At 37.0% G+C, this 72,089-nt stretch overlaps 1 protein-coding gene across 2 annotated transcripts; it reads right to left on the bottom strand.

Annotated features, from left to right (window-relative positions):
- Positions 1-37,100: 37,100 nt before the first annotated feature.
- Positions 37,101-58,657, bottom strand: Rpe65 (retinoid isomerohydrolase RPE65). Of its 2 annotated transcripts, XM_057793787.1 has the most exons (14): positions 58,647-58,657; positions 57,507-57,589; positions 53,407-53,557; positions 50,571-50,678; positions 50,340-50,481; positions 48,573-48,720; positions 46,679-46,760; positions 46,343-46,475; positions 46,099-46,238; positions 45,227-45,356; positions 39,190-39,304; positions 39,008-39,102; positions 38,793-38,904; positions 37,101-37,252 (listed from the first exon to the last, which is right to left on the bottom strand). In XM_057793787.1, the coding sequence occupies exons 1-14, from the start codon at positions 58,655-58,657 to the stop codon at positions 37,101-37,103; spliced, it is 1,602 nt and encodes a 533-aa protein (XP_057649770.1). The 2 variants fall into 2 exon arrangements, with proteins under 2 accessions (XP_057649770.1, XP_057649771.1); XM_057793788.1 differs by lacking the exon at positions 50,571-50,678.
- Between the last annotated feature and the right edge of the window lie 13,432 nt (positions 58,658-72,089).

Here is a 72,089-nt window from a genome sequence, read left to right as displayed (position 1 = left end):
GTGTCTCTGTTCTCAAATTTTTCAACTTTACCAAAGTCATGCTAAGGAAAAACAATTAGAATAAACAAGATCTTCATTTTATTTCAGGATTGTCACTTAGAAATCTCCAGAGTAAGATTTATCATTGGCTCAGACAGGAGGAGACTCATGACAGGGGACAGAAAATATATATGTGAATGAAAACTATGGGACCAAAAGACAACCAAACAGTTTGCATCACTCCCTGGGTTCCAAAAACATCTTCAATCTCACATTTGCAACCTGGATACTGGAAAATGCTTTCTTCTAATAAACAGTGTCTGCAGAAGCTATATTTCTTGAGGTCAACACCATCTCTTCTATTAAAATAGTCCTTTGAACTAAATATTATATTTTACAAATAGTCTGATATCTGTATAACTTTCACAAGGTCCAACAGCTAGTACAAGGCAGACTTAAAGCCCAAGTCTGTGATTTTCAAACTAACACATTTTCTTTTTTTTTTTTTTAAATTTATTTATTAAGCATACAATGTACTGTTGGCAAGGAAGGCACCAGATCTCATTACAGATGGTTGTGAGCCACCATGTGGTTGCTGGGAATTGAACTCGGGACCTCTGGAAGAGCAACCAGTGCTCTTACTCTCTGAGCCATCTCTCCAGCCCCCAAACTAACACATTTTCAATGACCCCAAATTGGCTTAATATGTGTACCACCTAGTGTCTTCCCTTTTCTCACAAGTTAATTGAGTTACCATACTAGTTTTATGTGTACTCACAGCTTACATTCTTTTATGGTTTGAATCTGATTTGTTCTGAAAAGACCATGTGTTAAAAAGTTGGTTGATAACATGTAACATGAAAGATGTTGGGGAGTAAAGATTAAGAAGTGGGACCTAGGCCAAGGATGTAAGGTCATTAAGATTGTTCCTTTGAGAGGGACATTGGACCCCTGGTCCCTCCTCCACTTTTTCCTGGCCATTATGAAAAGGGCAGCTTTATTTCTCCACATGGTTTTCACTTTGCTATAGGTCTGAGACAGTGGGCTCAGTGACTGTGTATTAAAATCTCTGACTCCGTGAGCCAAATATTCCTTTCCTTTCTTAAGTTACATCAGGTGTTTGTTGTAGTAACAGGAAGTACTGTAGTTTGGCCCTTTTGTTTCTTGCTGCTCCTCTTTTTGAGGCATAGAGATTCTGCCCTAAAGGAGACTAGTGGGACCATACCATATCACAAAGTACTCAAAGACTGGTCTACCAGTTTCAGTTACAGAGGAGCACAGGGAAATCAAGGGGGTTTCATCCTATAATAGAGACCATCAAATACCAGAGTATGGCTTTGCATTGCTACTAAGGTGACTGACTTGGGAAGCATCAGCACATTTTACTTTTCTAGGAAAGAAAGAACCACAATTGTGTCCTTGGGTATGTTAAACAATGTCATTTATAGGGAGAGGTCAGATGATAGGTGCTGTAGTGGTTTACAGGCAGGAGGTGAGAGAAACCACACACTCATTTTCCCCCAAACTAATGGATCTGCAATAGCAAGTCTTGATGCCAAGGGTAGTGCTGCTGTGAAGCCAAAAGGACTGGGAACAAAGGACTTCTTTAGTGTTATGTTTGTGTTTCTCGTTCACAGGGAGGAGGGACCATTATCTATTTTTTCAGAGCTTTGTGGTTAGTGTCATATTATCCCACTAGAGAAAAAAAGTAAGAAACTGTAGTGTAGACATAAGAATTCTAAAGCATGTGAGGACCACGCTCCTCTGTCCAGGTCAGAGTTCTGAGGACTCAGAAAGAAAATTAGCTGTTTTGGGGGGGGGGCAAGGCTGTTCCTTTATCTTTGCAACTCTGCATGCTTAGCAAGAGGGTTTCATATCTATGTAGGCTATTAATCAAATCTTACAAAGTGTAAATTCATCAAAGTGTTAACATGACCTTTAATCAGAACTTCATAGATCTTATCTCTGGGCCGTCATTAATTTTACTAATGCTTTGATCCACAGAAATAAAAACATTCCCATAAAAATAATATCTAGTGTTTATAAGTACTTATCCTGAACCAGATGTGGCAAGTGCTCTACAAGTTCTAACCCATTTATGTCTTATAGTAGTGCCAAGAGGCAGGGCATAGTCATATTTCTACACATAAGACCAGAGGCAGTAATATAAAGATACTTTGTACACTTTGGAGGATAGGGTTCAACAAGACTGCCTACTTCTGCTTCATAAAGTTGAGAATTGTAGCTAGCATGTCTCTCCATATGATCAGCTTGAGCTTTTTTCAAAACATGATGATCTCAAGATTGCTGAATTCCTTCTATGATAGACAGGGTTCCAGGAAAAAATGTTTGAAGAACACTGTGTTATAATGAAATATCCTCCTTTTTCTCTGCTCTGCCCACACCCTTCTCCTTCTCTTCTTCTTCTTCCTCCTTCTGTGAGACAAGGTCATGTTATGCAGCCTAGACTATACTTGAACTTGCTAGCCTTCTTCCTTAGCTTCCAGAGTGTTTATTTCAACATCAGAAACCCTACATGGTGACTTTTGGCAGAGACAAATTACTAAGACAAGCCAAGATCCAAGAGAAAAGGTCAATTCTACTAACTAGGAGGCTTATTGATAAAATTAGAATCACTGAAAATCAAATCTCATGGTGACACATGTTTCAGTACCTGAACATGAGAGATAGAGTCATGATTATAAATTCTAGGTGAGGCTGAGCTACATAATGAGACTTTATCCCACTCCATAAAGAATTGTCTTAAATCTATCACAGTAAGTAATGAAACCATTATCTCATGAGTTGAAAAACGTATTATTTACTTATTAGTTTTGTTTTTTGTTTATTCATTGTATCTGAAATGGGATCTCATTTTGTATCCCAAGTTAGCCTATAACTCACTATGTACACCAGGCTCACCTTGAGTTTGTGCCCACCCCTTTTGTCTCAGTTTCCTAAGGTCTAGGAGTATAGACACGAGCCACCATTCCTAGGTGAAAAAATATAATTTTAAGTCAGATACTACTAAATCTAAAAGTTGGATTTATTACTGAGCTATCAGAACCACTTATTTGTTTGGAAAGCTAAGGTTGCAATGCTTGTTTCTTCTCTCTTTTCTTAAAGAATATGTTAAATAACACCTAGTGCCAGACATTGTTTTAGAAGTTAGGATAAAAAGCAAGTCAAGTACTGTCCCTATTCTACATAAAATATTCATTATTGTTCAGTGTGACTAACACCACATCATATGAAATACAGAAACTTAGAAGGCAACAGTTTCTAGCACAGGGGTCAGAGGGAAGGAAATGAGATTTGAATTATATTTTAAAGTATTAAGAGAAGCTTCTTGGGTGGTATAGAGTAAATGCCTGTGAATCTGTATGTTAGAACCCTAATCTCCACTGGCTGCATTTGGAGAGAGGCTCTTTAAGGATAAATGAGGTCATAAAGGCTGGAGTGCTATTTAAATGGGATTAGTTTTCTCATAAAAGGCATCAGGGAATTCATGATATTTTCTACTAAGGAACACAAAAAAAGGTGTGTCCTTTTCCACACCAGAGCTCACATTAGAAAACAAAGGGTCTAAAAGCATTCCCTGGTCTACTATCCTCTAGATTTGTAAGAAAATAAATGTTATTCGAGCTACTCAGTTGATTCATACTTGGTTAAAGTAGCTTCAAGCTGACTCAGACATCAGGTAAAATGAAAAGGAAGAGTATCCCAAAGTGAAACTGAAATGAAAAAAGATGAAAAGAGTTTGGCATATGTGGGAAACATAAGTTGTACATCAGGACGTAAGGATAGGGTGCTTGTAGGGGAGCAGTGAGGAACAGAGCAGACTTATGACCAAATATAGACCCCCTGTTCTTGAATCCTGGGACTTCTTACATAAAAAGTTACAAATTCCTTAAATTACCTCAACAGACTTTTTCTGCCTCTCAAGTTCAAGATATTGAATAATTTTAGTCACTATAGAAATCACAGAACAATTATGATCTAAACAATTTAGAACTACTCATGACTCATTCCCCTGGAAATCCCCCAAACAACTAGACTAATGAAAGATAGTAGAAGAGTAGAAGAGGATTCTCAGGGAGAATTTTATGGGTTCCTGTAATAATAGTTTTGTTTATTATACATATGTGTTAATGTGTGTGCATGTATGTGGAGGCCACTGGTCGACATCAGATGTCTTGCTCTATTGCTCTTAATCTTCTATTTCGAGACAAGGCGTCTCACTGAACCTGAAGATCACCTATTGTAATAGTCATGTTGGCCAGAAAATCCTGGGAGCAGTCTTCCTTTCTTTACTTTCTACAGTATCGGGATTGTAGGAACACGTTGATACACAAATGCTTTTATGTGAGTGTTGAGGATCTGGATTTAGATCATTATGCTTGCACAGTGAGTACTTTGACCCCTGAACCATCTCTCTAACTCCTAATTCTCTACTTTAATCAAATTTATCTTGGAATCAATTTCCTGCTAGTTTAATACACTAATTTAAGGTTGGCACACATTAAATAGGCAAAGACAGGCAGATATTTAAACCAGCCTGGTTTATATAGAGAGTTCCAGGAGAGTCAGGGCTACATAATGAGATTCTGTCAACACACGGCGAGCACATGCACACACACTCACACACACACAATTTCAAAAAACTTGGACTATTTACGTTTTTATCTTTAAAAAGATTTTAAGTAATCATTTCCCCCTTTCTGTTCTTTCCTCCAATCCCTTTCTTGTACTTCCCTTGAATATACATATATTTCTTTTTTTTAGAAAACTATATGTGTATTTGTGTGAGTGTATGTTGCACACATGTGTGACAACATTCTGCTAAAGGTTGGGAAACAAATTTCAGGAGTCATTTATTTCTTCCACCTTGTGGATTCTGGAGCACCCAGGTCATCATGTTTAGCAGCAGAAACCTTTACTCACTGTGATGTGGGATGTCCTTCTGTATATGTGATAATTTTATTGATTAATGAATAAAGCTGTTTTGACCAATGGCTTAGCAGAGTAAAGCCAGGTGGGAAATCAGAACATATATAGAGAGAGAATAGGTAGAGTCAGAGTCGCCATATAAGGGTATGCCTAAGGGTAAAGACGCCATAACAAAACCTTACCCTCGTGGCAATACTCGGATTAATAGAAATGGGTTAATTTAAGATATAAAAACTAGTTAGAAGGATGCCTAAGCTGTTAGCCAAACCGTGTTGTAATTAATATAGTTTCTGTATGGTTATTTGGGTCTGGGCAGCCAGGAAACAAATGAGTGGTCTCATGCTACATCACTGAGACATCTTTCTGGTCCATTGGATGAATATTCTTTCCCAGTGTTTTTAAGATACTTTTATAAAAGTCTTTTTATTTTCATCAAGAAGGAAGAGAGACATGAAATAGAGTATTTTGTTAGTGGCATGTTCAACTTTTATATTGCGTATTTTCCCAATCTATAAAGTGCTTTCTTTTTATTAGTTTTTTGAAGAGAAAACATGTAATCATTGAGTTCCTAACTGCCAAGGCCAGGATGTTAAAAGATGGGGCCTTTGGGACATAATTTAGGTTAGGAGAATCTGTAGACATTAAAAGAGAACCTAGAGGGTCAGTTTATGGCTAGCTACTACTAAAAGAGGACAGCAGAGTAAATAAGGAAGTGGGAAGTCACTAGACATCAAAATGTCTGTCACTTTACTCTTAGATTCACCAGCTTCTAAACTTTTGTGTATAAGTCACACAATTTATGTCATTTTGCTAAGACAGGTTCTTAGCAAGAATTTATTATGACATTTCTAAGTATCATGTTAAATATTCAAATTCCATTCTTAGTATTATTGTAGAGATTTTATCCCCAAAAACCTGTGTGTAATACTGACTTTCTCTGCTGTTTAGAGCAAGAATGACTAAGAAATTTTACCTTTGATTTTATGATTTCCTTTTAATATTATGTACTGTTTATCTACTGTATTTGGTCTCCCCCATTTCTCTTCCCGCCTTTTATACTTGTTCTCTTCTCTTTATCCCTTATTCATGCAACGAAGACTTGTGGTGTGGAAAATCCTTCTGTATGTGTTGCTTTTATTGGTTAAAGCAAAAAGAAGCTGTTTGGGCCTATGACAGGGCATAATAGAGCAAGGTGGGAATTCCAAACAGGTAGAGGAGAAAAGAAGGCGGAGTCAGAGAAACACCATGTAGCTGCTGAAAGAGACAAAGACCCTGGAACCTTACCAGTAAGCCACAAGCCTTGTGGTAAAATATAAAATAATAAAAATAGATTAATTTAAGATGTAAGAGTTAGTTAATAAGAAACCCAAGCTAATAGGCCAAGCAGTGGTATAATTAATACAGTTTCTGTGTGCTGATTTCAGGTCTGGGTGGCAGGGAAAGAACAAGCAGCCTCTGCCTAAAGAATTGTTTATTTTTCTTCTAAGAACTGTACTTTTCTGACTACAATCTAAATCTCTCCCACAATGCCAGAATACCCTCATTCTTAGAACACCAATAACTAAACATGCAGGGAGTATGGGGACTTTCTAATCCCTACCTTCTGCCCAATATGCTGTTCCCACCTGTTTCTAATGTTGAAATAGTGAGAGGCCACAACACCATAGTAACTTGAGGATATAGTCTGGATTACACAGAACAGGAGAGAAACAGAAATGCACAGAGAAAGAGCTTAAGACGCTTGTCTGGTATTCAGAGGACCCTCAGATGGCTTCTGGGGCAATGCAATTCTGAAAATTCATTCTGTTAGCCCTTAATGTAATTAATCTAATCAAAAGGGACTCATTTTTATTTATTATGACCTTTTTATTTCTTGGCCAATCTGTTGAGGCTTAAAGATTGTAAGAGAAATTCACCAGCTGTTAAATAGTGGAGCTAAAAATTGAAACTGTGTTTTCTGATAGCATATGCTCAAAAGCTGAGCTCCTGGGTGCTGCTATCACTATGGCTGGAGAGCTGTTGGGTGTTAAGCATAGCATGTGCCACAGAAAATTTGAATTTCCTTTTTTTAAACCTCTAATTTAATTGGTTTTCAAACAAACCTATAAGTAGAAACACAAAGGCACCTGCCTTTCCCCCTTCTTCCTTTTCTTTCCTTCCTTCCCTCCTTCTTTCTTGACTTCTCTGTTCAGAATTGTGTATATGGCATAATTCATAGCAGGCACACACTCCATCCCTAAGCTATACTTTCAGTCTTGTGTTTGGTTTCAAATGTTAAAATTGAGTTTTAGAGAATTGATTGGCTGGGTCAAGGCCACAGAACCAGGTGATTAGATTTTTTTTTTTTTTTTTTTTTTTTTTTTTACAAGACAGGGTTTCTCTGTCCCTATCTGTCCTAGAACTAGCTCTTGTAGACCAGGCTGGTCTCAAACCCACAGAGATCTGCCTGCCTCTGCCACCAGAGTGCTGGGATTAAAGGCATGTGCCACCACTACCAAGCCCTAGGGTGATGTGGGATTTCCCTCTGTGTGCTATGATTACCATTAATGAATAAAAAAACTGTTTTGTACCTATAGCAGGCAGAACTTAGTTAGGCTGGGAAAACTAAATTGAATGATGGGAGAAAGAAGGGCAGAGTCAAGGAGAAACCATGTAGCCCTGCTGGAGACAGATGCTGAAACTTTACCCGGTAAGCCACAGCCACATGGCAATATACAGATTAATTGAAATGGGTTAAATTAATATAAGAGTTAGCCAATAAGAAGCTAGAGCTAATGGGCCAAGCAGTGATTTAATTAATACAGTTTCTGTGTGATTATTTCAGGTCTAAGCTAGCTGGGTGGCCAGAAACCAACAAGCAGCCTTCTCCAACACTGTTATTTTTTTTAAGTTAGCCAATAAGTGTCATATATTTGACTATCAGTAGATGATTTTAAGAAGGAAAAAATAAAGAAAGAATGTTAGATGAAAGGGATGAAGGAAGAGCAAGGAAGCAGCTATGTTTCTTTTTATGACTCAAGTTGTAGCTAACTCTCTACAAACAATGACTAAGGGCTGGCCACATCCTTCACTTTTGGGCTCCACTGTGCATGCTCAGTAGTCTTCAAACTAATTTCTTAGAAGTTCCATGTTGAGAATACCTAAAGTCTCTATAATCCTGGTATTCATGAGTCATCCTCTTCACCATCTGTTTATATAGCAAGCCTAACCACAACCATTGCTGTGATTACGTGCTGAAAATGACCTAATCCTGTTTTATTTAATGATCCCAAATCATTTCCATATGGTCTGTGGGTGGGATGTGCAGTCATTATTCATAAATAGAATTTTGGAAACAAAAACACATATGTATTCATATTAAGAACATCAATAATTTACACTAATTGGAGAAAAGACCTTTCTGAATTAACAAAAGTTTGTTTTATTGATTTTAAGCCTATGATGTAATTAACCACCTAATGATCATGTTGCCAGTTAAAAGGGCACTTGTAGGGGAATCTTGTGAGCTAGACTTTGGTAAAAAGAAGCCACAAACAGAGGGAGATATGCAGTCTGGGACTCATAAGTTGCAGTCCTAAAGGATGATGTTGGTATCTAGGGTTTTCCCTTCTTGAGACTATTACTCTGAACATATGGTATCATTGACCTTGCTGGGGATGAGCCATTATGCTAGGTTAAGACATACTTAAGTATATATAATAAATAAACAAGTCATGCTAAATAAAGTCTTCCATGATTGGAAAAATTTTGGTAATTTGTTAATTGCATTTGAGAATCATCATTTATATGGACAAAATATATGTATTGGCTGGTGTGCTAGTCACTGTTTTATTTCTATAAAGAGACCAAGGCAACTCTTATAAAAGAAAACATTTAATTAGGAATGTCCTCAGAAATTTAATCCATCATGCTCATGGCATGGAGTGTGGCAGCAGGCAGACACGGTGCTGGAGAAGTAGCTGAGATCTTACATTCTGATCCGCAAGCAGAGATTGACAGGTTGGGCATGGCATTGGATATTGAAAACTGAAAGACCAAGGCCCCACATCCTCCACCCTCAGCAGTGACACACTTCCTCCAACAATGCTATACCTCCTAATTGTTCTAATCTTTTCAAATAATGCCACTTTGGTAACTAAGCTTTTAAATATAGAAGCCTATGGGGACCATTCTTATTCAAACCACCACAGCTGAGTAATACCTTGTCTGTCATGTAGAAAAGTTCTTCAAGTAAATCAGTGTTGATACCATAAGTCACATCTTGTTGCAAGTAAATGAAACATTTCGAAATATGTGACACGAGTAGAGAGATTTGATTCTTTCTGCATGGTAAGCGGAAATCAAAAGCAATGTGACACTGGATTGATTTCAGTATTCAACAACATTCTTATTTGGGTTTGTTGTACTTTGTGCACCACAACAAACATGAGTTCATGTGCATGTGCAAGAGTGCACACACATACACACATGCCATTCTTCATCAGGTTTACTCAAAGTCTGGTTTCTTTTATAGAGAGTAAATGGCTTTATAACTGTAAATCACATGGCCCAGAACAGTGTGGGAGAGAGAAAGGGGAGAGGGATAAGGGGAGAGAAGAGAGGTAGTAAAAGCTGAGAGGACAAAGATAAAAACCAAAGATGAGCTCCCACTTCACTGTGGGAAACTGTGGGTGCCAGGATCACAGTTGACTTACCTTGGGTGTTCCAGCAGCTAGGTGGATGGCTCAGTGGTTAGGAGTACTTGTTGCTCTTGTGAAAACTGAGTTTAAATTCCTAGAACTCACATGGTGACTTACATCTCATTACTTCAGGTGATCTAACAGCTTTTTCTGACCTCCTCTGGGACTAAGCAGGCATGCTGTGCACAAACTTATGTGTAGCACACACACATACAAAATCAAATAATAAATTTTAAAAGAGAAGAAGTATATTCTCTGCCCTGGTACTTCCTATGGCTTTGAAGGAGGAAGATCTTGACTCTTTACTGCACTGAGCAGGAATAGTTAATCACATTTTATCACAGAGGTTTGTTGAAAAACAGAAAAAAATTAAACAGATATGAATATTCCCAGTGTGTTGGATGGGGTGAAAGCAAATTCATCTAAGCATGATTGACTTACACTTCAGTTAACTGTGCTGGATTTACCTTCAGTGTTTTCTCTGCTACAAAACAAATACAGTGCAATAAACACAGTCCAGAGAGGAAATCTTCATTTTACTGCAAATGTAGAGTGACTCTGCACATTGTTGCTGTTTCTACCAGTTTGCTCCATCTTCTAAATGCTCTTCTTTCCCCTTCTCATCCTGCTGCTTCTTCTAGCTTTTAATTTTAAACTGTTGTTTCATATTCCTGGGCAGACTGTATTATCTGAAGTATTCCTGTATCTATTTCTGTTACTTGAAAATATTTCCTCTCTGATTATTGATTATTTAATTTTTACTTTCTGAGGGTCCTTCTAATTTGTTTTTCTTCAATACTAGGGACCAAGCCCCAGACTTCATGTATTGATCACAGAGATATACTCTTGCCCCATTCCTGCTAACTTTATTGTATGTAAGATTTTATTTACATATTTATTTTTTATTTTCATTTTTAAAAATTGTTTTTATTAAGCTGTATATTTTTCTCCACTCCTCTCCCTTCCTTCCCCCCTTTTTTTCCACTCTCTCCCATGATTCCTGTGCTCCCAATTTACTCAGGAGATCTTGTATTTTTCTACTTCCCATGTATATTAGGTCCATATATGTCTCTCTTAGGGTCCTCTTTATTGTCTAGGTTCTCTGGGATTGTGAATTGTAGGCTGGTTTTTCTTTGCTTTATGTCTAAAAGCCACTTATTATATTTGTCTTTCTGGGTCTGTGTTACCTCACTCAATATTTTTTTGTTTTGTTCTTAAAATGGGATCTTATATACCTACGTTGGCTTGGAACTCACTATATAGCCCAGGCTAGCCCCAAACTCATAGAAATTTTTCTGCCTTTGTCTCAATGGTCAAACTATTACAGATATAAGATAATATGCCTCCAGGTTTAAATTTATGTTTTGGAAATAAAAAATTTCAACCCTTTAAACATTTATTTAATTTAAATAATATTTAATGTATTGAAATTTATTTTCAGTTACAGTTGAGTTCCTTGAAATCAAATTCATATACACAACTAAGTTACTTGGGCAGAGTACAATCATCCTAGCCTTTGAGAGGCAGAGGCAGGCAGATCTCCATGAGTTTGTAGCCAGTTTGATCTATATAGTATGTTTGAGGCCAGTCAGGGTTACACAGTGAGACTCTATCTTAAAACATGTTACTTGGGAGTACATTAATCTTCTTTATTTGCTTTAATTGCTGTTGCAGTGATTTTGTTGAGTATATGGCTAGCTTAAACCCACTTCTAAGGCTTTGATAACTTACTTGCCTGAATTCATTTTAGATCTTACTTCTTATTCCTTCAAAATTCTGAGAGTAAAGACAAGTACTAAAGTGTCGCAGAGCCGCACAGATCTTTAAAGCTTAAAAAATGGTATGGGTTGCCCTCAGCCTGATGAAACTGGAAGACTGGCAGAATGGTAACTTTGAAGCCAGCCTGGGTTACATAGGGGATATAGAGACCAAAAAGGGCTGAAAAAGAAAAAGAGAGTAATTTCTGCCAGGAATTGTTACTCAGTTGGTAGATTATTTGCCTAGTATGGACAAGGCCCTGATTTAATCCTTTGTACCTAATAAACAAGATTTGGTGGTACATTCATATGGTTCCAATACCCTTAAGGCAGAAGCAAGAGGATCATAAGTTAAAGGTCTTCTTTAGCTACACAACACATTCAAGGCCAGCCTGGAATAGATGAGACCATGTCTTAAAATAATGATAATGATAAAAATAATAAAAACAATTTTTATTTTAGGCAAGGATATGTCAGTCACCAATTTAACTCATATGGTAAATTTAACTTCAGTTGCCCTCCACCTCCCAAAAATCCTCAGCAAAGTTTAATTTTTTAAATTTTTGTTTTATAATTTTTATGTTTACAAGTATTTTACCTACGTGTATATCTGTGTACTGCATGTTTGGTGCTTTTAGAGACCAGAGAGAACATTAGATGCACAAAAGTTACAGATAGTTGTTAGCTACCATACGGGTGGTGGGAATTGAACCTGGGTACCCTGGAAGAGCAGTTGGTGCTCTTAACTGCTGAGTCACCTCTCTAGCCCCATCAGAGGAGTTTTTATATTTCTCCTCTCTCTGAGGAGGTAATTTCTGTCACAAAACGTCATTTGGAAATCACTATTTTCCATGCTCATTTATCTCTAGTCCTGCTGTCCCTGAAGTCCAGACCCAGTGTTTTCTGATCTTTTCAGGCTCCTTAATTTAAATCTTCTGGCTATATAACATAGGTATTGTTCTTTCTTGTCATACTAGAGTGGTAACAAGGCTGGAGGATTGCTTCATATCTCTCTTGTTAGAAAAACACATGCACTGCCACTGTACCAAAAGGCACATTTATGTACTGATTACATAAGTTGATTATAAAAGTTTGATTTCAGCCGGGCAGTGGTGGCGCACGCCTTTAATCCCAGCACTTGGGAGGCAGAGGCAGGCAGATCTCTGTGAGTTTGAGACCAGCCTGGTCTACAAGAGCTAGTTCCAGGACAGGCTCCAAAACCACAGAGAAACCCTGTCTCGAAAAACCCAAAAATAAATAAATAAATAAATAAATAGATAAATAAATAAAATAAAAGTTTGATTTCTTTTGAATTTTGTGCTGACTTTTCTCTGGAAACTTTCTCTAAGTGCTAGCCTGTCAGTGGCTGTGACATTCTTGCTTTATTTCATCCCTTCCTCATCCTAAATCAGGATGGCTTGCTTCTCAATGCAGTCTTTCAATAGAAATAGGAAGAAGACTCAAGGGGTGGGAACTAAAGAGATGGTTCATTGGTTGAATACTGATTGCTCTTCCAGAGTTATCCAGGTTGTGGCCCATAACCATCTATGATTTCTAGTTCTACAGGATCTGATATCCTCTATTGATTTCTTCAGGTACTGCACATATGTTGTATATACAGGCATACATTAAGGCACATAAAATTTATACACATAAAATATAAATAAGTCTTACAAAAAGACTCTAAAGATGTGGATCTACACTGCCATTACAGAAGAATCTTTTTGAAGTTTCATGTTTTAGCTTGAAAATGTTTCTGATTAGTATACTCTACTATATAATGTAAGTATAAAAAAACACTATATAGGTCTTTATCAGAGTAAAATGGTCTAAGCGTATGGTTTGTATGAGTTTTCCTGCTGACAGTTCTCTGTGGCACACAAATTCTTGTTCTAGAAAACTCAGGACTATAGGCTCTTTTATACAGGCATGAACATGCCTAGATAGTTTTGTTGAAGCAGGAGATGCAGAAGGGTGATGTGCAAGCCATTTTTCATTGCCAACTTTACTAAATTTGGAATCCCATAAGGGAAACCCCTCTGGGTATGTTTGTAAGGGTGTTTCTAGAAAGGATTAACTGCTGTAGAGAGAAGACCTACTATAATTATGGATAACAATATGCCATAGGCTGGAATCCCTAAACTGAAAAAAAAATGAAAAAAGGAGAAAGTGAGCTGAGAATCAACACTTACCTCTGCTTTCAACTGCATTATATATTCCCACCAACAAGCCTATGTGCAAACTATGAGGAAAAAATAACCCTTCCTCTAAAAGGTCGATTTTTTTTTTGCATGTACCTTGTCACATCAAGGAGAAAAGTAACTGATACAGGTCGTCCGTAGGAAACAAGCATGACATCTAAGCCTGACCAAATCTGTTTTGTATCCTAGAGCCTTTCTAATAAAGTGTTCAGAACAGCAGTCATAATACCATTAAGAGTGTGTGAAAGTATCTGGTATTTACTCAAGACACTGAATTGGAACGAGCATTTAATAAGAATTGTACTACATTCACATATATACTTAAGTTATAAAAACATTGACCTTAAGAAATAGATGTTTGCAAAGTATATATTTTTAAAGGTAATATGACATTAGGCTTAATGTTGTTGATTAAGAGATTATAGATGCAAATCACCACAAGGAAACTCAACTTCACTAAGATGTCATTGTACCCTTCAGGGCGGTATCACATGTATGGCCCCAGAAAATGTGATGTTGAGAAATCAAAAGCCTCATCTGTACTGCTGGTAGACATGCAAATAGTACAGATGCTGTTGAAAAAAAAAATTGCCCACACAGAAGGCAAAATATTCTCAAAATATAATGTATTAAATTATCATATAATTCAGGTCTTTATTTCTGATGTTATCCTAAAGAGACGAGAAACTCCGGTGTTTGTGCTATTCAGAACAGCCCAATAGGATAACCAACCCAAATCTTTATAGAGAAGAGGTACAAATTAAAAAAAATAAGATTTATATAACTGGAATATTGTTTAACCATAACAGTGAATGGAGTTCTGGTACATACCACAATATGGATAAACACTGAAGATATTATGTGAATTAAAATAAAAATAATTCCCATGTGAAAGAACAAGCATATTATTCCATATACATGTTATCAAGAATAGTCAAATTCATAGAGTCAGGATAGATTAGCAGTTAGTAGCTATAGGAAGGGGGAAGGAAAATCAATGTTTATGATCCTAGAATTTTAGTTCTGACTAAAGGAGATCTAGATCTGGATAATATGTTACCCTTTTAAGATTACTTTTTAATGATTGTGACAAAACACCAAGGCCAAGAAAACTTGTAAAACAATGTGTTTAACTGGACTTACAGTTTCAGAGAGTTAGAGTTCATGATGGCAGAACAAAGGCAGGATGCCAGGAACAGCTGAGAGCTCACAAGCAGGAAGTACCAGAATGACACAAATCTTTTGAAATCCAAAGCTTCCTCCAAATGACATCTCTCTTCCAACAAGGGTGCACTTCCCAATCCTTCACAAGCAGTTCTACCAGTTGAATACCCTCTGGCTGTAGAAAGCCATCTCTAAAATGAGGCCTTTGTGACCTGCTTCATAAGAGAAGGGTGAAAGAAAAAAAAGAGATTTTCTTGTTTCTGACATTTTCTCAGAAGTCAAGATGTAATAATTGTGGGTGTTGTGTCTTGAATCTGAACCAGGATCAAAGAAGTGGTCAATCCTGTGTTTTCACAAAGCCCATATTCTTTCCAGTATTCTGGACTGTTGCATTAAGAGGCTGACTAAACAGTTAAGAGACCTAGTTTATGCTCATTTTACAAAATAGGAAATCAAAGGTCAAAGATAAAGTAACTTATTTGCATTTTAAACCCCAGTTCTACATTTTCACAAATATCTAATGAAGCATTGTTCTCGAGAGAGAGCACCAGCTTCTTCCCAGGGTCTCTTGGTGATTTTGTGTTTTGAATACCTAGTCTTTTACTAAAATATATGATAGGCCAGAGTGAGTTGCCCCCCTGAAATTCTTGCCCCTTCTCTGGGTTTGAGACAAAGTCCTATGGTCCCTTTGCACAGTAAGTGGGACTAACCTGTTTTAGTTCAGGGTCTCTCCTACAGGTGGACAAGAAGATGTGACAATCCTGCCAGCTAGTGGCCAAAAGAGGTATGCACCTCACTTACCCAAGAAGGACTTCTGCTCAGCTTCATTTTGGTTGGATTTAAAAAGTAGCTTATGGTTCTGAGCCTAGCCTTTTAATGGCTGAACCACCCCTCCAGTTGGCAAATGGATGGAACAGGAAAAGATCATTCTGAGTGAGGTAACCCAGACCAAGAAAGACAAACATGGTTTGTACTCACTGATAAGTCAGTATTAGCCCTGAAGTATTAGCTAGGAACCACAGACCCAGAGAAGCCAAGAAACAAGAATGGCTCAAGAAGAGGTGAATGTATGAATTTTATCATGAAGGGGAATAGAATGAACATTGCAAGTGAATGGGCCTGGGGCTGGGAATGGGGAACAAGAGGGATCAGGTTAGGGAAAGATGGAGGGAGAGAGTCCTGAGAGAGACAACTGGAATGAGCTAGAAACCAAGAGCAATGGAAATTCCAAGAGATCTGTGAGGGTAATCCTAGCTAAGAGTCCATCAAAAGGGGATATGGAGCCTGAGCCATCAATCTCTTGTAACTAGGCAAAACTTCTATTTTTTAAAATTGTTTTTATTGAACTTTATACTTTTTCTGCTCCTCTTCCTGCTTGTCTCCTCCCTGCCTACCCTCTCCCATGGTCCCATGCTCCCAATTTACTCAGGAGATCTTGTCTTTTTCTACTTCCCATGTATGTTAGACCCATGTATGTTTCTCTTAGGGTCCTTTTTGTTGTCTAGGTTCTCTGGGATTGTGAATTATAGGCTGATTTTTTATTGCTTTATGTCTAAAAGACACTTATGAGTGAGTACATGGGATATGTGTTGGAAAGGGGATTGTTATAAATAACAAAAAGACTGGCTTTTCAATCATTTTCCAGGGCTATCATAGAGCTATTTGAGAAACGAAAGACAGAGAGCCACTTAAAAAAATGACAAAGTTGTATAAATTGTGCCCCAGAATCTGGGAAAAATTATAAATATACTCTGTCTCAAATAGCATCTATTTGGTTCATTTGATATGTCTCTGTTAAGTTTGAAACCAGACACATTAAATTGCTCTGATGCTAATGGCCTTTAGTTTATAACCTAAACAAAAGAAGAGTCTCAAATTATGCACCCTCTAACCAAAAGGGTGGCCTTTTCAGCAAAACAAAACAAAATGGCATAAAAGTTCACAACCACTTTCTACTGTATATTACCATTTTATTAAAAATTTAGTTGATAACAGGCAATTATAATTTAAAGTAATGGATCCTCAAATAATGGTTGTTATTGACAATTATTTTTAGTATAATTTAAAATCTTTGAGTTCATAAATAACACCTTTTCCCTATTCAGACGCCACCATGCTTGGAGATGTGTTATTCATGACTTAATTATTCTATAGATGCTTCATTCATATGCATGCAGATATATCTGGCAGCATTGCATTTTAATGAAGATGCTGAGCGGCATGAGGCTGTAATTTCTAACAGAGAATCCTGTCAAGATTGAACAATAGGAACTCCTAAAGAGGACTAGAAATAGCCTAGTCAGAAAGAAAATTAAAAACCCATTTGAATGTTTTAATTATTATTATTAGAGAGATTTTGAAAGCCTTTACCACATCTACAAAGCCCATAGTTTAGAAACTGCTTTTCTGCTGCAGGAAAATGATGTTGAGGAAAGAGATCATTTTCAAGATTTTGTGGTAGTGAGAAGCTGTCAAGGGAGCATGTCAGGCCTCTGATCCTGACCCCTCCCCTTTTATTGTAGGAGTTTGAGGCTAAAATTACCAATTGGATTAATCTTAGAAAAAGCAAGGAGGGGAGGAAGGAGAAAGGTTTTCTTAAAACATTTTTGTTTGTGTGCCAGATATATACATATGAGTTTTAGAATTTTAGCACAGGTTGAGTGTCTCTCAAGCTGCTATTCTTGAGCCTTCAGAAATTTCAACTTTATTAGAAACATTTAAGATCCTCTTTTTCTCTCTCTTTCTTTTTCTGATTGTAGAAATTGCCACAATTTTATTGTGGAATTTCTCTTACCTTCTCATGAAAAGAAAAATAAATTTTTCAAGAGCAAAAGAAATTAACCAAATAGACTGTGAAATGGGCTGTAATCCTAATTGTCATGTTCAAGTGTTTTAGAAAAAAACTGTGCTGCTGTAGTTCGAGATGAGCTGGCATGGAGGTCCTGTGGATGGTTCTCTATTTTTAGGCAGCTTTGGACCCTGCCTCCTATGTTCGGGTAACACACTAATTCTGAAAGTGAAAAACAGTGGTAGGTTAAGGTGGACTGAAATATCACAACATTTCTTCCTTAAAATTTAAAATAGCACATAAAAGCATAGCATGGATTAGAAATAAAAAAGAATAAGGTAGAGGTAGACAGGCTTTGTTGAAGCCCATTAAGGAACGTCTACTTCCTGGTAAAGAATTATTATTTTAACCAAACCATCAGGCAAGATGTTTCTACTAATGCAATAGTGGCTGACTTAATTACTTTTTCTATTGCTTTGAAGAGACACCATGATCAAGGCAACTTATAAAAGAAAACATTGAATTGGAGGCTTGCTTATAATTTCAGAGTGCCAGAGTGTTAGTCCATTTTATCATGGCAGAAAGCTGAATGACAGGCAAACATGGTCTGGAACAGTATCCAAGAGCTTACATCTGATCCACAAGGAGGAGGGGGGAAGGAGGGAGGGAGGGTGGATGGGAGAGAGAGAGGGAGGGAGGGAGAGAGAGAATGAACTTTTGAAGTCTGAAAACCCACAACCCTGTTATATATTTTGGGTGTTTTATCTAAATGTATATCTCATGATTTTACCAATAAAGACTCATGAGTCAGGAGCTGGGGTGAAAACCTGCTAGCTTGGAGAGGTTGAGGAGAAACTCAATGACCTTCTTTCTTGGCTAGTATCACAGCAAGAGCTCCTTTTCCACTGCTCCAATCCATAAGAGACTGACAAACTCTCAGTCCCTTCCTTCTACTTCCTGTGCATTTCTCTATCCATCTTCCAGACTCTTTCTTTACTCGGTATAAATATTTTCTATCAGCTAACTCTTGCTACTGGCGCTTCCTCCTTACCTCCAGTTTTTATTTGATTAATGCAGTCTCAGGGTGCACAGTGCAATCAAATATTCTGCAATGTTTCTTCCTTTTTGTCTAAATAAAAAGAGAAAGGTTTTAACTCTAACACAGTAAAATGTTATGCAATAAGAACAATTACTAGGTAATAATTACATCCACAATGCCCAGTGCATTTGTATTTATGGAATTCAGTGACAAGGAAACTTATAAAGTTATATCTATTTGGTCTTCACCTCCAACAGAGACCCAAGAAGGATGAAATATTATTGAGTACACAAGAAATATGCTGTGGGACCCTGTAAATGTTTGTTTCTTGTACTTGCTTAATAAAATGCTGATTGACTGGTAGCTAGACAGGAAGTATATGCAGGTCAACCATGTAGGAAGTAGAGGTGGGCAATGAGAAAAGGAGAATTCTGGGAAGAGGATTCTGCAGTCTGCAGTTGTGACCCAGCCACAGAGGAAGCAAGATGTGACTACCTTGCCAAAAAGGTACTGAGCCATGTGGCTAACTTAGACAAGAATAATGGGCTAATATAAGTTAAAGCAGTTAATAAGTCTGAGGTACTAGGCCAATCAGTTTATAACTAATGTAAACTTCTTTGGGACTTAATGGCTGCAGGACTGGGTGGGACAGAAAACCTCAGGCAACAGGAAGTACATAACAAGCAATTTCCAAAGCTATAAAAATGACAGAGACAGCTGACTTCCTGGACACTCATCTAAGGTTCTGCAGCAATGTTGGATCATCTATTTTTAGCCTATAGGCCTAGACTATCTGGCAGACTTTTTAGTGAGGAAGGAATTTTGAAGGACTAGCCTACCTTGTCTTCACAAAGTTCAGCAATTGACTTCCTCTGTGTCCTACTTGTCTAATTTGTTCAGCATTCTGTCCAAATTGTCAGAAATCAAGGCAAGGGCAATTTCTTTCCCAATACCTAGATTTACCACATTTGAAGCAAACTTAACATGGAGGTTCTTCGATATCCATCACCTTCTTTGAAATAGGTTTGTGCTACCAGGAGCAGATGTATCTTATTGTCATTAAAAGTCTTATATTATTAAAACATCTTAAAAGTCATATTCTTTAGCTCTCTGAAGTGCTTGAAGGCCACCTATCTCTCTAAAATATGTGAGGTTAAATAAAACTTATTTCTGTCTTCATCTAAACACCCTTACTACAAATTTGGTTGTTATCTTAATTATCCTGAACAGTTCGAAATGGTAGCTTTTAAGGAATAAAACTTTACAGCTCAATTTTAAATTAGTTGTATCAGTACAACACCTTACAGGATGCTGTAACAAAAATAGCTAAGTTTATATCAATATACAAAAATACATACCAATATAAAATATTTGAGACTAGTTTAAAAGCAGATTTAATAATCTACCTTTTTATAGTATCATTCCTCTATCCCACCCCCATTTTAAGGTAAAATAGAAATGATAGAGCAAAAGAAAGAAATACCATAATGTAACCCTCCTTTGTTTAGTTTCTTTCTTAACAATGACCAATAACAACTTGCCACCAACTCCCTAAACAATGAAAAATAACCATAACCCACCAAATGACTGCCCCAACTCTTGGTAATGTGAGTGTTCTGTTCTTAAAATTACTTCCCGTTGTCTGGGGGCAATGACATTATTAGGGGGCCCTGAGAAAATTAGGATAATGGTCAAGTCCTGAGAAAGTTAGCTGTATCATTTGTTGTCTAGTCTATGCATGATGACTAAGTGCAGGGCTTATCTAAAGTCCTGACTGGAGTAGTATGTAAAATTGGACCATCTTAGCTTTGAAGTTGTCCAGTTTGTGGTCAGAAGCTTATCTTTGGATAATGTTCCTCAGTGTAGTGGTGTTACTACAATCAGGTGCTTGCATAATTGCAGGGTCCCATTATCTTCTTGGAGATCTCAAAGGTCACTGTTAGACATAGCCATTGTTTACTTCAGAAAACTTTTAACATTTTAAATGTCATTTACTGAAGATCTCTAAGAGATTAAAAGACCACATTCTGATAAAAACATTTGGGGTACACACACTTAATTCTTAGTTACATGCTTTTGCTTCAGACTCAAACTCAAAATCATGCATAGAAAACTAGATGACATAGTATATTTCTAGAATTACTTCCTACTCTATATGACCACCAATATCAAACAAAATTTATATGCATAACAATCTTGAGATAATATTTATACCTTGAAAAAGTTGTAAAGAGTTGAAGGAAAGCCAATGAATAACGAAATTAGTGACAATTGAACAGTCCCTTAATTTTTGTTGATTTTTCTTGTTTGAGACATAAATTTTAGATTTTCCTTTAGCAAACATGCATAAGTGTATTGTTTTTCCTTGGTTTTCTCGGCTTTATTTTTAAAGTATTTAATGATTTCTTCCAATTTACTGTTTGTCTTTTCCTCTATTTCTTTAAGGGGATTTTTCATTTCTTCTTTAAGGGTCTCTATCATTTTCATAAATTTAATTTTAAGATTGTTTTCTTTTGTTTCATCTGTGTTGGGATATTCAGATTTTCTGTTATAAAACCACTCATTTCTGTTGCCAAATTGCTTTTTATCATGTTGAATGTATTCTTTCATTGCGGTCTGCCCACCTCTTCCTCTAATAGTTGCAGTCCAGGTTGCTCTTCCTCCAGGTGCACATGGATCCTGTGGCTGTGGTGGTCTCTGATGCAGCAGGGATTGGTGGGATTGGGCAAAGAAGTTGCTGCTGCATGATTACTGGAGATATGGGAATTGGGGGTGGGCATAGGATGTGTCCCCAGAGGGCTAAAGTCAAGAGAACAGGACTGTTCACCTTGTAGCTTAGACACTCACCTCTTCCTCCAGGTTGTAGGTAGGGCCTGTGGTTCAGGGATTTGCTGATGCAGTAGGGGCTGGTGGAGTGGGCAGAGGGGATGCTGTTGCCTGGTTCCTGATGTATTATCTTCTAATCATATTTTAATATTTCATCAAATGAAAGACTTTTTAGTCTTATAAGGTAGTTTAGATTGAATGACCAAGTTATTAGATGAATTTGCCTCTCCTAATCAAGAAATCTCTCCTGTTTCAACCTAAACTTTATTAATCTTGGTGGTATCCATAGTTTTCTTCTGTTGTGGAGACAAAATCAAAACCTATTCCTCAGCATAACACATATCCTGGTTTCCATCCTGAGGTTAACACATCTTTAGCATACACAGGCTGATTTAGTTCAGCAGTTTTTTTTTCTCTACTGTCCAGTATCTCTCCACAACTGTTATTTCTTCCTCAATAACATTTAAATAATTTAAAGTTAAAAAAGAACAGTGTAATTTATCTCTGCCTTTTCCACTTTATATTTATTATTCATATATTTTAAAGTGCAATTAGATCTTTCTATAACTGTTTGCCCTGTATGATTTTTGTGGTGTAACTGTAAAATGCTTTATAATATGTGAAAAATTGTTTTATTTTACTGTAGAAATATACTGGAGCACTGTCAGTCTTAATTTGTACAGGTATCTCCACAATAGCCATGACTTCTAATAAATGTATAATTACAGAATCATCCTTTTCAGAACTTAAAGCTATTGTCCATTGAAATTATGAATATGTATCTATGGTATGGTGCACATACTTCAACTTTCCGAACTCTGAAAGATGAAACATATTCAATTGAAGATTTAGCTGCTCCTTTACCAGCTATTCTAGTGCCTGTAATTTTTCTGATGCCACAGGCCATTGTTCCACCCACACAGGTTTTTCATTTTGAAGGTAAGGCTGTTGGTATCTTTGAAAGACCAACAGTTTTTGTGCCCTGATATGTGCAACCTCAATGGTCTGTGACTGTTTTTGATTATACCTTTTAATATATTTCTCAAAAGCACTCTTTGTTTGTTTCTGAGATTGGAGGAATATTAATCTGCATTTTTTATTGCTGCAACAAATCACATCCCCATAAATTTATTGCTATGTCAGTCATATACAGATTTAATTTTCCTATTCTTCTTGCCATATACATTTGACCTATCTTGTACTTTCTTTACCTGAGATAAACTTCCTATCCCTAAAACCTGAATATTTACTTCTTGAAGAAGCCAATATGGATACCAAGATTTTGGTGAAATTATTCTTGCATCTGAAACTGTGTCCAGTTATCTTTCATTTTTTTTGTATTTTTAGCTCTGATCTTTGAACATTTATAGAAGCTTGTCAAAATACTTGTTTTATGGTCTCCCATGAATTTTTGTTTTGTCTACTGAAGCTGTTCTATACTTGATTACTTCTGGAACTACTGCTTCTTCTTCTTCTTCTTCTTCTTCTTCTTCTTCTTCTTCTTCTTCTTCTTCTTCTTCTTCTTCTTCTTCTCCTTCTCCTTCTCCTTCTCCTTCTCCTTCTCCTTCTCCTTCTTCTTCTTATTCTTATTCTTTAGATTCTTTGACAGACTTTTTCAGTGCAACAGCCCTAGATTTCCTAGAAACCATTTTGTATATCAAGATTGCCTTGAACTCATAGAGATCTGCCTGCTTCTTTCACTAAAGTTCTTGGATTAAAGGCATGTGCTACCACTTCCTGTAATACATGAGCAGTGTTTTTCTTAACAACAGGCATTAAATCTTTTAATTGTTATGTGGATAAGTTTCTCTGATGCTTATAAGGAACCACTCAACCAAATTTAATATTTGGGCCTGAGGAAGGCTCCCTAAGTCATTTCACAATGGCAAAGGGTTAACTTGCCTGTCCCTTATTGATTTACAATCATTAGTACAATGCAGGCCTTTGACACACCTTCTATATACTTAAGAAGGCAGGGGCCTTCTGTTTGTATCATCTCTAGAAAAAAACATTGTTTCTAGGAATGCTTTACCACCAATTCATTTTCAAATGACTTTGCTTGATACAATCAAAACATCTAACATTTTTTTTTTTTTTTTTGTTTTTTTCGAGACAGGGTTTCTCTGTAGCTTTGGTGCCCGTCCCGGAACTAGCTCTTGTAGACCAGGCTGGACATCTAACATTTTTATATTTCTTTAAAATCTTAGACATTACTTCTCCTATCAGAGTAACATCATAAGCATGAGATCTCATATCAGCTGTATTTCTAATCCATTTCTCTATTGGTGCTGATCTTGCCTAAAAGGCCTTATCACCATTTCTCATTCTGAACTAGCATTTTCAAAGGCCAAAGATTCAATTAATATTTCTCTGACTTCTGGATCTGATACTATTTTATTTACAGCTGATGCCGATCTTTGCAAAAAGCAGTGAAGGCTTATTTTGAGCCTTGTATAATTTTAATAATGACTCATTCCTCTTTCATGTTTCTTCTACCTTGCTTCATGCATTAAAAGCTTCTAAATAACAAAGGGCCAAGGTATCATCAAAAGCAATCTGCCTTTGAAATTCAACATATTGGCCCTACCTAGTAACTGATATTGGGAAATATCAATAGCTATAGCTCCTATTTTGTTGTTCTATGGCCCTAACTTCCTCTTGTTACCTTGTTCTCCATTGAAACTGAGGCCCAGCTTCCATTATTGCTGTTACTAAATCTTTCCAGTCTTGGGGGATAGTTCTGTTCTGAGTTGCTCATGAATTTTACATCTGCTTCACATAGAGTGAATGCATAACATATGAAATGAAGGTTTCATTAAATCTTTTCAAATCTAATATTTCTATAGGATTTCATTTAGCTTCCTCATAACCTTGAGGACACCTGCCATCTGCTGGTAGTTCTTGTATAACAGCTGGAGAAACTAAGGTTGTTTTTGTAACAACCTTGGACCACCCTATTTCTGTTTTATCATGCAGTGGTACAATAGATTCTTATCTAAATTTCTCTGTCTATATCTGAGTATTTCCCATAGTTTTATAAATAAGTCTTTCTAAGTCTTATATCTTATTAGTGAGCTTTTCATATGTGACAAAATTATCAGACCACTTTTTATATTTGGCACATGAAATCACTTTGACTATTAATGATGAAATATGAATTAATACACTGACAATTGGCATTACGTCAATCCCAGCTAAATGTATCCCTCATTTACTGCTTCCATGTTCAAGCTATTTATAGCAGCACTATACAGGGTCCTAGCACTCTGCACTGTGGTATTTCCCATTCTTAATGTGAGAAAGATTTTTCCTTTTATTGTTACTTAACTCTCTCCTTAAAGACATCCCAGGTGTCTCATCAATTCTTCTGAGTTTTCAGTTTTTCTGCAGCTACCTCTGCATTTGAGCTAGCTAGCTGTCTCTGGCTCAGGGCTGTGTGACACTCTGGGCCAGGCTGCATGGCAACTGCACTCAAGGCCAAGGTACATGGCAAGAGATGGGTCAGGGTAGTGACAGCACTCTGAATGGAGTATATTGTTTGCACATGTGGAGGAGTGTCAGCTGCAGTCATCATAGTGCTGAATGACAAGAGATCATGCTACTTGACAGAGTACCAATTATTGTTTTTATCTAAAATTATTTTTACCAATAAAGACTCAGAAGTCAGAGACTGGAGTGAAAACCTGCTAGCTTAAAGAAGTTGAAGAGCAACTCACTGACCTTCTTCCTTAGGCAGTGTCTTAGCAAGAACTCTTTTTCCCACCATTCCAATCCACAAGAAACTGCAAAACTATCTCCCTCCCTTCTACTTTCAATGCATTTCTCTATCCATCTTCCTGACTCCTTCTTTATGCCCTATAGCTACTTCCTACAACTAGCTTCTGGTTTCACTTCCTGACCTCAGATTTTCATTTGACTAATGCAATCTCAGGGTTCACAACCTAAACAAAATATTTCTCCACACACCTCCAGCAAGGCCATACCTCTTAATCTACCAACTAAGAACTAAACATTCAAATATATGAACCTATGGGGGGCATTCTCATTCAAAGCATCACACTACCACAATAATGATTAACCAACCACTTTCTCGTTGTATTTAAAGCCTTCTTTCATGAAGAATTACATATTAGTTACTGTAAACCTAGTAAAAACTAAAAATTGTGCATGTCAAAGGGTTTTAGAGAGGATTGAACTTATTACTGATATCAAGCTAAATAGCTATGTAGCCAAACCGCCTTCTAAATGTTTACATTTACATCCTTAGACTGGTGCTACTATCTCTGCCTTGACCAGAGAATTCTTTTGCAGTGGGCAATAATTAATACAGAGATTGATAACTTGTCAAAGTATTGATAATAAATAGCTGTTGAGTGCTCAACCCTAAATAAGAAATCTTATCACCTCCTCCAAAATACAGGAAACAATACAGAAAATTGGACAGAAATATTTTAACAGTAGAGGATGGGAAAGAGTCCTACGAAACATTGTCTTCTGGAAATAAGACCGATATAAGCACCAAATATTATACAACCTCTACACCTCTACACCTAAGGATGAGAGAACATTGCAGAAGAGAGGGCATAAAGATTGTAAGAGTTAGAGAACCAAGATGTCTGTTGTGAAATGCTATGTCAAAAAAATCTCAACAATGTGATCATTTAAAGAAGATCTGTATGATGGTAGCACCAGTTGATCTGTCATTGTAGATGGGAACAATTTCACAGGGCCTCACCATAGATAAAAAAAAATAGGCTATTAATTGTTGCTGGGGGTAGAGATTCAGTTTTCTTCAGGGATGAGCCCCATGATAGATTATCTAATCCCTAGTGGTCAACCTTGAAAACAGCAACTCTGAATGGATTTAGCAGGATTGATGTTCAATAATAAAGAAGTTATTTGAGAGGGACTGAAGAGGACATGGGAGGAGTTGGAGGGGAACATGGGAAGGGTAGAAATGGTGTGCATATTCTAAACATGTAAGAAATTCTCAAAACAAAATCTAAAAAAAAAAATAAAGTGATTCCTTGAAGGCATTTCTGAAATTGGCCAGACCCCACTTATTATAAAGGGCATGAGAAAGTACAAATTTGAAAATTTCCCTTAAAAGTGTTTGTTTTCATTATAGTGTAATGATGTGGGATTCCCATCCATACTATTGATTAATAAAGAAGATGCGTTGGTCTACAGAAGGGCAGAATAAAGGCAGGTGGGATATCTGAATAGAGGTATAGAGAGACAGCAGGCAGAGTCAAGGAGATACCATGTAGCTGCCAAAGGAGAAAGATGCCAGAAACTTACCTGCATGCCATGGCCTTATGGTGATACATAGATTAATAGAAATGGGTTAATTTAAGATATAAGAGCTAACTAGGAATACACTTGATCCATTGGTCAATCAGTGTTGTAATTAATATAGTTTCTCTGTGATTATTCAGGTCTGGGTGGCCAGGAAATGAAAAAGCAGTCTTTGCTTACAAATGGTGCCCAATGTGTGGCAATATGTATCTACATAAAGCCTAAGAAAGCTTAAAAACAGCTTCTAGACCCACAAAATTAGAGCTTCTTGGTAGTTGTGTATTTTTAGATAGGCTCTGTTTGCTGGCAGTGAGCAAAGGCATGTTCCTTTGAGAGAAGACTTCTTGACTCAACATTGGCAGGATTGAACAGAAATCCTCAGTCTTAGCAGCAAGCACCTTTCCTGCTGAACCATCTCTCCTGTCTTGAAAGACTTCCCTTTGAGAAGAGGGCACGTTCCATAAACAGGCGGCTTGGGAAATTGTTTCTCCATGATTGAGTAGCTTAGCTAATCAAGCATTGAGACATCAATCAATGTAGCTTTGGTCTAAGTTGGCTTGCCTGCTGCTTGTGTTGGTGGTATATCTTTTTGTGATGTGTATGATGCTGCTCTTTCAGACACAGAAAACTCAAGAGTTAAAAAGTCATGGTTTCTCTCAGATTTCAAAGACAGTCTGAGACTCAGACAATATGTAGCAGGATTCCTTACTAGTCCTCTCATATGAGTACTTAAGTTGTAGAGGTGAGCAGAGTAGGAGAGGTTCATGATCTAGAAAACGCTTAGCATGAGCAAGTGAAGACCCTTACCACTTAGTCTGTTTAGTCTCTGGAGCTAAACGATAGAAAGCATCATTAAATATTATGAACATCTAATCCAGCATAAACTAACACTTCAACAAATGTTAAGAGTTGTTGCTAATTGCTATTACTTATTATTGTTAATACTATAATAGTAAATGTGCAAAATAATAGAACTTCAGTAATTGACTAAAGAAGTTAGGTTCCAGGTTTCTGTTTTAGGGAGAGGGAGAGAGAGAAAGAGCGAACACAGCATGTGAAGTATTTCAATTTTATATTTTAGAATCAGAATGACTTCAAATAATGACAGTTATAGCAATCTAGGATGCATGTGGGCAATATACATTGGATATGTGAGATGAAGTTCACTGATATGACAAGCATCAAAGGAGCTGTGACTAGATATTGGGTTATTCATCTTTGGCAGTGGGCATCTTTCTGGATGACAGCATCATTAGAGGAGATAATTTCACATGATAACATCTCTATAAAAGTAAAAAAATACCTGGGCCTTTGTTGGCAAGTTTTCTCATACCTAGAAGTGTCTCTGGACCTGTGGTTTCAGCAGATGGCCCAGAATTCCCTCTATCCTCTAACCACAGGAAGTGGTTTTTCTCATGATAATACCAGGTGGCTGTCAGGGGGTGCACTTGGTCATGAGCTGCCTGTATAGAATACATGTGCTGTATTTTTTCAGTCTAGAAAATGTTAGATTTCAGAGAAAATCCTTAGGAGTTACTTCACTAACTATCTTAAAATCTTTTCTCATTTCTAATTTAAAATGCAGAGACTTGTGGGGTGACTCATATATTTGAAGTACTCAGATTAAGTATGGGTGATCTCAACAGTGATTTACTGATGAAACCTGGAAAATGAGTCATCTCCTGTATAAGTTTGTCCTTGGGAATCACCAGGCTTAGAGGTCTTTAATACCTTCTGAAGAAACTGCTCTTCTCAAGGAAAGAATGAATCCTCTTGTCCTTGTATTTTGGTAACTACAAACATTTACAGCATTTTTTTAAAATTCCATCATCTAATTTAGTTACTTTTATATGCATCTGTAGTTTTTTTTAAATGGTTCTATGTTGTGATGACTCTGGTTAATAAATTATGGAATGATATTTTCAGCACCAAAGTGGATATATGTACCGTGAACTGCAAATATTATTTATTATTCTGTAATTTCTGAAGACTATTTTATGCTTCTTTACCCCAGGATCTATTAGTTAGAAAGAAGTAACAATTCCTTAGAAAATTAAGTTTATATGGTGCTTATAGGAAATAGTTAGAAGATGATTTTTTGTAGCATGAATAATAAAAATCTAGAGACTGACATAGGGGTTAAAGCTGAAGATCAGAGAAGCATAGCAGTAAACCACTAGAGAGACCTTTTACCTCTCTACCAATATGCCAGACCAAAGGGTCGATCCTCAGACTGCCTAGACTGCACTGTGTCTCTACCAAACTTCAGACTCCACACTCCAGTGAGTTCCTGACTCTCTCTTTATATTCCCCTCTCCCAGCTATATTGCTCCTATCATCACCTCCCTAGTAATGGGATTAAAAGTATGAGCCCATCACCCGAATCTGTTTCTGGATCAATCTTGTGTATCTCGGGGTAGCCTTGAGCTTACAGAGATTTGTCTCCAGAGTCCTGGGATTAAAGGTGTGTGCCACCACTTCCTGGCCTCTTAGTGGCTTATCATTGCACTCTGATCTTCAGGAAAGCATTATTTATTAAAATACAAATAAAATATCCCTGAATTTTTCTTTTTAATTTACTTTTAGCATAATATTTTTATTAACTATTTTATAATTTCGCACAAGGTACTCACACACTTTTATTCCCCAGTCCTCCAAGATCTGTTTCCCTACCCTTGTTGTCCCACAAATAAAAAAAAGTTCAATTTGTGTTGTACATATAATCACTGGAGCATGGTCAAACTCCTGGTGAACAGCCTCTTAAGTAAAAATGAGTCTTTCCCCACACCCACCTCTGCCAGTAACCATAATGTAAGAGACCCCCCAGATATCAATAATTACTGTATCCCAGTAACAGTTCTGTATGGAAGTAAGATATATACCCATCCCCAAAGATGAGTATAGCAATGCAGCCCTGTAATCAACGTGGAAATGGAATCATGAGGATCATGAGTATGAGGCCGATCTGGGTCTGCGTAGCAAGTTCAAAGCCAGTCTAAATACATTGAAAACGCTGTTTCAAAAAAAAAAAAAAAAAAGAGTTGGTTTGATGAGATGGTCCAGCCAATAAGGGCACTTGTTGCTAAACCTGATGGCCTGAGTTTGATCTCTGAAACCTGCATGATGGTTTCTATGAATTTGACTTTCACAAATGCCCTAGAGTACACATGATCATCCTCATTTCATCATTTTCAGTTTGCTTCCCCCCCTAAATTTATCATATTCAACCATTAGCCAGCCAGCTTGTTTATTAAATCAATCATTGTGACATATAAAGGAATATTACAAACATGACAGCAAAACATTAACAATCAGAAAAATTAGACCATGAAGACTGCCTATACATTATATTGCATTATACATGCCTCCCACAGAAGTGTCTTAACCCTGTTTGGGATTATGTAGGTTTAAGCCTGTCCAATCTTTTGACAATTTGACACAACATTATCACCTACAAAATTCAGACTTAAGAACCAAACATTTTATTTACAAAAATCACAAAGGCATAAAACATGGCAACACAGTCTTAGCCTACAATTTGTGTTGGACCTGCATTCATAAATATACTAGACTATGTGAAAACTGCAGGCCACAAATTAAACATGTCTGATGAGTGTACTCAGAAGACAGAGCAGTCTGGCCATATACCTGGATACTTAAAAAAGTAGAAGAGTTTAGGTTTTGATACTTGTGAACAAAAGATAGAAATGAGAAGAAGCCCTGGTGATAGGCTTAATATCCTTGAGAATAAAAACATTGAACTTTAGAGTACTTTCAGCTCAATTATTTTCCAATTATTTTTAGGAGTCGATATTCAGCTAAAGTAATGGAATCTTCTTGAGCCTGTATTGGACAGGATCTTCATTTTAGTAGCTCTAAATTTTCTGTGTTCCAGGGTTCTCTGCTGATCACACTGCTTCTTTTTCTTTATTTTTCTTTTTTTCTCTTTCTTCCTTCCTTTCTTCCTTCCTTTTTTGCATGCACACATGTGTATGTATATGTTTATAATTCTGGTATCTCCTAAATTTCTTTTTATTTTATTTTGAGGGTATAATATAATCACATCATTTCCCATTTCCCCCTTTCTTTCAAACACTCCCATATACCTCTTCCTTTTTTTTTTAAATTTGTGGCTTCATTTTTTAATTAATTGCTGTCACATACACATATGTATACATGTATGTATTCCTAAATATAAACTTCTCACGCTGAGCTTTGAAGTCTATGGGTTGTATATATTTTTTTTTTCACACTCTCGAGTATCTCTAGATTGTTCTCCGTGGAGTGACTAAGGTTTTAGCTGAAATATCACTCACATACACTAGGGGTGTGGAAAGCAATGACAACACTTTTAAAATCTCCTAAATACCTTGCTGAAGGACTATACTTTAGAGTTCTTAGGCTCAAGTATATGACTCCAGAAGGTGAACTACCTGTTGACCTCAGAGTTACCAATGTCTGATGTTCTTCCCAATTGGTGAGATCAGGTCTTGACCACTAACATCAGGATTCTGCACTTCACTGCCTGAGCTGAGACTCATATTCTTTCTTTTACAACTTTTTGGTATCATGCTTTCCTTCTCTCCACTACCAAATCCCTGGGCATTTATCACACTAAATAGCCAGGTGATGAACAGCTGTCTTGTTGTTTTGTTCTCAGAAACATAGTGTAGTTAAGTTTTAAAACATAAGATGCTTCTCAATGTCTTTAAAGTCTTATAGAGTAAGAAAATAGTATTTTCTTGTTGTTGACCCATCCACTAGAGGAATCAGTTTCACTAAAACCCGCAACTGGATTAAAAGCTCTTTCTGAGCTGGTCCTGAGGCTAGGACTGACATCCAAGGTATGCTTTCTGGCATACATTTGGATGAGGTCCTATGTCTTTCCCTGAAATGGGTAGCAATGAAACTATGACTATGTTCAGTTTGGTTTATTTTTGGTGCCTTTCTTAAGTTTCTTCACACTTTTCAGTTGTTCTATACTATCTATTAATTGTCTTGTTGCTGTAACACATCATCCAATAAAGCAACTTATAAAATAAGCAGTTCATTTTTGGCTTAAAGTTCCAGGGAATATTGTTCATTATGACAGGGAAGGCATAACAATGGAAAAGGTGTTTAGTCACATTGAATCCACAATCAGGAAACAATGTATGATGAATGTTTGTGTTCAGATTTTTTCCCTTTCATTCAGGGATTCCAGCCCATTGAATTAATGCAACTCAGAATGGGCAGGCAGGTCTACCCACTTCAACTAATTTAATCTAAATAACCACAGCAAGTCATGTCAAAAGGCCCATCTCCCAAGCGATTCTAGATTTTAGCAAGTTGACAAGTGAGATTAACAATCAGAGTCTCACTAAGTTGTCCAAACTCACTTTGTACACATTCTGTAGAACTATGAGTTCTATGAACCTGTAGGATCCTTATGCACAGCTTCTTGAAGAACTGAAATACAGATCTACACAACTAGGTCAGTTTGTTTTGAGCTATTACGTTCATTTCGCAAGGTTGGTGTTTGTAACTCACATCTTAGTAATGGGTTTAAAATGATTTGAATACCAGATTTTCAATATCCTACAATTTCTCCTTGGATTCTTCTCCATGTTTCTGCTTTATCTTTATGAATTTACTATGCCTATCATTGTCTTTATTTTTCATTGTATAAAATACATACATGTGTGTGTTGTTTTTAATAGAGCATGTAGAGTTTTTGAACAATAAGTGTTTATTTTTGATTGGAGATCAGTTTAATCTTTTAGTATTAGTTCCTTTAACAAATACTACATTTATTCTATGTCATTAATACACCAAACTTGTGTCATCAAGAAGAGATAAACAACAACCAAAAAGTTATTCCTTTTCTCTTGAAGAGCAATTTAATGTTTTTTGAAAGAGCCTTACAGTGAACAACTCTGATGGATTTTTAATTTTTATTTAATAACTTTTAAATAGCTCCAAAAATGAAATACCATCCAAATATCCTTATTATTTAATCTTAGAAATAACTAGTTTTGAATAACATTATTATTATTACTTTTTTTTTGGTTTTTCGAGACAGGGTTTCTCTGTAGCTTTGGTGCCCGTCCTGGAACTAGGTCTTGTAGACCAGGCTGGCCTCGGACTCCCAGAGATCCGCCTGCCTCTGCCTCCCGAGTGTTGGGATTAAAGGTGTGCACCACATTATTAGTGGTAGGAAGATGTTTTATTCCTAATGAATAGCTCAGAAAAAGTCATGATAAGATTTCTATTAAAGCTTAATTTTCTCCTCTGAAGAATGTCCTTTATGCTTCTGTGGAGGTTAAGAAGACAACAGAATTTAGAACTGAATAGGTTCAAGTAAGCTTTGTCATTTAAAAGTTGCTTAGGTTTTCTGGCTCTTAGTTTCCTTTATAGAAAATAAAAGTCGCGGAAACCTCTGTAACTGGTGAGGAGAATTATGCAGATCTTCAGAAATAAATCCTTCTGCAGAGCCAATAAGGAGGAACCTGGTAAATGGTTAATGCCATTATCTGTGGCACTATAGATTCTTAGTCACATTTTATGTACTCTGTTCATCATCCCCTAAGTGATTTTCTTGCTGTAGTCACTGCTGTTACAGAGATTGTCCCGTTTTCATTATTTCTAGTCTCTATACAAATTTATTGTATTATTTACTTCTTTTTTTCTTATATTGTATTTTGGCATCTATCTATATATCATCTATCTATCTATCTATCTATCTATCTATCTATCTATCTATCTATCTATCATCTATCATCTATCTATCTCTCTATCTATCATCTATCTATCTTTGTTTATTCCTTACTACAGTGTGAAATTTGCATTTGGCCAACAGGGGATCCCCGTGACTGTTTTCTAGAATAGTGAATAATGTGGCATAGATTTAAAATAAATATTCCTAGTCAACAGATCTTGCCAGTAGCTGAGCCCAGGCTCTATAGTGACTACATTTCTCTATACAGTTGTTTTCCCTAAATATACAACATCTTTGGTTTGGCAACAAATTCTAATCCATGTTAACGGTTGTGATATATCTTAAATGGTATACCACAAATGTGAATTTTAGTTATTTCTCAACTATGAACAGTGTAGAACTATTCCTTGATGACAGAAACAATCCATAGGTGATTGTAGAAACATTGTTTTCAGCTATAGTGCTACTGTCGGTAAAAGCAGGTTTGACTTTAATAATATTAATATTTGGGAAAGACATAGTGAAGTCAGAAATCCCACTAAGTTATGACCTAGATTTGGCTCTCTTAGTAAATAGATGGATTTATGAAACTTGTTCTACACTAATCTAGTCATCTGACATGTTAGACAAGGGAACCAAGTCCAATAGAAATGAAAAATGCCTACTCCACAGAGTGGCTGTGGGGTTTAGTTGAGTATAATGAATGAAGAAGGTGTAGAACAAGGTCTGGTCCACCCAAGTCAGAAAAAATGTCTCCAGATGATTGTGAAAGTGATTGAAAGATCATCCAGTCATAGGGTAAGCACAGTTCCTACAGCCACCATCAGCAAGACTGATGACAGTTTTTGGGCCTTCAGAGGAAGCCTACTTCCATCTAGATTCCTCACTTCCATCAGTGGAAGGCAGGTGTGAGAACTTGAACAGTGCTGGAAAGATACCCAAAGGATACAGTGAATCTCTTTCCCAACACTCATAACTTCACTACAATTCCATCAGTTTTATGTATCAGCAATTCCTTTATAACTGTCTCAAAAAAGAAAAAAAAAAGAAAAAAAAAGAATGGTTTGGACTCATAAATAGATTGTAGGATTTAATGAGCAGTTACAATTTTTATCTGTGCTTAGACTTGGTGACTAAGTAAGTAGTATAATAGTAGTTTTATTTGAAGTAAAAATTTAAATTAATTAGAATATTTTTGGCTTTATTACAAACTAAATATTTTAGAAGAATGTGTCTTATTTCAATGTAGACTTCACTCAACATTTTTATTAATATCATTATTATTGTTATTTATTTTTTTGAGACAGGGTTTCTCTGTGTTGCTTTGGAGCCTGTTCTGGAACTAGCTCTTGCAGACCAGGCTGACCTCGATCTCACAGAAATCCACTTGCCTCTGCCTCCCAAGTGCTGGGATTAAAGGTGTATACCACCACTGCCTAGACAGTTTTATTATTCTTTAAGAGAATAACTAAACATCCCCGTCTCATTTTTATACCATAAATGTAGGAAGGAAGGAGTTTAGTTCATAGTAGGTACCCCATAAGTGTTACATGCTACTTTCAGAATTTATTTCCCATCAATATTGAATTTTAATAAATTTTGTATTCTTCAGAGGATGTGTCTAGATTCTTCCTGTCTTAGTCAATATTCTATTACTCTGAAGATACAGCATGACTGGGACAACTCTTATGAAAGAAAACATTTAATTGGGGCTGGCTTAGAGTTTCAGAGGTTTAGTCCATTATTGTAATGACAGGAGGGAAGTATGGTTGGCAGACATGTTGCTCAAGAGGTAGCTGAGAGTTCTATATCTGGATTTACATGTAGCAGGAAGATAGAGAGAGTGACTGGGCCTGGCTTGGGCTTCTGAAACTCCAAAGCTCACCCTCAGTGACATACTTCCTCCAACTAGGCCATACCTACGCCAACAATGGCATGCACACTCCAATGAAGTCACACCTCCTGTTCTCTCTCAAGTAGCATCACTCCCTAATGACCAAAAATTCATAGGGAGCCATTCTTATTCAAGACACCACACTTCCTATCAGGCCACTATAAGAAAGCATGGTATTTTATTACTTAATATAATTGTGGAGTATTGGAGTCATAATGCAGTAGGATTTTAGAACATTGGTTCTCTCTGATGTCTGTTTGCATTTTCTACTTTATAATGTAGTACAAGAGATTTTGTCAAGACTGTTTACGGTTACTAATTACTCCTTCCTTCCTTCCTTTCTTCCTTCCTTCCTACCTTCCTTCCTTTCTTATTTTCTTTCTCCCCCACCTCTCTCTTTTAATATAGGGTCTTGCTATGTAGGCCAATTGCCCTTAAATTCACTATGTATGCTAGGTTTTACTTCAATTTGTGATCCATTTACCTCAGCTTCCCAAGTGATAGGATTAAAGGTTTACACTCAGCCATCAAATAACCTCTTGATCATCAGATGTTTTATTGTCTTTTCCCTATTGCCTAAGGTGAATATAAAATACTCAAAATAGAAAAAAAGACCTTATCTATAAGAAGATGTCATTTTAAATATGACTGCTATTATCAGGTAGAGTTAAACTAACTCAACTGAATTTTTTTCTCCTTAAAATAGATTTATTTTTTGCTAGAAAGGTCATGATTCTCTCAGTCTCTCAAGTAGATAGCTTTACCTTAAAAGAAAATTTCTTTAATTAATTTAGTCTATGTGTTAATTTCCCTTACTTTTCCATTATATATTGGTTAATTCTATTAAATTTATTTCTTCAGAGAACCTTAATACACTATCATACCTACTTTTATTAATGACATAAGCCTTTAATAGTTAACTTAATTTTTGAGACATTATTTGATGGGGTCCTCAGTCAGTTATACACAGGTTTTCTGATTGAAAAATCAGATATAAATGTTGATTACATTAAATAGAATAAAATAAAGTATTAACTTATAGAATAAGAAAGTTAAAGTTGATGAGTTTGAAAATTCTTTAGCAATTACACACACACACACACACACACACATACACACAATAATTGCTATGTAGTTCTGAATGACATTCCCAGTTCTAAGAAAAATGTTTATTTTGACAGTAAGTATACTTTCTCTTCCTTGACTGAGCAATGCTACATACAAATCAAGTATACAAGATTTTGATTCTTAAATATTAGACAATAATGTGAAATATGTAGGCAGATAGTGTTCTAAAGGCAATTCTGTTATTATAGAATAGGCAGCTTTAAAAGTTTACATTTTTCTTACCTGATTACTAAATGCTTCAAATAATTTTTCAGTTTATGTCTATCTCACAGAAAATGTATCATCTTATAAATAAGCAATTAATTTTTAAAGAAATACTTGCTTAACTAAGTAATTTCTGAAAAACACTGAAAAATCATATATACTTTCAACCTAAAACCATGGTAGATCTCAAGCTAGAGCAGAATTTGATGATAGATTGCAAGCTAGATGACCTTGGTTTTGTCATTAGAAACATGTCTTGCTAGAACATGTTGATGTTTTTATTTTTTAATTAAAATTTACATTTATTTATTGCCTATGGAAATGTACATGCCATGGTGTGTGTGTGTGTGTGTGTGTGTGTGTGTAGAGGTCAAAGGACAGATTTCAGGAATAAGTTCTGTCATTTTACTATGTAGACTCCAGAGATTGAACTCAGATTTTTGCCTGGCAAGAAGTGACTTTACCCCACAGTCATTTTTGCTGACCTGGAATATGTTCATGATCTTTTGAACAGTCCATGGAAGGTAACAGGGATATTAGTTTCCACTTCAGCCCTGGCAACTTCACTGAAGTCTTTGGCATTCAGAATCAGGAGGTATGCAGGCTTTTGTCCTGCTCCAGGACTCACCACCACGCTCAGAACCACACCTGTTAATTAAGGCAGTTTTGAAATTTTGAAATCAGGTCTTAAGATTATCTGTCATTAAAATTATGTAGATAGTAAGGTGGTATTACATTATCAAATATAGAAAACTATGTGACTTAGCTTGTTCTGGCTCTTCAATTACCTGGCTGTGTGACCACTTGAAAGAGTTCTCTAAACTGTTCCTTCCTAGACTAGGACCACTCCAGAAAGGGAATGATCTTGTCTTTTTCTCTTACAGCTGCAACCACAGCATCTTACTACAATTATTAGATCAAAGTAGAAACTCACTAATGTTGACTAAGTTAATGGATCTATGTTTTTATCTTTAACATAATGCTATAGTCTTTGTTCTATTTACTACAAAAAGTTATGACAAAGTGCATGCTTTAAAATTTTAAAGCAAAAGGGTGTGTTTTAGTTATAATTTTCAAGACCTATATGTAAGTTTACTTCTTCCAGACAAAATAAAAGCATACCTTTTATACTTTAGAATGAGCAGTATGAATGTACAAACTATTTACCAGAAAATGACCCCATAATTATTTCATTCTTCTATACTTTTTTATATTTTAATATATTAATCTTGTAGAGTATAATGTATTTTCCTGTATTTGCATTAATTTTAAAAGTTATCTTATTTTTATGTGTATGAGTGTTTTACCTGCATAAATGTCTGTGGACCTATCTATATGTATGGTGCTCATAGAGGCCAGAAGAGGATACTGGAAAACCAGAATTATAGCTGGTTGTCAGCTATAATGTAGGCAATTGGAGTTGCCCCCAATTTTCACAAGAGCAGTCAATGTTCTGAGTCACTGACCTAGCTCTCCATGTTTTCTAGCATTAATGCTTAACTGAGACTTGTGGATATGTATTACAGTTGCTCAGTATATACTGAGGCTCTGAATTCTTTCTTAGCCCAAACTTTCTAAAACAAAGAAACAAACAAAACTAATTGAGTTCCAGAGCTATGCATTTATTGATCTGGTAGAATATTCTATTTGTCTTCTATAACTCTACTACTTTGTCAGAAATATATTTTGGTCAGGAAAAGCAAATACCTAGAATTATTGCTGTCACACTGTTTTCTCATCCTTTCCATTCAGAGTTCCAGTATGACACAAAAGATGTTTTGCTGCGGTTGTTTTTGTTTGCTTATTTGTTTTTTACTATTAGCAATCAATAAGACCTGACCACAGATGAAATTTCAATTTTTGAGTGTTGTACAATTCACAGTTTGACAATCAGTTTTTTTTTTAATATTTATTTATTGTGTGTACAATATTCTGTCTGTATGTCTGCAGGCCAGAAGAGGGCACCAGATCTCATTACAGATGGTTGTGAGCCACCATGTGGTTGCTGGGAATTGAACTCAGGACCTTTGGAAGAGCAGGCAATGCTCTTAACCGCTGAGCCATCTCTCCAGCCCCCGCCAATCAGTTTTGAAAATTAGGGAATAATCAGCCTAACCCCTTTCCTAATATCAAACACACAGAGTTACAGCACAAAGGGAAGTTCAGACATGTGTGTTGCTTTCATTACCATCATCTTCTTCCAGTGCATCTGGATGACAAACAAAGATGGGTTCAGATGGGTAAGAATCCGGCTCTTGCCATATCCAGATTTCTTTAGTTTTGACATTCATCTTACAGAGCTGTTTGTGCCCAAGAAAAAGCAATTGGTTAGTTTATGAGTGACTTTAGTTGACTAGTACATGACTCAAAGTTCTATTGGGTGTTACTAAGGTGCTTCATTACCTTGTCTGGAACAAAGTGATTCAGCCCAAGTCCATATGCATAGGTGTAAGGTTTCCCCCCATATTTCCGATAATTTATTTGGGGAAATTCAAAGGCTTCAAAACAAAACACAGACATAGGAAAACTCAGTCTCTTTAAGTAGGACACCTTCGTTTTGTAATGTTTTCTTTAGATCAGCTTACCTTGACGGGGCCCTGAAAAGAGAACCTCAGGTTCCAGCCAGATGGTCTCATCACTGCACAAAATGGCTGTGGCAGTTGTATGGGCAAGTGTGACTAAATTCTTGCCTGTGTTAGCCTTAGGAAGAAGATAATAGAGACCTCAGTGATCAGGGAAGGAAATCCAACCATCTGTAAATGCAGACTTCTCAAATTTCACCTCCTCTTTTCAGAGGTCACCATACAGGGAGGAACAACAAAACAAAAAGCAGACTAGGAGGCTGGCTACTGTATCAGACTAGAAAGTCTCTCAGATGGCATATTGGCAGGTTATAAGTGATTCACTGGAAACACATTGTTTAGAAATAATGTCAACCTCTACTTGAATGTGACAGTCATATTAATTAGTTTAAAATTCTGGATAATTATCTTATACTTCAGAAAAGGTAGCACATGGCACTTTCCTGTCCTGAAACTTCATTCTTCTATGTAGCCAATCAGTGAGGCAAATAGGTTTCTTAACCATTTATTTACTTGTGTGTGTGCTAGGCACCATACTAGGTGCTAGGAAGAAAAGGGATATTTAAGGATTCTCCAATTGTCTACAATTTCTCTGCTACAAATGCAATTGACCAAAAATGTGGTCATTTGGTTACTTCCTAAGTACTTATTGAGCATCTCCTATAGATCATGGATTATATTAGGTTTGGGGAGAGAGCTATAAGAAGGGCTGAAATGGCCCATGTGACATGTGAATGTAGATTTTGGGAAAGCACATAAAAGCATTATAATCTGGGACTTTTTCATTGTTTTTTGAGACCAAGTTTCTCTGTGTAGCTTTAGAGCCTGTCCAGGAACTTGCTCTGTAGACCAGACTGTCCTCATACTCACAGAGATCCTCCTACCTCTGCCTCCCAAGTGCTGGGATTAAAGGAATGTGCCACCATTGCCCAGAAATCCAGGGCTTTTGTAATGCTGTAGGATAAAGGAGAACATATGTAGCACTTGCTTGTGGGTAGGAAGAACAGGGCATTACAGAGGGCTCAGAACATAAGACAGTGAGTATGTCCATGTCAAGTGTGTGTAGGAAATGTTCTGTCTGTTTTAAGGAGTCAAAATACAAGGCCTAAGAACAGTCTGAACTTGAAGTTTGACTTCAGATTAAAACAAGAACAGGACTTTAAAACTCAGGAAGAAATAAGGACTTTTCAGGGAGTAAAAGTGGTATAGAATTAATCAGCATGCTAGGTACTTGTGAGAAAGCAGGTATGACTGGAAGATTGTCCTGATGACAGTGAGAAGCAGAAGTTTTGAACCATGGTAAGACTGGGACCCAAACAGAGAAAGCCAGACTATGGGACTAAAGACACAGCCTGGAAGCATTGAGATGGTTTCCTGCTTCTACCCATTCAAAGTTTCTGAAGACTCAAAAAGTTCGGGAAATGTGACAGAGCTCCATGCAGGGGAAGAGTGGGGAAAAGAGTAATTAATGAGAGACTGAAAAGAACCTACGTGTAACTCTCCCATGGTCCAAATGAGGAGCAGAAGGAGGGAGAACATGAGCAAGGAAGTCAGGACTGCAAGGGGTGCGTCCACCCACTGAGACGGTGGGACTGATCTAATGGGAGCTCACCAAGGCCAGCTGGACTGGGACTGATGGAGCATGTGTTCAAACTGAACTCTCTGAATGTGGCTGACAATGAGGGCGGGCTGAGAAGCCAAGGACAATGGCACTGAGTTTTGATTCTACTGCATGGACTGGCCTTGTGGGAGACTAGTCTGCTTGGATGCTCACTTTCCTAGACCTGGATGGAGGGAGGAGGACCTTGGACTTCCCACAGGGCAGGAAACCCTGACTGCTCTTAGGACTGGAGAGGGAAAGGGAGAGGGAGTGGGGGGATTGGGAGGGAAATGGGAGGAGGTGGAAATTTTTAATAAATAAATAAATAAATAAGTCCTTTTTTCTTTTTTAATTAAGTGTATTAAACTAATAAAATATTTTAATATAAATAAAGAAGAACCTACATGTACAATGGTAAAGCCAAACTGAGTGAAAAAGAAAATGGTACTGAGAACATGAAGGAAAAAAACAATAGTAAAGAAAGGCAATAGGGAAGAGATGACATTATACACAGAATTATCATAATCACATCCACCATGCACTATCAAAGGGGACTGGAACAACAGCCAAATAGTCTCTGACATCTCCTTTTATCACTGATATGAATGCAGAACACTGCTATTTCACCATGAAAATGTTAAGAGAACAGTATCAGTAGTTTTTATTTAGATGCCAGACACTGTGCAATGCATTTGGCGTGGATCATATACATTTAGCCCTCACAGCAGGTAAGTTCCTGTCTTTCCCCCATTTCACACATGAGAAAATTGTACCTTAGATGAAGCACCATGGCTAAGGAACAGAGCTAGGGTGTGCCTCCACCTTAGTCTTAAACCATCTGCTTGGTCAGAAGATGTTTTGAAGAACAAAGAATATGTCAACTGCTCAAGACAGTTACTACCTTCTAGCTAGGATATATAAAAATGACATGTAGTCAAATTGTCAAATTAAAAAAAGACATTTATTTGTTCACATATGCATGTAGTAGTATGCATAAACATGCACACAACTTTTTAGATGATTGCATGAAAACAGTGGAAAATACTTCTGGATCAAATTTTCACTTTCTTCTAGGTATTGAGGGGAATTTCACAGGGGCAGTGAAGCTTATGTTCTATTTGGAGATTAACAAATATATTTAGTAAAGTATACAGTATAGCACAATTGTAGGAACAAAAAATAAAAGAGGGACTCAATGTGTGAAGGATTTGTGGGTTGAAATTTTAATAGGTGATCTGAGTAGGCCTCTTTGTAAAAGTGGCATTTGACACAAAACTCTTAGATGAGGAAACCTGCAATGTATTCAAGCAGGGAGAAAAAACAAAACAAAACAATCCCCCAAGACAAAACAAAAATTGTCAAAATCTTGGGAAAAATATGATGAATATGTTCCAGAAGCACTAAAGATGTGTGGTGGTATTTAGGAGAGTTTGTGGGGAGCTAGTAGGTTTAGATTGTGTAAGGCACATGGGTTATAGTGAGGACCTGGGCTCTCACTGTGGATAAATGAGGGGAAGCTACAGAGGGTTTTGTGTAGATAAGGAACACACTGTGATTTATTCTTAAAGAAATCCCTCTGATTGCTTTGTTGAGTCTATACTTGGGTATTTGTTTTGTGAATGTGGATAGTAATGAAAGATTGGACTCAGCAAAACCAGTTTGTTTTATAGAAATCCAATCTAGAGAAAACAATTCTAGCTAGGCTGGTAACATTGAGACAAGGTAGATGGGAGTTGACAGTTTCCTGGTGAATGGAGTTTGAAAGTGAGAGAGGCAGTAACCCTGCACCATGGTATCTAATCTAAACAATTAAAGGTTGGTAATTGACCCAGAATGCTTGAAATTGTTACAGGTGAGTGTACTTTTTGGTGGGTGCGGGAGATAAAAAAATTCAGGTTTTGTTTCTGAATATTAAAGGAAAAGTGGAGGTGGTGGTTGATAACTTGAACCTTGAGATTCATAAACCGGGAGAGATGTTATGAAGGGTACTTTAAAATAATATATCTAAACAGTGGAGATACTAAAAGACAGTATGGGATCAAAAGCTGAGTGATAGGGCCTACCAGAAAAGGAAGGTGTAGTGATAGTTTATTGAGGCAAAATATGTTGAGAGGTCCTAGTGAGGATATTATGTTTATTAATTATGAAACATTAAAATAGTAGAGAAGGATGACCTGAGATGGAGGGAGGGAGGGGGAGAATTGCTGGAGTGATGCATCTACTACAAGGATGGGAAAGATTAGCTCTGGTTAGAAAGATAGATATTCAGGATATAGGTACAGACGCTGGCAGGTGATGTGATTCTTTTCTGATTACTTCAATGTTTCAGATAAAGAGAAAGCATCAATATTATACATGAAAGTGGTATGGAAAGTATAAAAGTGAGGAGAGGAGGGGGAATATTTAACTAGCAAAGTAAGACAATATGTGAAGTTAGGAAATGAAATAGTAAGATTTGTGGTCAGACATTTAAAGCTGAAGCAATTAGCATGACTGTGTGTTCACAGCACTTAAATTTAGATGAAGAGGTACAAATATAGAGAGGATAGATAATCTAATTGAACTATGATGTGATTTTTGACAAGTCTGATAAACAGGTAAGGAAATTATTACCTATAAAGTTGTACAAAATCATTGACCGTGACAGATAAATTGAGTGAAAACGAAAAGTGAAATTTTCAGGGTAATAAAGGATAGCAAGTGATGTGTTCAATGGAAGGAAATTTATATAAGTAGGGCATGTAATATTAAAATATGAAAGGTACAGCTAGAGAATGGAGTGAATTAAAATTGCAAAGGATCATTTATATTCTAAAAGGAATTTTAGATTTAGACTGTCACCTACTCAATCTGTTCTTCATGCCACTGTGCTAGAGGGAACCATGTCATACATACACCCTATACACTTAAACTTCCTCAGTGAGCCCTTACCAATTATATGCTATCCAGAGTCTGATAAAGAAAGCCCCTGTATAGTCTCACTCCAATCCATTTTTCCAGCATCTTCTCTGCTCACCATGAGGCATTCCAGGAACTCAGTTACGCATCTTTGTTAAGTTCCATTTGCATTTTTATTTTTGGAACTCTTTGCCTTTATAGAAGTCTTTTTTCCCCCATCTGCAGAGCCCAATTTCACCCAACTATCATTCTTTTGCAGTTTGCCGATATGCTTAAAGGCAAGACAGTCACCTTCTTAGCTGCATTTGCTTTGCTTTATCTGATTTAAGTCTTTTGTTCAATGTAATTGCCTCAATATCTTTGTCCAAATAGGTAAGCACACAGACAAAGAGAGTATGTTATGTGTTCATGTGTTTACATGAGAAAAAATGATATTTTTCTTGGTTTTGACGTATATTTCTATCTCACTAAAAGTTATGGATGTTGTTGGTATTATTCTGAAATACTGAAGAGAGAGACCAACATGTAGAAATAAAGAGATGGTTGTGTGGCGGTTCAGAAAACCAGTTCTTCAGACATTCATGAGAACTGTGTTTTCTGACTCTAAGTTTGCCATTCTTTCAGCACTAAGTTTCTTTAAAAGCATACTTTCTTAATAGTAGTATAGACCCACTGATTCCTACAGTATTTCATAGATGAGTAACAGCAGGTTCAGAGTGGACTTTCCTAGAAGTCACCTAGTATACTTAAGTAGAGTCTCATAGTTACCTTCAAACTTTTCATTTCCAAAGGAAGATTAAACTCACATTGCAGAAGAAAACATGTCTGCATCCCAGAGGACATTTGTTTCAGAGACTGTCTGCTCTCTAGGTTATTTTTTTTTTCTGAAAATCACCCCTTCTCTATAGTGTTCATGGATCACAACTTTCTTTTACCTTATCAAGAGAGTATTTAAGACTCAACTTTCAGTTTCATGTTTTTTAAAGTTTCTTATTTATATATTAACAAATTTTAATGCTATTTCTCTTGCCAGTATGCCTACTGCATTTATTTCATTTACCAAACTTCCAGAGGGATATTCTGAATACCTCCATAATAATCAATAATATTATTGGTTATTTTTGTTGTCTGATGTCATCTTCAGATTTATAAAATACCAAATTCCTTTATAAATTAACCAAGTCCTTGCAAGAATGCTCTCTGATCTTTTACATCACCATAATTTAAAATTATTTAGAAAATTTATACAACTGCCAAAGGATGCTAGGAGTCACTGGATCTATAGTCATTAAATATGCTTTCAAAGGGATTTTGTGATTGAAAAAGCCATGAAATTAGAATCAAGAAAACTACATCTCATCTGGGTTCTGTGGAAATTATCTTTTCTAAATCATAGCATTTTTTTCAGTTTCAGTTTCTTCATTTTGTAAAATAAGACATTTAGTTAGTATTTTTAAAGTTCCTTCCAGATTTGAAATGTCAAGATTATGAATAGACATGACAGTTTCCAAGAGAGATGAATCACAATTGTAAGGAAGTAACCTTGTCAATTGTCAAAGGAAGTACATATCTCCTGACTTCAGGCTGAGGAGCCTTCATGGCATTTCTTTTCACTTCTTCCCAGTTCTCACGTAAATTGGCTAAATATAAGTAATTATAAACAAATTCAAACCTGTGAAAACAAGAATTCAAACATGAACACAATTACAAATAATTTGTTTTGTTTTGAAGCAGGGTCTAATGTAGCACAGGCTGGCCTTGAACTTAAGATATTCCTGCCTCTTCCTCTCAAACACTGGAATTTAAAGCATGCACCATTACACCTAACCAATTAAAAACAATTTTAGAGATGATTCATGACTTTGAAAGCACACATGGCTAGTTCTTTAGGCCACAACCAAGACTGCTATTGACAAAAAGAATCTCATAACCATTTCCTCTTCCTACTCATTGAGGGGAAAATGAAGAGTCTGCCTCATGAATATGTTGCCATAACAGCAGTTTTATATATTCTTTGTTCTGCTTCACTGCCTCCACTCTGTGTCCTTAGGAATCAATGTATTTTTAATGACTAGCCAGAGAACAGCTTGTGTGCTTCTCTTATTCAGAATGAGGGAGGATTCAAAAAACCTTACAGAACTTACGAAATTTAAAGTTGCTTTTAGAGTCTCAGAACCTTCTATTTTCAGGTCTGCTTCAGATCCAGTTGGTTTTCATTATTAACTATAGTTCTGATGGCCAGTCTATTTCTGATTTTCTAAACTCTCTGATTACTATCAATTACACTTTTTACTATTTTATACCATTTCTTTTTTATATATTCACAATAAGGGATAAGGACCCCCACCTCTATTCAAGCTCTTTGTTTCCAGAAGAAATTGGAGATGGGACATTTATCCAACATATTTTCTTACCCTTTCCAGCAGCAAAGGTCCACAATCAGAAACCCATTGTCTTCGTAAGTATTGATATGATGAAAAAGATTGAAAGGAGAGGTCCTGTATTTATTATTGAGGTATTTTCTTCTTTTTTTGTCAGCAACATGAAGCCAAACCTGGAAAGGTAGGAAAATGTTTTGATAAATTTATAAAGGAAAAAAATATAAAATACTTTTCTCAGTATCACAACTTAACAAACAAATAAATTAATCAGACATACCCCCATGCTTTCATTGGACTCAAAACAATCCATGTAGTTGGCTCCCCAAAGACTCCATGAAGAGAGGAACTTGAAAAGATTAATTTTGACCGGAGTCTCCACAAAAACGATATAGTTGGGAGTCAGACCAAAACTGTTCAGAAAGACAAATGTGTTTGTGAATAGGCAGGCTAGTTCTTGGTTACTAAGAAATAGGTCTACACAAGGTATATTTAGTTATTCAGGTCTATAATGTTTACATGAAATCAATTAGTTTTAAACTTTTTTTTCTACAAGGAACTGTCTTGATCAGGTAGACCAATGAGATCTTTACATGTGAGCTTTTCTTCAAATTACCTGTGTACGTAAGATGGTTTGAACCGATCACTGCAGGGGAACTGCACAATGATCTCTGACTTGTTTATTGGATCTTCCTTGTCTGAAATAAAGTGGTTTTAAAGGCTTTTGATCATCATAATTATCATAAAAATTCTCCTCCTCATTTTCTTTTCCTTCATATAAAGCATATTAAACAGTTTATACAAGCAAAAAGTGCATTTCCAGGTGTATTTTCAATTTTTTTTCAGAACGTGTTTTCATCTTCTCAGTCACTGGGATATCTTAGTGGAATTTCATGTTATTAAGGGGTTCTTGGGTGAGTGGTGGTTACCTAAGGGTTCTGCTAAGCACGTTCTGGGGTAAGAACAAAAATTTGTACGTCTTAGAAAGGAGCCTCACTCAGGAAAGTGAAGTGACAGTTGCATAAGAGGAGCCATTAACATGCTATCAGCTAAAGAATTAACATGCTATCAGCTAAAGAATTAACATGCTATCATCAGCTAAAGAATTAACATGCTATCAGCTAAAGAATTAACATGCTATCAGCTAAAGAATTAACATGCTATCAGCTAAAGAATTAACATGCTATCAGCTAAAGAATTAACATGCTATCAGCTAAAGAATTAACATGCTATCAGCTAAAGAATTAACATGCTATCAGCTAAAGAATTAACATGCTATCAGCTAAAGAATTAACATGCTATCAGCTAAAGAATTAACATGCTATCAGCTAAAGAATTAACATGCTATCAGCTAAAGAATTAACATGCTATCAGCTAAAGAATTAACATGCTATCAGCTAAAGAATTAACATGCTATCAGCTAAAGAATTAACATGCTATCAGCTAAAGAATTAACATGCTATCAGCTAAAGAACTCAGACAGAAGACAGGAAAGTGGCAGCTGAGGGTTCTGTACAGATAGTAACAAACTTTAGGTACAATCTGACGGAATGAAAGTGAGTTATAGATGGACATTAAAGAACAAACACCCCAAACTGGGGTTTAACAAACTGCTCCTGTTGAGGACATAGGAGAAACTCCAGAGGCCAACTCCACTTTGAGTTTTTATAGGCTCTTAGGGGTTCTCTTCTCTCAGGCCTTCCTCTTTTTTCTGGCCCTGATATCCTCCCTTTAATAGGCTCTTTTCCTTCAGCCTTTCATTTACAGTCAGAAACAGTGTCTCTTTCAGGGAGGCGAAGCTACCCCCACCCTGGAAGCACCAAACTGCTCATCTTTAACAGGCTCATCTCATTTCTCAGTTCTGTCTATGTTCTGCTGAGTTCCCATCATTGTGAAGATGCCCTAACCTAGGAAAATCCAAATAGCAGCAAATTTGAAAAAACACACAGGGAAGAGTACTATACAGTTACATCTTAGAACAAGTGGAAGTCAGGTTTAAGCCCAGGGAAGTAAAGCAGTGCTTTAGTGTAGCCAAAACTCCCTCATAGTACTGTAAAGTTCCTTAAAAGTACAGCATGGATGAGTGATATCAACAGTTCTGTCCAATATGAAGTTCTGTTCAATAAATACTATGCATGCTAAAGTTCATGCATGAGAAAATAATATAAATGACTTCTTAAATCATGGCAAGGTCCTCATTCCAAAATTTCTCAGTCTACCCAAATAGGAATTCAATATTTTGCTTGGCATATGAATAAGTTCTCAATAAATGTTTGCTAAATATAAATTTAAATAATATTTAAATATAAATGCACTAGGCCTTGAAACATTGTAAAACAGAACTTAGCCCCTTGATTTCTGGATTTTGAAGTCACCATTGTTTATTGTCTTGCCTCTGGACATTAGTCATCTGGTAGGATAGGAATGAGAGAAGTCTTATCAAGCCTGAGAATAATTCTGATACTATAATCTATATCCTCTATTTCCAGCACTTTTGATAACAGACTCACTTGCTTGCAGTGGAGGGATCTTAATAATGTTGTAGGCAACTGAAAAATTTTTTCCAAAGCAATTGCCAATATTGTAAACAGTTCCATCACTTTCAATATGTGGATGAGCAGTGGCGCCATTGACTGAGACATAGTTGCAAAGATCAACCTGTGCAATAAAACATGGATGTTAGCTGCCCTGTCAGCTTCAGCTGTAAACTATGTGAAAAAGGGCACTGGGTTTATTATTGAGGTTGAGGTCAATTAACTAATGCCAGAATATCCAAGCTCCTTCCTTTTATCTCTTTGAAAATAACATCACATTAATGTTATTTATAGTTCTGAATTCCATGATTGATCTCCTAGATAGCCCTATCTCCTTTGTACTCCCATTTCTAAGTAAACACCTTAAAGTATAAATGCTTATATAATTTCTATGAGCAAAGACTTTCAGTAACTTTCCATCAGGAAAACAGTTTCTTTCAATTTTCTAGCCAATTATTTAAGCTTTCAGATTTATGCAATTGTGTACCATTGCTCCCTTTGAAACTACTTACACTTCTAGATGACTAGTTTCAGTTTAAAGATTGACCCCTACTTTAAAATATCTGAACCATTTTTGAATTGCATAGTGATCAAGGACATTTCTGGTATTTAGTGGACAAGATCAGGACCATCAAGCCTCTGTAACATGTGGGACAGCCCTTCAGTTAAGAGTCATCTCCTGCCCAAAGCTTCCACAGAGAACTACTGCACATCTAGTCTAAAAAGATTATTTTCAGTTTATGAAAAAAGGTCCCTTATTTCTCCATCTCTGTGCCTTTGATAATGCAACTCTCACTCTAAATGCTCTTTGACCAAATTCACTGAAGCTACCTGTTTTCTCTACCCTAAACAAATTCCTTGAGACATACTTTTGTATCTTCTTTCCTTAGGTTTATATTTTCTTAAAAGATTCACTACATTCTGAATCCTGCTATTGGGTTCTTCTTTGATTTCCTCATCTAGAGGTTAAGCTTACTAAAGACAAGAACAAAATCTTGAAAAATGTGTTAATACATATTGGTTGAGACTGTGTGTCTATTTTAAGAAATACTAAAGAATATTGTATAAGTCATCAGTAAAATATATCATTTTCTAATATTTTGATTAATGCTATTCCATTTAAAATACAGCTTTATCTATAATAAGAGGTATCTACAAGGGACAAATTGGTGCAATGTAATTGTTTAGAACTATCAACGGCAGGTTTTCAACATTAATAGCTAGTTTTTGAATACTGCTGTTTATATCTTATGGGTCAAAGACAGTGCTGTGCTACTCATTGATATATCCCTGTATCTTACAGAAGTTTTGATACATGGAAAGGTCTCAGAGACTTTGTGTCACAAATGAATGAATGTTAGTTGTTTTAAATGTATGTATTTAAAATATCATAGGTTAAGAAAGAAATTTTAGCCAGGCGTGGTGGTGCACACCTTTAATCCCAGCACTCAGGAGGCGGAGACAGGCAGATCTTCATGATTTCAAAGCCAACCTGGTCTACCAAGTGAGTTCCAAGACAGGTTCCAAAACCAGAAATAAACCCTCTCTCAAAACAAACAAAAACAAAGACAAAAAAGAAAGAAATATCACCATTTATATGTTACATATCTAGCAGTTGGTGACCAGGAAGAAGTTGAAAATTAATCTGTCTCATGTTCTTTCTTTTGAATTTATCCTAATGTTTTAAATCTAAGTTCTCAACTTTATGTACTTGAGCAATATTCTCTGAGCACAATGTCCTACCTGTTTAATTGTCTCCAAGGTCTCTGGGTTAACTTTTGTGATAAAGTTGGTCTCTGTACAGGCATAGTAATCTTCTCCCACTGGGTATATATTTACAAGGGCATTGTCAGTAATCTCCACTCCTCGAAAGTAAGAAAAAAACCTGCAGAAGCAAATGATTTTCTAGTTTATTAAATTTTAGGTTTCATGAATAAAAAAGGTTGATATAAAGTGCAGTTTGGTTTTATTAACCTGGAAAATATATTCTTGCAGGGGTCTGGGAAAGCACAGGTGCCAAATTCTGTTATGACAATCCTCTTCTCGGTCATTGCCCGGACATAAGCATCAGTGCGGATGAATCTGGAGGACGTTGAGAAATGGAGAAAGGATACATTCATGCAGGACAGGTGAAGCTGGGAGTCACTCAATGTGTTTTCATCAAATTGGAATCAGGAACTCAAGAAGAATGGAGAGAATCATCAACTTTTTTAATTGGAATGACCATAAAAGGAAAGAGCTTAAATTGAGTCTTCTAAAACTATCTGTGGTTGATAGGTAAACTGTGGTGCCAAAAGTTAAATGATTGACATATGTGATTGAAACAGTGGTCAAAGTTAGACAAAGTGAATGTCTTATATCATACACAGTGTGATCAGTAGTTTTCATCAATGTGACATAAACTAGAGTCTTTGGGGGGAAAGGGAACTTTAGTTCAGAAGATGCCTCCATATTCCTCCAAACCTCCAGATTTCCTATATAAATCCATGGGGCAGTCAGTTTTAAATTAATGATTGATATGAGAGATTCCAGTTCACACTGGCACCATAACTGAGCAGGTGGTATAAGAAAGCAGGCTGAAGGCCGGGCGGTGGTGGCGCACGCCTTTAATCCCAGCACTCAGGAGGCAGAGGCAGGCGGATCTCTGGGAGTTCGAGGCCAGCCTAGTCTACAAGAGCTAGTTCCGGGACGGGCACCAAAGCTACAGAGAAACCCTGTCTCGAAAAACAAAAACAAAAACAAAAACAAAAACAAACAAACAAAAAAAGCAGGCTGAAGGCTGGAATGATGGTTCAGCCATTAAAATCATTGGCTACTCTTCCAGAGGACTTGGATTCAATTCCCAAAACCTGTGTGATGGCTCATAACTGTCTGTAATTTCATTCTCAGAAGATCTGGCACCCTCTTCTGGCTTCTGCAGAAAATGAATGAATGTAGCACAAGCAGTCAAACATACACATGAACTAAAATTTCCAAAGACATATTGAGAGAAAGAGAGAGAGAGAGAGAGAGAGGAACATGCAAACCAGTAGGCAGTATTTCTCCATGGTCCCTCCATTTCCTCAATCCTTCCTGACTTGGCTTTCTGTATTGATAAACTGTAAAGTGTAAGATGAAATTAATCCTTTTGGATTTATTTCTTTTATTTCTTTTGGCCATGATTTTTATTACAGAAATAGAAAACAAACTATGACACATGGGTTCTTCACACACACAACTCATCACATTATAGGATACAACGTGCTGGGTTATATTCTTTTCATTATCCCTTTGACCTTGTGTTTCTTAATTTCAGAATTCATGGTATACTTTAAAACTCAGTTATTATTGAATTTTATATCTCCCACAGATATATAGCAGATAATAGATCTGCTGAGCTATTTCCCAGACTACCTGGCAAATGCTGTTTAAGGTTTATCACATGGAGGGAAAAGTAAATTCTGATTTTGTGTGTTTATGAAGAGGATTGTATATGAAAGTGTACATTTGAAGATATATGAAAACTTTGTCTAAATTCCAAATTTGCTTTCCTAGAAAAATTTATGCTTGGCAGACGCTATTTCTCTTTTGTCACATTTCAAATCCTATTTCCAGTTTCCCCTTACTCTTCCTTTGACATCTCTTCAAAACACTTGAAATTCATAGTGATCATACCACTAGCAGGCTTGAACATTCAAATAGGAATCGGGTATTGACTGTGTTGATGTGGGGGATTCTTAGAATGCTGACTTTAGCAATAACTATTTATTTATTGTTGATCTTTTTATTAAAAATTTTATTACTAATATTATTATGTGCATTGAATTTGACTTGCATGCATATATGTGTTCTACATGTGTGCTTGTTGACCACAGAGGCCAGACAGGTCATTAGTATTTCTTGGTTTTGAGTATCAAACAGTTGTGAACTGCAGCAGCCATGGTGTGAGAATTGAATCCTGGATCCTTTGGCAGAGCAGCTACTGAGTCTTTGCTTTAGCCCTTTAGTAAATAACTCTTGTAAAAAAAAAAAGAAGTTTATGTTGAGAAACCGTGTCTCGAAAAACCAAAGGGGAAAAAAAAACTTTATGTCTCTCTTTCTCTGTGTCTCTCCTCTCCCCCTGTGTGTTTCTTCTCTGTACCGGTCCATCTATCTCTGGTGTTTCTGTGATATATTTGACCCTTCCCTCCTTTGTATCACCCTTTCTTTTTCCTTAAACACTTGTTTGTGTGTGTGGTGTACATATACGCAGGACATGTGCATGTGCCACTGAATTCATATAGAGTTCAGAGGACAACTTGCTGGAGTCAGTTTTTCTACTGCCATGCAAGAATTGAACTCAGGTGATCAAGCTTAGTGGCATGCAAAGTTTACCTTAGAGTTATCTCACCAGCCACCCTCTCAGACCTTTCTGATGATAAAAATGAAAGGAAACAAGATTAATAGTAGTCTAATTAATAGCAGCTTTTCTTAATACTGCATTCTTAGTACTCATGTAGTCATCAGTGTTGAGTAGATTCATTTCTTGCATTTTACAGATGACAAATGAAAGAATTTTAGGCCAATTTCCTTCCATAAGTCATCAGTGAAGACAAGCAGTGCCTGGTGGATTCAGGATTTGAAAAGAGCCATGTTTGACTCTGAGTTCTTCACCCTAGTTATCCCATTTTAGCATTCTTAGGTGACCTCGCTGTTACACAAACCTTCATAGAGCATGGAGAAATAAGAAATAAATGAGTTTGGAGATCTGCTCGGTGTTCAGGAAGATGAAAGTTCACACAAGGAGCAAACTGAAATAGGATCTATTGTGGTGAGGACAGTGCTGATTTACCTCCTATGGTATGTGACGTGGCCCTCCTTAAAGTCAAACTTGTGTAAAAGGGCTTGTCCATCAAACAGGTGATAGAAGGGCTCAGATCCAACTTCAAAGAGCCCTGGCCCACATCGAAGGAGACTGCCAGAGAGCCAGAGGGGAATTCTTCCTGCAGTGAAATGAGAGAGCATGTGGTAACACTCACCAGATTCCCTAGATGCCTGTCCATTTGTCAGCTTACCCTTGGATAGAACATCAGGTTTTCTTATGCAATTTGGTGGATTGAAAAATAGAGGGATTTTAGGAGCATGGATCAAAATACTTTCATTAGGTATGTTGATATAGAAAAACTTTTTTTTTCTTTTTAATTTTGAGTCAGGGTTTCACTGAGGCACCTTTGATGGTCTATACACAGTTTATAGACCAAATTGCCCTCAAACTCAGATTCATCTGCCTCTGTGTCCTGAAAACTGAGATTAAAGTTGTAGACCACTATGCCCACATAGAAAAACCTTTTAAATGAAGCCACAGGAATGCTGAGTTTTTAAAATCTAAAACTCTCAGTTCTCTTGGGTATAAATCAACATGTTTGATGAACTTCATCCTCTGTGGCAGAGAAGGTACAAAGCTAGGTGTTAGGGCCTGAACTAAGATGCAGGATACTCTCTAAAAGCCTTTGTTTATTTGAAAATTGAGGGGCACCCAGGATTTCACTGGGGACTTCCATCTTCCATGGTGAGGCTTGCTCTGTCCTCTTACCTCCAGAAAAACACATGTTTGCTTAATTCTTACCTTATCTTTATTTTTCAAACAAATGTATTGAAGCCTACAAATCAAGATTAATAGCCTACCAGACATTAGATACAAATTAGAGGCTGGGTGGTGGTGGTGGTGCCTTTAATTCTAGTACTTGCAGGCAGAGGAAGGCAGATCTCTGTTATTTTGAGGCCAACCTGGTTCACAAGAGCTAGTTCCAGGATAGCTAGGACTGTTACACAGAGAAATCCTGTTTTTAAAAAACAAACAAACAAAAATTTAGAAAACAATGTTTGCTTTGAATGAAAGCACATTCTTGGTGTTTGATACTAGGGTTATATTGTCAGTGCTACCATCTAGCTGAGAAGTGTTGACTTTTATAGGACAGGAAGAAAAGAAAGATTTGCCTAAGCACTGACATTTCGCATAGCACCCTACTACACCCAACAAGGCCTGGATGAGTCACATGGAGTCTTCGGAGAGAGTTGATAATGGTAACAGTGATTGCTGTCTGTTGCCTACTTGGTGTCTAATACTGGGTTAGTCAATCTACTTAAATTGCCTCTTAGTCTTCACAATATCCACACAAAATAAATGTTGACATTTATAAAGTGAAGGATTTTTTTTGGTGTGAGCCTAGCTTTTAATGGCTGAGCCATATAGCATAGATGTCCCTCAACTGAGGCATGGATAAAGAAAATGTGGTATCTACACTGGAATATTTGTTACTCAGTGGGATGGGGGGAATAATGGCATCATGAAATTTGCAGGCAAATGAATGGAACTAGAAAAAACCATCTTCAGTGAGGTAACCCAGACCCAGAAAGATAAACAGGAGCCTTCATCCAGTAACTGATGGAACCAGACACAGAGATTCACAGCCAAGCACTGGACTGAGTTTTAGAAGTCCAACTGAATAGAGGAAGGGATTATATGAGCAAGGGTGGGGTGTCAAGATCATGATGGGGATACACACAAAGACAGATGTCTTGAGTTTGTGGGAGCTCACAGACTCTGGACCGACAGCTAGGGACTTGGCATGGGACCAGCCTAGACCCTCTGCATGTGGGTGACAGTTGTGTAGCTTGGTCTTTTGTGCATGAGCTTTTCTAGCCCTGATGCATGAGCTGGCTCTTTGGAATCGTTCCGTATGGTAGAATGCCTTACCCAGCCTTGATGCAAGGAGGAAGGGTTTGGTCCTGCCTCAGCTTGATATGCCATGCTTTGGGAGGCCTTACCCCTTCTAAATGGAGACAGAGGAGGAGTGGATGAGGGGGTGTAGAAAGGAGGTGGGGATACACTCATCCATTGCTGGTGGGAATGCAAACTTGTGCAACCACTTTGGAAAACAGTGTGGCGGTTTCTCAGGAATTTCGGGATCCACCTACCCCTGGACCCAGCAATACAACTCTTGGGAATATACCCAAGAAATGCCCTATCATACAACAAAAGTATATGCTCAACTATGTTCATAGCAGCATTGTTTGTAATAGCCAGAACCTGGAAACAACCTAGATGCCCTTCAATGGAAGAATGGATGAAGAAAGTATGGAATATATACATATTAGAGTACTACTCAGCAGTAAAAAACAATGACTTCCTGAATTTTGCAGGCAAATGGACGGAAATAGAAAACACTATCCTGAGTGAGGTGAGCCAGACCCAAAAAGAGGAACATGGGATGTACTCACTCATATTTGGTTTCTAGCCATGAATAGGGGACGTTGAGCCTATTATGCGTGGTCCTAGAGAAGCTAATTAAGAAGGTGAACCCAAAGAAAAACATTTAGGCGATGAAAGGAGACAGAGACAAAGACCCACATTGGAGCACCGGACTGAAATCTCAAGGTCCAAATCATGAGCAGGAGACAGAGCACGAGCAAGGAACTTAGGACGGCGAGGGGTGCACCCACACACTGAGACAATGGGGATGTTCTATCAGGAACTCACCAAGGCCAGCTGGCCTGGGTCTGAAAAAGCATGGGATAAAACCGGACTTGCTGAACATAATGGACAATGAGGACTACTGAGAACTCAAGAACAATGGCAATGGGTTTTTTATCCTACTGCACGTACTGGCTTTGTGGGAGCCTAGGCAGTTTGCATGCTCACCTTACTAGACCTGGATGGAGGTGGGTGGTCCTTGGACTTCCCACAGGGCAGGGAACCTGGATTACTCTTAGGGATGATGAGGGAGGGGGACTTGATGGGGGAGAGGGAGGGAAATGGGAGGTGGTGGCGGGGAGAAGGCAGAAATCTTTAATAAATAAACAATAAAAAGAAAAAAAAAGAAAGGAGGTGGGGAGAGGGAATGGGAAGAGAGAAGGTAGGGGAAACTGGTTGGTATGTAAAACAAGTAAATAAATAAAATAATAATGAAAAAATAAAGAGAAGGAACTGATGTCCATCCAAAAATATTTAAGCTGCTGATAGGAACCACAGATGGTGAAATAGTAGTATTATAAGAATACTATCATCTGCAAGTGCTTCTGATGTAACAGGTATAACACCACCAACTTTCACTGTAAAACTCTCAGACTCTTGTCACTAGGCTCTCATTCAAGACCTTTCTGGACAGACACTCATAAGATATTTTCTGTATGGAGGACATTGAACAGGCACTGCAATATTGAAGAGGACAAAGGTATAGTCTTTATTGTCAAGGCATTTCAGTTCAATAACATATATCCACATTGAGAAAGCCAAGTGGAGGTAAAGGAGAGGAAATAAATTCTTAATATTAATACCCAAGGTTCCAAAAGACAGCATCAGAAGCAATTCTCAAAGTCCTGGATGTCTTAAATCTGTTTGTTTTCATCTTACTTTTCATTTTTCTTTTAGGTTCAGATCCTTTCAATTTTTTAATCATTCGCTTTGTTTATATACATATGGGCATGTGCCAAAACATGTTGGTTTCCTAGATGTGGGTTTTGGGAGCCAAACTCAGGCTTGTCAAGTTTGGTGGCAAGAACTGTCTTACCTGCCTCATGGACTTTTTCATGAATTAATAAGTCTTGGGCTTATAAAAACTCACTAGTCACACTAGACTTGTATTCAGGTTTATTTGATGTATTTTTATTTAGTAAATATTTTAGAAGAAGACAAAACAAATGAGTCCCATAATCCCTTCCCTGTATTGTGGAAATATAACCAGTACTAGGAAACCTGAGTGAACACGAAACCTGAGAGAAATGATCTTGACAAAAATGAAAGCTTTCAGCAGAGTCAAACTGTAGTGACCTAAATTCAGTACTCAGAGGCTAAAGCAAGAGGGTGTCATGTTTTTTTACACGAACCTAGGCAATACAGTAAGACCCTAATTTAGAATAAACAATGAACAAGGCAATAACGATGAGACTCACCTGTAACATGAGCTGTTACTGGCGAGGACAGTTCCTCCACAGTTTCGAATAACTTCTTGTAACCAGCAGCAGGATGTTCAATTCTAAATGTGGGGTAAAGATAAAGAAGCCTAGGTTATTCTCAAAAAGTTCTAGGAGGTGAAAGACAGTGTACTTGGAGAAAGATGCTTTAAGGACTCCTTCCAGTTTGGCTGCAGCCCCGTCTACTTAGGGTTTTATAGGATGCTGCTTAGGACCTTCCTTTCATGTCAAAGAGAATATCCTCACTTTTCCTAACTGCGGCATTGGTCCTAAACTTACTTTCTGCAGTTTTTCTTGCCTCTGAAGACATATCAACTAGTCCTGCTGTGTTCACTTCTCTTCCTGAATTGTGATACCCACAAAGTTCTCAAGAACTACCCTGTCCTAGAAACACACAAGTTGAGGCATCTCTGACCTTCTCATGAACTCATTCATTCACACAGAATGAGATCAGCACTCAGGGTCAGATGCACCACCCTTTATTATTCACCATACTGTGCTATTAGCTTTTCCTATCATCTCATGTCTCCACCAATCCTCAAGAGCTGTAGCTCTTTCAAAAATTAGAACAAGAGATTCAGGTTCTGTAACGTTTTGTGTGTGCCTATTTCTTTTGTCTTATCTTTGCTTCTGTTTTATAACTTCTTAAATTTCAGCCCTGTCTAGACCTCTTAATTTTAATTACTGTTTATCAATTAGTTATTATTAGACACTTTATAAAAAGAATTTTATATTATACTTGAACATTTAAGTCTCTCAAAACTACAGTAGGGTAAGTAGTCTTAATATATTACTTCTGAAATTGAAAACCTTTAAGAATTAATTAGTTTAGGCTTAAAAGCATATGTAATTTTCCAAAGACATACAGCTAGGAAATGACAAGACAAGACATAAAACTCATCTCAGTGTTCACAACTGCCTTCCAAGCGCATTGCAATTCATACAGATCTCTCACCACCATTTAAACTTCGCATATTCAGTCAGTGAAGGGAGAAGTAACTCCAGCCAGGCCCAAGGGACTTAGGAAAGCTGTTACCTAATATTATCTCTCTTGAACATCCTGAAATACTCCATTTACTGCCACTAATTCATGACAGAAGTTCTCTTAGAGATACTTACTGGATAGACATTTTCTCCCAGTGAAGATTAGAGAGTAGTGGTAGCAGCTGTAAGACAAGGAACCAAGTCCTTAGCCAGGGCTTTTTTGTATGCCATCTAATCCCCCCGGAAGTGCCTGTAGCTCTGGGAATCCTCTCCACCCCTCAGCTGATGGAGGGTAACAGAAGTGGCTTTCAGCACTTTAGATGCTTACACATTATTTGGACTTGGTGTTTCCATAGCAGTGTTTTGGCTGTTTTCCACAGACCTGAATTCTTCCCAAGGAGAACGAGAAGTAGGCTGAACAGAAAGGAACTGTGTTTTCTTTGGGTTCACTTTCTTATTTAGCTTCTATAGGATCACACATTATATGCTTAATGTCTTTTATTTTATGTCTAGAAACCGATTATGAGTGAGTACATCCCATGTTCCTCTTTTTGAGTCTGGGATACCTCACTCAGGATAGTGTTTTCTATTTCCATCCATTTGCACGCAAAATTCGAGAAGTCATTGTTTTTTACTGCTGAGTAGTACTCTAATATGTATATATTCCACACTTTCTTCATCCATTCCTCCATTGAAGGGCATCTAGGTTGTTTCCAGGTTTTGGCTATTACAAACAATGCTGCTATGAACATAGTTGAACAGATACTTTTGTCATTTGATGTGGCATCTCTTGGGTATATTCCCAATAGTGGTATTACTGGATCTTGGGGTAGGTTGATCCCAAATTTCCTGAGAAATCGCCACACTGATTTCCAAAGTGGTTGCACAAGTTTGCATTCCCACCAGCAATGAATGAGTGTGCCTCTTTCTCCACAACCTCTCCAGCAAAGGCTATCATTGGTGTTCTTGATTTTAGCCATTCTGACAGGTGTAAGATGGTATCTCAAAGTTGTTTTAATTTGCATTTCCCTTATCGCTAAGGAGGTTGAGCATGACCTTAGGTGTCTTTTGGCCATTTGAATTTCTTCTGTTGAGAATTCTCTGTTCAGATCAGTGCCCCATTTTTTTATTGGGTTCATTAGCATTTTAAAGTTTAGTTTCTTGAGTTCTTTATATATTTTGGTGATCAGACCTTTGTCTGTTGCAGGGTTGGTGAAGATCTTCTCCCAGTCAGTGGGTTGCCTTTTTGTCTTAGTGACAGTGTCCTTTGCTTTACAGAAGCTACTCAGTTTCAGGAGGTCCCATTTATTCAATGTTGCCCTTAATGTCTGTGCTGCTGGGGATAAACGTAGGAAGTGATCTCCTGTACCCATATGTTGTAGAGTACTTCCAACTTTTTCTTCTATCAGGTTCAGTGTGTTCAGACTAATATTGAGGTCTTTAATCCATTTGGACTTGAGTTTTGTGCATGGTGATAGATATGGATCTATTTTCATTCTTCTACACGTTGACAACCAGTTCTGCCAGCACCATTTGTTGAAGATGCTCTCTTTTTTCCATTGAATACTTTTAGCTCCTTTATCAAAAATTAGGTGTTCATAATATATAGTCATCCGCATGGAGAGGGGGAAGTAGACAAGATTCCAGGGCAAAAACTGGGAACTTGCGGGTGAGGTGGCATGGGGCAAAGGGGAAATGGGATGAGAAATATGAGAAGGGGAGGATGGGAGGAGCTCGGAGGATTGGGATGGTTGGGATATAGGAAGGATGGATACGGGAGCAGCGAAGTATATATCCTATCTAAGGGAGCCATCTTAGGGTTGGCAAGAGACTTGACTCTTGAGGGGTTCGCAGGTGTCCAGGAATATGTCCCCAGCTGGTACCTTGGGCAACTAAGGAGAGGGAACCTGAAATGACCCTATCCTATACTGATGAATATCTTGCATATCACCTTAGAACCTTCATCTGGCGATGGATCGAGGTAGAGACAGAGTCTCAATTTGGAGCAACGGTCTGAGCTCTTAAGGTCCAAATGAGGAGCAGAAGGAGGGAGAACATGAGCAAAAAATCAGGACCACGAGGGATGCACCCACCCACTGTGACAGTGGAACTGATTTATTGGGAGCCCACCAAGGCCAGCTGGTCTGGGACTGAATAAGCATGGGTTGATTCCGGACTCTCTGAGCATGGCGGTCAATGAAGACTGATGAGAAGCCAAGGACAATGGCACTAGGTTTCGATCCTAATACATGAACTGGCTTTGTGGGAGCTTAGCCTGTTTGGACGCTCACCTTTCTGGACGTAGATAGAAGGACCTTGGTCTTCCCGCAGGGCAGGGAATTTGGACTGCTCTTCAGTAACGAGAGGGAGGGGGAATGGAGTGGGGGGAGGAGAAGAGGAGTGGGGATAGGGGGAGGGAAGTGGGGGGAGGGCAATATTTGGGAGGAGGGGAGGGAAATGGGAAATGGGGAGCAGGTGGAAATTTTAATTAAAAAAGAAGAAAAATAAATAAATAAGTAAAAAAAAAAAAAAAAAGAAAGGAACTGTGTGAGCACGCCATTACAGTCCATTAGCTGACTTCAGTCCCACTCTTTCTTTGGTGCCCCCTCTGCCCAATACCTCTTTGCTATCATTCTCACCCTAATTAATTTACTCAATTATTTAAAAATATCTATTTTACATGATCTAGAATTTGTTATATATAGTAAGTCACTATCCTCATGTAGTAATTGTTATGGTGACCAGGCACTGTTTAATATTTAGATAGTGCTAACTTTGGAGGTGTGTGAGGTGCTGTTGTTGCATGGTTTATCCATGCTATCCTTCTTTGGCACAGTTCAGTACCCAGGTCCTTTCAACAAGGCAGGGAACTTTAGTTGTCATTTGTTGTTGAGGAAAAACATTGCATGCTCCGGCTTTTCACCACTGCTTCCCTATTGTTCGTCACTGTCCTGACCATTGCTCTTTTTTTTCTGCAATCAGAGACTAAGCAATGCTATTTTATTCACATATACATACTCATTTTAAGCTACTGTTATTATTAAGGACAGACATACACTGTCCATTAAAGTATTAGGAAAACAGATAAGATTCAGAGAGCAATGAGAACATTTTTTCCAGGAAAACTAACAAACAAATTTAAATTTAATAAATAGTTATGACTACTTACCCTTCTATAGCAATCTGAGTACTCAGAAAGATACTGGGAAATTTCCCAGCTTGATTGCAGCAGAGGCAGTGGCCCCAACAGAAGCAGAATGAAAGGGTGGTGGTAGCACCCAGTGCCTGATCTCATTGATGGTTCTGCTCATGCATAAGAGTCATTAGACCACTTAAGACACCATGGAACTTAGGTTGTAACTGGACAGTTAAGTTTCCAAGTTCCATCTTTTAATTACTCTAGAGATTATGCCAGATACCTAATCATTTGGTTATGAACATACTGCTTTACTTTGCTAAAATTGTTTTCACTGTTTGGAACTAAAGGTCCAGTTTCTATAAAATAATGGTAGTCAGGAGGAATGCCTCTGTTTGTTTTAGGAAGTCCTGGAAGAAAAAGAGCAATCTGAGCTAGGAAGATTATATAAAAGCCAGTCAAAGTGCAAGCAATACAGAGTTCAGGCCAAGCTCAGAGAATTTATATAGTTTACATGTGAATATAATACAATGAACTAAAAAGAAGTGAAACTTTTTTTGTCAACTTGACATATGCTATAATTATCTGAGAAGAGGGAATCACAACTGAGAAAATGCATCAATAAGAATGGCCTGTAGTTAAGTCTGTGTGGCCTTTTCTGTGATTTGCATTGATGGGCCAGCCCATTATAGGTGGTACCACCCACGGGAAGGTAGGGGGTCCTGGGTGCTTTAAGAAGAATGATGAACAAAACATGGGAGCTACTAGTAAGCAGCACTCCTTCATGTCTTCTGCTACAGTTTCTGCCTACAGATTCCTGCCTTGATTTTTTGCCCTGATTTACTTTAGCAAATTAATGTGACCTGAGAGCAGTAAGAGTAAATAACCTTTTTCTTCCCAAGTTGTTTTTCATCATGGTGTTTAATCCCAGTTATAGAAACCTTAATAAGACATTGGTCTAGAGATAATGGTAGGTCCAATTTTGTAGAACATTTTCTCAAGTAAGGAAATCAATAGCTTGTCATGAGAAGAGGCTTTACTGAAGAATGACATGATCTACTTAGCATTTTTAAAGACCTATATTATAGTCAATATATTGGAATGGTAATTTGGGATAGATAAATCAAAGGGAAAAAGATATCAAACAAAAGAAGATGGCTTTTATAGAAGAATACACTGAAGATGGGTATACATGGTCAAATTAAAGAGCTATTTTAGAGGAGGTCTGATCAAACTGTGCAATTAGTAAATGTTCTGAAAAAAAATTAAAGACCAAAGAGATGATCAATAGATGCTAGTATAATTAACTGGGAGAATCCACAGAAGGGAGAGAGAGAAAGAGAGAGAGAGAGAGAGAGAGAGAGAGAGAGAGAGAGAGAGAGAGACCTACAATAAGGAGCATGATAGTAGTAAAACAGAAAGTAAGGTTCCAAGAATTTGGACGGTCATGCTTCAGGACTATCTCTTTTATTTTTATTGGATATAATTTTCTTCCAAGTCTTTCCTTAGGTGTAGATATTTTGTTCATATCATAATACTATATACTTCCCAATTTCCCAGGAAATAAAAAATTTAGTATTTCTGGTGTCCCTCCATGCCACAGTGTCTTTCTTTGGTATTTCTGGGTTGGTGTGTCTTAGGACTGGAGTGTGTCTATATGGTGTTTTGAACCTTTGGTATTATTTATATTTTTACCTGGATAGATGCTAGAAATTAATTTCTTGAGGAATGTTTTCAGAAGTAAAAATCATGGCAAGCCATTTATGGAAGGCTTCTAGGTTAAGAAATCATGAATGTTAAGTTAGCATGCTTGGATAAAATCAAGATGAAAACTTGTTTCTAAACAGGACTGGTGCTGCAGGCCTATAATCTCAGTCACCTGAGAGATGGAGGCAGGAGGATTCTAAACTTATGTGAATCCATGTAATGGGACACCCCAACTCAAAATAAAAAGTAGAAGGGATTGGGGATGTAGATTAGTAGTAGATTGCTTGTTTAGTTGTGTGAGACCCTAACTTTAATCCTCAATATCTCAAACAAATAACAAGTGAAAACTCATACATACACATGCAAACAGCAACAACAACAAGCCAACCAACCAAACAAACAAAAACAAACATCAATTACTTCTAATTTATGAGGATATTTCATTGATTCCTGAGTCAATTAGTTGTAAGTACAGAAATATGCAAAACATTCATCCAACACTGGAGATTGAACCAGAGCACTTGTGGATTCTAGACAAGCACTTACTATTAAGCTGTATTCCCACCCCCAGCTTTGCAAATGCACTTTTTATTTAGTTATTTTAGCCAAAAGTGCTAATATAAATATCAAACAATACCTACTAATGTCCATTTTCATGAGGTTTGATTTTATATCTAATATTTTCTTGATGAAATATACACTTATTCTGTCATTGGTGTAAAGTTAAAGATCAGTCGTACTCACCATTCCATAGTGTCATTTTGGCTTCTTTGCCCATAACACTCAGAGGTAGACTCCTCTGGAGGCCGAAGTTGATCTTTCTCCAATGTATTATTATTTTTTCTACTCTTCCTTTTCTCTTTCTATTTCTCTTAACTTTTTATCACTTCGTAAAACAAGATACTCATGTTCAACTATATGAACTATTTCATTTTGATGTATTTTGGTACATTTACCAAAATATTTCCTGAATTAAAGTAAAAAAGCATTTCCACGAAAGGGGATTTTTTTCTTTACTTCCTTGAAGAAGTCATTACTATGAGTGGAATTGAAATTGCTGTTTTGTCTTGGTTCCCGACCCACTTCACTGGGCTTGTGAAATACAGTAAGGAGTGAAGACTGTATTCTGAAAGCAGGGATGATGATAGAGGGTGTTAAGTAGAATGACTGAGGCAGTCTTTGATTTGGGAATAAGCCTCTCACAAATATCTGTATCTGAAGAGAAATAAAAGCAACAGACTACAATGGAACAATTCACATAGGAAATAAGCTTCCGGGACTAAGATGCAGCTGCAGAATTTGCACTGTAGATCACTCTATGAGTTTTAGAAAAATGAAGTGAAAGGCATATCACTTTCTATTGTTAATATTGTAGCATAAAGTAATATCAAATATCAATGTCATCTAACCATAAGATGAGCAGTTGGCTATGTGGATCTGCTGACATAACTGGGCTTGCTATTATAACCAGAAGTGTTCATCTATTGGCTGACCTAGGTCTTAGTGAAATAGGTGGTGTGATTCTGTTTTACTAAATATGTCTCCCCAGCAAAAGGCCAGCCTAGGCAATATTTTTGCCTAGTACAGATAAAATGAATGGAAACATAAAAATATCTTAAAGATCTAGGGTCAGAGCATACTCAGTCATATAGGTAGAGTTATGTTTATAAGATTAACACAAGTACTTAAAACTTGTTTGTTGAATGTTTTATAGAGGTCTCTGAAATATTGCTTTTACAAACTAGGCAAGAGAAAATTTTGTTTATAAATGAGTGCTTAAGGGTTTGGCTTTTTTCTCTACTAAAAAATTTGAAATATCTTACCTAAAGTCTTGATTATACTTGGATTTTAATTAATCAGCTCTTGAGTCACATTCTTGAAAATCACAAAAAGGGATTCTGAGTCAGCCTTGTTGGATTAAGGTGGCTCAGCCATGAAAGGCTTGTTTCACTCTTGAAAGTTTTCAGCCCTGCCAACTGGGTGACAGAATTGGTTCATAATATGAAAGCACTTTAAATATTAATTAAAATTACTTAACTTCCTTCTGCAAGCATCAAACAAAGAGTTATTGTGATAGCATTAAAAATCTTGGTGGTACTGTTAGAGTTTATGGAATTATTGTATTGTTTAAGAGGTCTTTCTTACAGGTAGAAAACTGGATTTCCAGACAGAAAACAGAAGTTAACAGAGTTGTCCATACTTACGTCTATTACTCTATCAGAGTATGTTCATTATTTGTTTTGTTGTTTGTTTCTTCACTTAGAAGTTTTCCTGATGGCAGTGGTTGATGTGGGATGTCCTTTTATATGCTGTGATTACCATTGATTAATAAAGAAAACTGCTTTGGACCTATAGCATGGCAGAACTTAGCTAGGCATGGAAAGCTAGGCTGAATGCGGGGAGAAAGAAGGGACAGAGTCACAGAGAAGCCATTGAGCTGCCAGATGTGTTGAAACTGCTGGTAGGCCACGACCTCATGGTGATGCACAGATTAATAGAGATGGGTTAAAATAAGATGTAAGAGTTAGTCAATAAAAAGCTAGAGCTAATGGGCCAAGTCGTGATTTAAATAATATAGTTTCTATGTGATTATTTCGGTGCTGAGCAGCCAGGAACCAACAAGTGGTCTCCGTACAACAAGCAGTCCTCTTATATGTGACTTAAAAAAAGTCTCCTTACTTAACAATAATTATTAGATATTTTAGGACACTATAGATGACCTTGCTTTTTATTTTGAACTTATTATTACTCAATACTAATATATTGAAATAAAGTTGACTTTTATGTGTTCAACTTGTGCTCTATAATCTTTTGAAACTCTTTTATTAGTTTTTGTTTCTTTTTGTATATTCCATTTGAATATACACAGAAAATCTTGTCTATAAACAAAGACAGTTTTACTTCTTTTCTGTTATAGATGTCTTTTATTTCTTTTGTTTTCTTATCTTATTGCACTGACTGGAAACTTTAGTATAGTGATGAGAAAGGACATCTCTTTTTTTATTCTTGACCTTAAGATAAATGCTTTGAGTCTTCCATCACTACATCTAATGTCAGCTTTTTTCTTTTACATATATGCTCTACAGGGTTAAGAATTTTTTTTCGCCCTATTGAGGATTTTTAATTAGGAGTATATGCTCTAATTCTTTTTGAATATATAAAATATAGTTATAGTGAATATTTTAATGTATCTACATGCTAAATTTAACATATTAACTTTAGGTCACTATTTATTGATTTTATTGGTTCTTTATATGAATGAGAAGTTTTGGTTAGATGGCCGATATTTAATTTTTCCCTGCATTGGTTAATGAGCTTAATCTGTATTCCTTAAACAGTTTTGAGTTCCTATCAGGGACTTTGTGTTATTTGAAACAGTTTGAACTTTAAGGATTTTACTTTAATGATTTGTTAGGTGGAAATAGTACTCATTGTAACATTACTTTTCTTTTTTTTTTTTTCTTTTTTTTGGTTTTTCGAGACAGGGTTTCTCTGTGGCTTTGGAGCCTGTCCTGGAACTAGCTCTGTAGACCAGGCTGGTCTCGAACTCACAGAGATCTGCCTGCCTCTGCCTCCCAAGTGCTGGGATTAAAGGCGTGCGCCACCATCGCCCGGCTAACATTACTTTTCTTAATACTGTATTTCTCTTGAGATCCTTGTGTACTCAACCAAATTGACCATGAAACATGGAACTTATGTTTTATTAAAAAAAATCAGGACTAGAGAGACAGTTGATCAGTTAAGAGCATTTATTTCTTTTTCAGAGGACCTGAGTTCAATTCATAACATACACATGATGGTTCACAAACATCTGTAACTCTAGTTCTAGGGGATCTTATTTCCTCTTCTGAAGACTATGGGATCCAGGTACAAATATGGTCCATAAACATACATGCAAGAAAAACACTCATTCGCTACAAAAGGAACAACTATTAATAAATATTAAAAATACTTACTTTTTGTTCTTTTTCCTTTCTGCTTAGTGGGAACAGATACTATCAAAGAATACACTGTACAAGATTTCTGAATGTTTGCTCTCTATTGCAGCAATATTGTCTTTCCTACAAATTCTTATGATTTCTTCCTGAAGATTTTAAATTCATCTCCTCAGCTCAGAGAGTCTGTTACTTTCTAAGACTACCTTTCAAATGCTTTCCTGGTACTAATTTGTTGAAACTCAGATAGGAATGATAAGCATATGCATAATTCTAGCATTCAGGAGGATGAGGCTGGAACTTTATGAGTTTTAGGTTATCCTGAGTTATATTGCATGTTTGAAGCTAACCAGGATTAAATTGTGAGGGTATGTCTCAATAAACAAATAGGCAAGAGAGCTGGTTATCTTACTGAGTAGTTTACTTTGATTAGTGATCATAGCTATTTATGAGCTCATGACCAATATATATAGAAGACTACTATCTTATTCATTTAAAGTGTTTCATACAAGAGGATAAATATGGCCTCTGGTATTCTGTCTTGTCAGAAGTCTGAAGGTTTCCAATTAATAATTTAATTTCTTTTAAAATTAATTTCTTTTAAAATACATTTGGAGATCTGTGTGAGCTCCCAGATTTATACAGAATATGAATAGCTTTCTTCTGTCGTTGTTGGAGGGAGATATCTTGACCATCTTTTTGTTCGCTTGTTTTTGTTTTGTTTTTCAAAGCAACAATTGCTTTGAAATATGTCTGGGAGCTCATTCTGTTAGACCATGTTGGCCTCAAACTCAGAGATACACCTGCCTCTGCCTCCCAAGTGCTAGCATTAAAGACATGTGCCACCATATGGAGTTTCATAATTGAAATTATTAGGTATGATACAGTGGTAACAGAAACTCTGTAATATAGGAGAACAAAAGAAAACAAGACAAAAATCAACAAAGAATGATCATTAGACTTGTAAACTACAAACAATCACACACACACATTCACACAAACACATGTACACACAGGGGTGGGGAGAAAGAAGGGGGAGGGATTAAAGAGAGACAGAATTGAATAATAAAGTCCCTCCCTTCATCAAATATTCTCCTAGTAAGGGGTTGGAAAATAAAGCCAGCTAACTGAACAAATGCAACATACATTACATTATTTATTGTTTCACTGTTACAACATTTGCTACATTATTCCAGATAATAGATTTGTCTTCTTCAAACAGTGTGCCAACTTTTGTAGGAGAAGGGCTATGGAGTATTACTTAGCCCTTCATCTGCATTGTCTAGCACCGTACAAAGCATATAGAAGGATCAGTGAATAAATAAATTAACGACAAGTAGTTTGTATCTTTTATTCTAAAAATAATTGTAAAGAGAGTTATTTTGCATGGAGTGGCCAACATGTTCTCAATTCCAACAGAGGTTTGTGTATAATAAAATCAACTATTTCAGTAGTTTAAGTATGTTTTGCTATGAAGTGACCCCCCAAATGCTCATGTTAAACTGACATGAGCACAAAGACTTAATCATACTGGTAGCAGGTGACTGGATTCTGAAGACACTGATTTTATAAATAATTTAACTTATTAATGTGTTCAAATTTAATAAACTATTAGGAAGCAAAATTTAGTTTGAGAAAGCAGATCAACAGGGGAGTGCATATGAGTGGTATATTGTCTTTGGACTCCTGGTATATCTCTTTCCATGAGATGGACAGATTTTAGTCTCTATATCTTTCTGTCATGATTGTTCTGCTTTACTGAAGGTCTAAAAGTACCAGAGTCAAGTTATGATAAGCTGACAACTCTGAAACAGTGAAGTAAAATAAATCTTTCTTTCTTAAAGTTGATTTTCCCAACATTTTGTCACAGCTGGGAAAAGCTGTTTCCTCAACTTTTAATATTAACATTGTCATGATAACTTCAAACTTTCTATGATAGCATCTATATCATTTGAAGGTAAGATTTTTATGGTTGATAAAGAGAATAATAAATATGGGCATTTTATAACATTTCAGACTTGGACCTGTATAGAGAATTGAAGTAAGGAGGGTGCTAGTTTGTTCCCAGCTGCTTTGCCCCAAAATAATCACCAGAAACTGTATTAATTAAATCACTGCTTGGCCCATTAGCTCTAACTTCTTATTGGCTAACGCTTACATATTAACTTAACCCATTTCTAGTAATCTGTGTATCGCCACAAGGCTGTGGCTTACTGGCTAAAGTTCTGGCCTCTGTCTCTGGCAGGGCTGCATGGCTTCTTTCTGACTCCACCCTTCTTTCTCCCAGCATTTAGTTCCATCTTCCCTGCCTACTTCTGCTCCGCCCTGCCATAGGCTCAAGCCAGCTTTCTTTATTAACTGATTGTATTCACAGAGGGGAATCCCACATCAGAGAATGCTCAACAACATTTTTTTTTTCAGATTATGTGGGATATCTTTTGCTCAGGTCAAGCAACTCAAGCCATAATTCAATACACAGAATTCTAATCATGATTCCCAAAGAAGTTTGTTTAGAAAACTCTGCAGCAGCAGGTTTTCTCTTAGCTGTAATCAGTACATCAGTGCAGCACTACTTGGAGGGGGGAAGAAAATCATGCATAAGTTATAGGAATGTATTATTATTTTTTTAACTAAACAGCTAGTCAAATATTTGTTAGAGTTGCAAATGTAATTATGAAAAAAATAAATATCCCGTTAGATACTCAAATCAGATTTTTTGAATTAGTTGCCTTTAGAATCTGTTTATTGTGCATACAAATTAAAAAAAATGGGGGGAAAACAGTAGATTTTAACAACTTACCAAGAAGTCTTATTGATTAGTGCACAACTGCTGAAAATAGGAGAAAATGGCTTTTAGGCTTAAGATACTCCAAGTAACTGCTGTAATGTGTTTTCCTGGCATCTATCCCTGTATGGATAAACTCACATTGAATTGGAATTCTAGTATTTCTTTGTTTTGTAAATCTTACATAATCTTACTTTGCATAATCATAACTGCTCAGGGATTACTTAGTGAGGCATTTCTCCAAAGAACCTTGTCCTTAAAAACACTTTGACCAGCTGTGTTTACACTTCTAAATAAATATTTTCTTCTGCTGTATTTCCTGTAGAGTCACTACCATTTTATTATTTTGAGAACAAGTTTCTGAGAATCTAATATATTATTATTGCATTTATTATTTAAAGATACTTTAACAGGAAATTCTATTCAAAACTAGACTTACAGCCTTGCAATTTCACTGATTCTGCAATGTTACTGTTATTTTCAAAAGACATACCTTAGAAATAATCAATAAAATTAGAATTTCAAATGGAGTAACTGTAACAGGAGTGATATTTCTTTGCAGAAACGTTACATGAATGTTGCTAGTTATATAGGAAAAATCATTTATGTACTTACTAAATCACTAGATTCTTGAAGATGTTGAAAGAGAAGCAAAAAACATCAGGAGTGGGTATTAGAGCTTCCTCCTCCTCTAATATCCAAACTCTTATTATATGGAAATCAGTATGTGAATTTAAAGAAACAAATTGATTGAATTAATCAATCAATCATATAGTAACAATATAATAAGTTAATAAAAATCTCAGATATTGGTTCCCCAGCTGAACTACATCAACCTCCAGACCCTAAATTCCAGGACACATTTTGTGCCCCTCCCCTTCCCATCTCAGCCCCAGCATGGCAGCTGGACTCCTCCCCAAAGTCTGGTGAAACTCCACTGATCTGGTGCAGGCGCCTGCAGTCTGCCAAAAAGTGAGAGAACTGACAGAAGTCTGTACCACTATTGTGGCCACTCACTGAGTCCCCGCCCCCCCCCCAGATGCATTCCACTTTCCAACCCCACCCACTTCTTCATCTTTCTGTGACCTGACCTTCTCTGTAACTCAAATGGATTCTATATGCACAAACGAAACTCATATCAATTGGAAGAACAGACTCCATAGGCACAGGAACAGCCCACACCAGTCAGAAGAAGAGGAAGATATATATGCTGGATCTAGGGACCCAAATTCTCACAAATCTCAGGTGAGACAACCATATTAGACCTGAAGACCTGCCAATAATCAAAACCCTTGGCCTTTCAGGAAGATAATAAAGGAAACAAATAATAAGGGAACAAAACATATACCCAATAAAGACAAAATAAGAACCAACACTCATATCGCAAACCCAGATATGTAAGTGCCAGTGTAAGAATGCATTTAACAACAGAAAAGGCAATATGTCACCACAAGGACCTAGTGATCCCACAACAAAAAATCCTGAACAATGCTGCAGCTGAAGCAAAAGAAAATAACCTTAAAAATAACTTTATGAAGATGATAAAGTCCCTTAAAGAAAAAATGAAAATTTCCCCTAAAGACATTGAGGAAAACTACAGCCATACCCCACTGCATCTCTAGTCACTGGAGCCTTGGTCCTGGTTGCCCTTGGAGAGGTAAGTGTCAGAGTTCATGGCTTAAGCGTTCAGCTCTATGGACACTAGCCTCCCGAGGCGCATCCTGTACCCCACCCCCTTATTTAGCTAGGTCCCAGATACCAGGGAGCAGCCTCCCCCCAGCCATGGCCATCACCCAGGGCATCTCTAAATACCAGAGCCTTGGCTCTGGCTATCCCTGGAGAGGAGTCCAAGAGCCACACCAATGACTTCCAAACACACAGCCCCACCTGAACTAGGAAAAAGAGTGATCACCTAAGCAACACGACCCACCTGTACCAATTGGAGGAAGCAACAGGTAGGTGCCAATGCACGAATACATTCAACAACCTAAGGAGAATATGGCAACAACTGAAAC

The sequence above is a fragment of the Chionomys nivalis genome, chromosome 18, assembly GCF_950005125.1.
Source record: "Chionomys nivalis chromosome 18, mChiNiv1.1, whole genome shotgun sequence".
In the NCBI taxonomy this organism is placed as follows: Eukaryota; Metazoa; Chordata; class Mammalia; order Rodentia; family Cricetidae; genus Chionomys; species Chionomys nivalis.
Note: the sequence above shows the minus strand (reverse complement) of the source record. Positions and strands in the feature narration are given on the sequence as shown.

What these genes read in the sequence shown, in the direction of transcription:
- Rpe65 (XM_057793787.1), bottom strand. An exon ending in TGCAAGAATATATTTTCCAG is followed by an intron (nt 50,482 to 50,570) that starts GTTAATAAAACC and finishes TTGCTTCTGCAG; the next exon opens with GTTTTTTTCTTACTTTCGAG. An exon ending in TGCACTGGAAGAAGATGATG is followed by an intron (nt 37,253 to 38,792) that starts GTAATGAAAGCA and finishes CTTAATTAACAG; the next exon opens with GTGTGGTTCTGAGCGTGGTG.